Raw genomic sequence first — 71,863 nt, 5'->3', positions numbered from 1 at the left:
AAACTCATTCCAAGCCCCTTTCGCCCATCCAAAAGTGACCAAAAAGGAAGGCTTTGAGTACAAATGAACTCCTCAGGGGAGCCTTTATGCAGCCCCACATGCAACTGGACCCTCCGTATTCTCTGTTTCCGAGCAACCCTAAATATATCGCTAACCAGCATTTCAGAAACTGAAAACTCGGACCCCAGAAAATGCCATAGAAGACCCTTTCGCCCATCCAAAAGTGCCCCCAAAGGAAGGCTTTGAGTACAAGTGAATTCCCCAGGGGAGCATTTATGCAGCCCCACATGCAACTGGACCCTCCTTATTCGCTCTTTCACCGCAAGACTAAATATATCCCTCGGCGCAATAGGAGAAGACTGAAAAAGCGGGCCTCAGAATACGCATTGCGATTCCCCTTGGACCATCCAAAAGTGCCCCCAAAGGAAGGCTTTGGGTACATCTGAACTCCCCAGGAGAGCCTTTATGCAGCCCCACATGCAACTGGACCCTCCGTATTCGCTGTTTCACAGCAACCCGATATATAGCCCTGGCCCGCCTGGCACTCGACTGAAAACTCGGGCCCCAGAAAATGTGTTACAAGCCCCATTCGCTCATCCAGAAGTTCCCCCAAAGGAAGGCTTTGGGTACAACTGAACTCCCCAGGGGAGCCTTTACGCAGCCCCACATGCAACTGGACCCTCCGCGTTCACTCTTTCACAGCAAGCCTAAATATAGTCCTAGCTGCAATGGGAGAAGACTGAAAAGCGGGCCTCAGAAAACGCAATGCGATTCCCCTTGGACCATCCAAAAGTGCCCCCAAAGGAAGGCTTTGGGTACAACTGAACTCCCCAGGGGAGCCTTTATGCAGCCCCACATGCAACTGGACCTTCCAGGTTCGCTCTTTCCGAGCAACACTAAATATAGTCCTAGCCAGCATTGGAGACGACTGAAAACTCGGGCCCCAGAAAAAGCATTCCGAGCCCCTTTCGCCCATCCAATTGTGCACCCAGAGGAAGACTTGGAGTACAAGTGAACTCCCCAGGGGAGCCTTTATGCAGCCCCACATGCAACTGGACCGTCCTTATTCGCTTTTTCACCTCACGTCTATATATACCCCTCGGCGCAAAGGGGGAAGACTGAAAAACGGGCCTCAGAAAACGCATTACGAGTCTCTTTGGACCATCCAAAAGTGCCCCCAAAGGAAGGCTTTGGGTACAAGTGAACTTCCCACGAGAGCCTTTATGCATCCCCACATGCAACTGGACCCTCCGGGTTCACTCTTTTACCGCAAGACTAAATACAGCCCTAGGCGCAATGGGAGGAAGTTGAAAAAGCGGGCCTGAGAAAACGCATTGCAATTCCCCTTGGACCATCCAAAAGTGCCCCCAGAGGAAGGCTTTGGGTACAAGTGAACTCCCCAGGGGAGCCATTGCGCAGCCCCACATACAACTGGACCCTCCGTATTCGCTCTTTCACAGCAAGCCTAAATATAACCCTAGCCAGCATGGCATTAGACTGAAAATTCGAGCCCCAGAAAAAGCGTTTCAAGCCCCATTCGCCCATCCAAAAGTGCCCCCAAAGGAAGGCTTTGGGTACAAGTGAACTCCCCAGGGGAGCCTTTAGGCAGCCCCACATGCAACTGGACCCTCCGGGTTCGCTGTTTACGAGCAACCCTAAATATAACCCAAGCCAGCATGGCAGAAGACTGAAAACTCGGGCCACAGAAATCGCGTTACAAGCTCCATTCGCCCATCCAGAAGTGCCCCCAAAGGAAGGCTTTGGGTACAACTGAACTCCCCAGGAGAGCCTTTACGCAGCCCCACATGCAACTCGACCCTCCGTAGTCACTCTTTCACAGCAACCCTAAATATAACCCTGGCCCGCTTGGCAGGCGACTGAAAAATCGGACCCCAGAAATCGCGTTACAAGCCCCATTCGCCCATCCAGAAGTGCCCCCAAAGGAAGGCTTTGGGTACATCTGAACCCCCCAGGGGAGCCTTTATGCAGCCCCACATGCAACTGGACCCTCCAGGTTCACTCTTTCACAGCAACCCTAAATATAGCCCTAGACACAAAGGGAGAAGACTGAAAAAGTGGGCCTCCTAAAACGCGTTACAAGCCCTATTCGCCCATCCAGAAGTGCCCCGAAAGGAAGGCTTTGGGTACATCTGAACTCCCCAGGGGAGCCTTTATGCAGCCCCACATGAAACTGGATCCTCCGGGTTCAATCTTTCACCACAAGCCTAAATATATCCCTCGGCGCAAAGGGGGAAGACTGAAACAGCGGGCCTCAGAAAACGCATTGTGAATCTCTTTCGACCATGCAAAAGTGCCCCCAAAGGAAGGCTTTGGGTACAAGTGAAGTCCCCAGGGGAGCCTTTATGCAGCCCCACATGCAACTGGACCCTCCGGGTTCGCTCTTTCCCAGCAACACTAAGCATAGCCCTAGCCGGCTTGGGAGACGACTGAAAAATCGGGCCCCAGAAAACGCCTTACAAGACACTTTCGCCCATCCAAAAGTGCCCCCAAAGGAAGCCTTGGGTACAACTGAACTCCCCAGGGTAGCCTTTACGCAGCCCCACATGCAACTGGCCCCTCATTATTCGCTCTTTCACAGCAACCATAAATATAATCCTGGCCCGCATGGCAGACGACTGAAAAATCGGGCCCCCGAAAACGCGTTACAAGCCCCATTTGCCCATCCAGAAGTGCCCCCAAAGGAAGGCTTTGGGTACAAGTGAAGTCCCCAGGGGAGCCTTTATGCAGCCCCACATGCAACTGGACCCTCCGGGTTCACTCTTTCACCGCAAGCCTAAATATTTCCCTAGCCGCAAAGGGAGAAGACTGAAAAATCGAGCCTAAGAAATCGCATTCCGAGCCCTATTCGCCCATCCAGAAGTGCCCCCAAAGGAAGGCTTTGGGTAGAACTGAACTCCCCAGGGGAGCCTTTAGGCAGCCCCACATGCAACTGGACCCTCCGGGTTTGCTGTTTCCGAGCAACTTAAATATAGCCCTAGCAGGCATTGGAGAGAACTGAAAACTCGGGCCTCAGAAATTGCATTCCGAGCCCTATTCGCCCATCCAAAAGTGCCCCCAAAGGAAGGCTTTGGGTACAAGTGAACTCCCCAGGGGAGCCTTTATGCAGCCCCACATGCAACTGGACCCTCCGGGTTCACTCTTTCACAGCAAGCCTAAATATAGCCCTAGCTGCAATGGGAGAAACTGAAAACTCGGACCCCAGAAAACGCATTCCGAGCCCCATTCGCCCATCCAGAAGTGCCCCCAGAGAAAGGCTTTGGGTACAACTGAACTCCCCAGGAGAGCGTTTACGCAGCCCCACATGCAACTGGACCCTCTGGGTTCGCTGTTTCCGAGCAACATAAATATAGCACTAGCTGGCATAGGAGAAAACTGAAAACTCGGGCCTCAGAAATCGCATTCCGAGCCCAATTCGCCCATCCAGAAGTGCCCCCAAAGGAAGGCTTTGGGTACAACTGAACTCCCCAGGAGAGCCTTTAGGCATCCCCACATGCAACTGGACCCTCCGCGTTCACTCTTTCACCGCAAGACTAAATATAGCCCTCGGCGCAATGGGAGAAGGCTGAAAAAGCGGGCCTCAGAAAACGCATTGCGATTCCCCTTGGACCATCCAAAAGTGCCCCCAAAGGAAGGCTTTGGGTACAAGTGAACTCCTCAGGGGAGCCTTTATGCAGCCCCACATGCAACTGGACCTTCCAGGTTCGCTCTTTCCGAGCAACACTAAATATAGTCCTAGCCAGCATTGGAGACGACTGAAAACTCGGTCCCCAGAAAACTCATTCCAAGCCCCTTTCGCCCATCCAAAAGTGACCAAAAAGGAAGGCTTTGAGTACAAATGAACTCCTCAGGGGAGCCTTTATGCAGCCCCACATGCAACTGGACCCTCCGTATTCTCTGTTTCCGAGCAACCCTAAATATATCGCTAACCAGCATTTCAGAAACTGAAAACTCGGACCCCAGAAAATGCCATAGAAGACCCTTTCGCCCATCCAAAAGTGCCCCCAAAGGAAGGCTTTGAGTACAAGTGAATTCCCCAGGGGAGCATTTATGCAGCCCCACATGCAACTGGACCCTCCTTATTCGCTCTTTCACCGCAAGACTAAATATATCCCTCGGCGCAATAGGAGAAGACTGAAAAAGCGGGCCTCAGAATACGCATTGCGATTCCCCTTGGACCATCCAAAAGTGCCCCCAAAGGAAGGCTTTGGGTACATCTGAACTCCCCAGGAGAGCCTTTATGCAGCCCCACATGCAACTGGACCCTCCGTATTCGCTGTTTCACAGCAACCCGATATATAGCCCTGGCCCGCCTGGCACTCGACTGAAAACTCGGGCCCCAGAAAATGTGTTACAAGCCCCATTCGCTCATCCAGAAGTTCCCCCAAAGGAAGGCTTTGGGTACAACTGAACTCCCCAGGGGAGCCTTTACGCAGCCCCACATGCAACTGGACCCTCCGCGTTCACTCTTTCTACGCAAGCCTAAATATATCTCTCGGCGCAATGGGAGAAGACTGAAAAGCGGGCCTCAGAAAACGCAATGCGATTCCCCTTGGACCATCCAAAAGTGCCCCCAAAGGAAGGCTTTGGGTACAACTGAACTCCCCAGGGGAGCCTTTATGCAGCCCCACATGCAACTGGACCTTCCAGGTTCGCTCTTTCCGAGCAACACTAAATATAGTCCTAGCCAGCATTGGAGACGACTGAAAACTCGGGCGCCAGAAAAAGCATTCCGAGCCCCTTTCGCCCATCCAATTGTGCACCCAGAGGAAGACTTGGAGTACAAGTGAACTCCCCAGGGGAGCCTTTATGCAGCCCCACATGCAACTGGACCGTCCTTATTCGCTTTTTCACCTCACGTCTATATATACCCCTCGGCGCAAAGGGGGAAGACTGAAAAACGGGCCTCAGAAAACGCATTACGAGTCTCTTTGGACCATCCAAAAGTGCCCCCAAAGGAAGGCTTTGGGTACAAGTGAACTTCCCACGAGAGCCTTTATGCATCCCCACATGCAACTGGACCCTCCGGGTTCACTCTTTTACCGCAAGACTAAATACAGCCCTAGGCGCAATGGGAGGAAGTTGAAAAAGCGGGCCTGAGAAAACGCATTGCAATTCCCCTTGGACCATCCAAAAGTGCCCCCAGAGGAAGGCTTTGGGTACAAGTGAACTCCCCAGGGGAGCCTTTATGCAGCCCCACATACAACTGGACCCTCCGTATTCGCTCTTTCACAGCAAGCCTAAATATAACCCTAGCCAGCATGGCATTAGACTGAAAATTCGAGCCCCAGAAAAAGCGTTTCAAGCCCCATTCGCCCATCCAAAAGTGCCCCCAAAGGAAGGCTTTGGGTACAAGTGAACTCCCCAGGGGAGCCTTAAGCAGCCCTACATGCAACTGGACCCTCCGGGTTCGCTGTTTCCGAGCAACACTAAATATAGCCCTAGCTGGCATTGGAGAGAACTGAAAACTCGGACCTCAGAAATCGCATTCCGAGCCCTATTCGCCCATCCAAAAGTGCCCCCAAAGGAAGGCTTTGGGTACAAGTGAACTCCCCAGGGGAGCCTTTAGGCAGCCCCACATGCAACTGGACCCTCCGGGTTCGCTGTTTACGAGCAACCCTAAATATAACCCAAGCCAGCATGGCAGAAGACTGAAAACTCGGGCCACAGAAATCGCGTTACAAGCTCCATTCGCCCATCCAGAAGTGCCCCCAAAGGAAGGCTTTGGGTACAAGTGAACTCCCCAGGGGAGCCTTTAGGCAGCCCCACATGCAACTGGACCCTCCGGGTTCGCTGTTTACGAGCAACCCTAAATATAACCCAAGCCAGCATGGCAGAAGACTGAAAACTCGGGCCACAGAAATCGTGTTACAAGCTCCATTCGCCCATCCAGAAGTGCCCCCAAAGGAAGGCTTTGGGTACAACTGAACTCCCCAGGAGAGCCTTTATGCAGCCCCACATGCAACTGGACCCTCCAGGTTCACTCTTTCACAGCAACCCTAAATATAGCCCTAGACACAAAGGGAGAAGACTGAAAAAGTGGGCCTCCTAAAACGCGTTACAAGCCCTATTCGCCCATCCAGAAGTGCCCCGAAAGGAAGGCTTTGGGTACATCTGAACTCCCCAGGGGAGCCTTTATGCAGCCCCACATGAAACTGGATCCTCCGGGTTCAATCTTTCACCACAAGCCTAAATATATCCCTCGGCGCAAAGGGGGAAGACCGAAACAGCGGGCCTCAGAAAACGCATAGTGAATCTCTTTCGACCATGCAAAAGTGCCCCCAAAGGAAGGCTTTGGGTACAAGTGAAGTCCCCAGGGGAGCCTTTATGCAGCCCCACATGCAACTGGACCCTCCGGGTTCGCTCTTTCCCAGCAACACTAAGCATAGCCCTAGCCGGCTTGGGAGACGACTGAAAAATCGGGCCCCAGAAAACGCCTTACAAGACACTTTCGCCCATCCAAAAGTGCCCCCAAAGGAAGCCTTGGGTACAACTGAACTCCCCAGGGTAGCCTTTACGCAGCCCCACATGCAACTGGCCCCTCATTATTCGCTCTTTCACAGCAACCATAAATATAATCCTGGCCCGCATGGCAGACGACTGAAAAATCGGGCCCCCGAAAACGCGTTACAAGCCCCATTTGCCCATCCAGAAGTGCCCCCAAAGGAAGGCTTTGGGTACAAGTGAAGTCCCCAGGGGAGCCTTTATGCAGCCCCAAATGCAACTGGACCCTCCGGGTTCACTCTTTCACCGCAAGCCTAAATATTTCCCTAGCCGCAAAGGGAGAAGACTGAAAAATCGGGCCTAAGAAATCGCATTCCGAGCCCTATTCGCCCATCCAGAAGTGCCCCCAAAGGAAGGCTTTGGGTAGAACTGAACTCCCCAGGGGAGCCTTTAGGCAGCCCCACATGCAACTGGACCCTCCGGGTTTGCTGTTTCCGAGCAACTTAAATATAGCCCTAGCAGGCATTGGAGAGAACTGAAAACTCGGGCCTCAGAAATTGCATTCCAGTTTCAAAAGTGCCCCCAAAGGAAGGCTTTGGGTACAAGTGAATTCCCCAGGGGAGCCTTTAGGCATCCCCACATGCAACTGGACCCTCCGGGTTCACTCTTTCACAGCAAGCCTAAATATAGCCCTAGACACAAAGGGAGAAGACTGAAAAAGTGCGCCTCCTAAAACGCGTTACAAGCCCTATTCGCCCATCCAGAAGTGCCCCGAAAGGAAGGCTTTGGGTACATCTGAACTCCCCAGGGGAGCCTTTATGCAGCCCCACATGAAACTGGATCCTCCGGGTTCAATCTTTCACCACAAGCCTAAATATATCCCTCGGCGCAAAGGGGGAAGACCGAAACAGCGGGCCTCAGAAAACGCATAGTGAATCTCTTTCGACCATGCAAAAGTGCCCCCAAAGGAAGGCTTTGGGTACAAGTGAAGTCCCCAGGGGAGCCTTTATGCAGCCCCACATGCAACTGGACCCTCCGGGTTCGCTCTTTCCCAGCAACACTAAGCATAGCCCTAGCCGGCTTGGGAGACGACTGAAAAATCGGGCCCCAGAAAACGCCTTACAAGACACTTTCGCCCATCCAAAAGTGCCCCCAAAGGAAGCCTTGGGTACAACTGAACTCCCCAGGGTAGCCTTTACGCAGCCCCACATGCAACTGGCCCCTCATTATTCGCTCTTTCACAGCAACCATAAATATAATCCTGGCCCGCATGGCAGACGACTGAAAAATCGGGCCCCCGAAAACGCGTTACAGGCCCCATTTGCCCATCCAGAAGTGCCCCCAAAGGAAGGCTTTGGGTACAAGTGAAGTCCCCAGGGGAGCCTTTATGCAGCCCCACATGCAACTGGACCCTCCGGGTTCACTCTTTCACCGCAAGCCTAAATATTTCCCTAGCCGCAAAGGGAGAAGACTGAAAAATCGGGCCTAAGAAATCGCATTCCGAGCCCTATTCGCCCATCCAGAAGTGCCCCCAAAGGAAGGCTTTGGGTAGAACTGAACTCCCCAGGGGAGCCTTTAGGCAGCCCCACATGCAACTGGACCCTCCGGGTTTGCTGTTTCCGAGCAACTTAAATATAGCCCTAGCAGGCATTGGAGAGAACTGAAAACTCGGGCCTCAGAAATTGCATTCCAGTTTCAAAAGTGCCCCCAAAGGAAGGCTTTGGGTACAAGTGAATTCCCCAGGGGAGCCTTTAGGCATCCCCACATGCAACTGGACCCTCCGGGTTCACTCTTTCACAGCAAGCCTAAATATAGCCCTAGACACAAAGGGAGAAGACTGAAAAAGTGCGCCTCCTAAAACGCGTTACAAGCCCTATTCGCCCATCCAGAAGTGCCCCGAAAGGAAGGCTTTGGGTACATCTGAACTCCCCAGGGGAGCCTTTATGCAGCCCCACATGAAACTGGATCCTCCGGGTTCAATCTTTCACCACAAGCCTAAATATATCCCTCGGCGCAAAGGGGGAAGACCGAAACAGCGGGCCTCAGAAAACGCATAGTGAATCTCTTTCGACCATGCAAAAGTGCCCCCAAAGGAAGGCTTTGGGTACAAGTGAAGTCCCCAGGGGAGCCTTTATGCAGCCCCACATGCAACTGGACCCTCCGGGTTCGCTCTTTCCCAGCAACACTAAGCATAGCCCTAGCCGGCTTGGGAGACGACTGAAAAATCGGGCCCCAGAAAACGCCTTACAAGACACTTTCGCCCATCCAAAAGTGCCCCCAAAGGAAGCCTTGGGTACAACTGAACTCCCCAGGGTAGCCTTTACGCAGCCCCACATGCAACTGGCCCCTCATTATTCGCTCTTTCACAGCAACCATAAATATAATCCTGGCCCGCATGGCAGACGACTGAAAAATCGGGCCCCCGAAAACGCGTTACAGGCCCCATTTGCCCATCCAGAAGTGCCCCCAAAGGAAGGCTTTGGGTACAAGTGAAGTCCCCAGGGGAGCCTTTATGCAGCCCCACATGCAACTGGACCCTCCGGGTTCACTCTTTCACCGCAAGCCTAAATATTTCCCTAGCCGCAAAGGGAGAAGACTGAAAAATCGGGCCTAAGAAATCGCATTCCGAGCCCTATTCGCCCATCCAGAAGTGCCCCCAAAGGAAGGCTTTGGGTAGAACTGAACTCCCCAGGGGAGCCTTTAGGCAGCCCCACATGCAACTGGACCCTCCGGGTTTGCTGTTTCCGAGCAACTTAAATATAGCCCTAGCAGGCATTGGAGAGAACTGAAAACTCGGGCCTCAGAAATTGCATTCCAGTTTCAAAAGTGCCCCCAAAGGAAGGCTTTGGGTACAAGTGAACTCCCCAGGGGAGCCTTTAGGCAGCCCCACATGCAACTGGACCCTCCGGGTTCACTCTTTCACAGCAAGCCTAAATATAGCCCTAGCTGCAATGGGAGAAACTGAAAACTCGGACCCCAGAAAACGCATTCCGAGCCCCATTCGCCCATCCAGAAGTGCCCCCAGAGAAAGGCTTTGGGTACAACTGAACTCCCCAGGAGAGCGTTTACGCAGCCCCACATGCAACTGGACCCTCTGGGTTCGCTGTTTCCGAGCAACATAAATATAGCACTAGCTGGCATAGGAGAAAACTGAAAACTCGGGCCTCAGAAATCGCATTCCGAGCCCAATTCGCCCATCCAAAAGTGCCCCCAAAGGAAGGCTTTGGGTACAACTGAACTCCCCAGGGGAGCCTTTAGGCATCCCCACATGCAACTGGACCCTCCGTAGTCACTCTTTCACAGCAACCCTAAATATAACCCTGGCCCGCTTGGCAGGCGACTGAAAAATCGGACCCCAGAAATCGCGTTACAAGCCCCATTCGCCCATCCAGAAGTGCCCCCAATGGAAGGCTTTGGGTACATCTGAACCCCCCAGGGGAGCCTTTATGCAGCCCCACATGCAACTGGACCCTCCAGGTTCACTCTTTCACAGCAACCCTAAATATAGCCCTAGACACAAAGGGAGAAGACTGAAAAAGTGGGCCTCCTAAAACGCGTTACAAGCCGTATTCGCCCATCCAGAAGTGCCCCGAAAGGAAGGCTTTGGGTACATCTGAACTCCCCAGGGGAGCCTTTATGCAGCCTCACATGAAACTGGATCCTCCGGGTTCAATCTTTCACCACAAGCCTAAATATATCCCTCGGCGCAAAGGGGGAAGACCGAAACAGCGGGCCTCAGAAAACGCATTGTGAATCTCTTTCGACCATGCAAAAGTGCCCCCAAAGGAAGGCTTTGGGTACAAGTGAAGTCCCCAGGGGAGCCTTTATGCAGCCCCACATGCAACTGGACCCTCCGGGTTCGCTCTTTCCCAGCAACACTAAGCATAGCCCTAGCCGGCTTGGGAGACGACTGAAAAATCGGGCCCCAGAAAACGCCTTACAAGACACTTTCGCCCATCCAAAAGTGCCCCCAAAGGAAGCCTTGGGTACAACTGAACTCCCCAGGGTAGCCTTTACGCAGCCCCACATGCAACTGGCCCCTCATTATTCGCTCTTTCACAGCAACCATAAATATAATCCTGGCCCGCATGGCAGACGACTGAAAAATCGGGCCCCCGAAAACGCGTTACAAGCCCCATTTGCCCATCCAGAAGTGCCCCCAAAGGAAGGCTTTGGGTACAAGTGAAGTCCCCAGGGGAGCCTTTATGCAGCCCCACATGCAACTGGACCCTCCTGGTTCACTCTTTCACCGCAAGCCTAAATATTTCCCTAGCCGCAAAGGGAGAAGACTGAAAAATCGGGCCTAAGAAATCGCATTCCGAGCCCTATTCGCCCATCCAGAAGTGCCCCCAAAGGAAGGCTTTGGGTAGAACTGAACTCCCCAGGGGAGCCTTTAGGCAGCCCCACATGCAACTGGACCCTCCGGGTTTGCTGTTTCCGAGCAACTTAAATATAGCCCTAGCAGGCATTGGAGAGAACTGAAAACTCGGGCCTCAGAAATTGCATTCCGAGCCCTATTCGCCCATCCAAAAGTGCCCCCAAAGGAAGGCTTTGGGTACAAGTGAACTCCCCAGGGGAGCCTTTATGCAGCCCCACATGCAACTGGACCCTCCGGGTTCACTCTTTCACAGCAAGCCTAAATATAGCCCTAGCTGCAATGGGAGAAACTGAAAACTCGGACCCCAGAAAACGCATTCCGAGCCCCATTCGCCCATCCAGAAGTGCCCCCAGAGAAAGGCTTTGGGTACAAATGAACTCCCCAGGAGAGCGTTTACGCAGCCCCACATGCAACTGGACCCTCTGGGTTCGCTGTTTCCGAGCAACATAAATATAGCACTAGCTGGCATAGGAGAAAACTGAAAACTCGGGCCTCAGAAATCGCATTCCGAGCCCAATTCGCCCATCCAGAAGTGCCCCCAAAGGAAGGCTTTGGGTACAACTGAACTCCCCAGGAGAGCCTTTAGGCAACCCCACATGCACCTGGACCCTCCGCGTTCACTCTTTCACCGCAAGACTAAATATAGCCCTCGGCGCAATGGGAGAAGGCTGAAAAAGCGGGCCTCAGAAAACGCATTGCGATTCCCCTTGGACCATCCAAAAGTGCCCCCAAAGGAAGGCTTTGGGTACAAGTGAACTCCTCAGGGGAGCCTTTATGCAGCCCCACATGCAACTGGACCTTCCAGGTTCGCTCTTTCCGAGCAACACTAAATATAGTCCTAGCCAGCATTGGAGACGACTGAAAACTCGGTCCCCAGAAAACTCATTCCAAGCCCCTTTCGCCCATCCAAAAGTGACCAAAAAGGAAGGCTTTGAGTACAAATGAACTCCTCAGGGGAGCCTTTATGCAGCCCCACATGCACCTGGACCCTCCGTATTCTCTGTTTCCGAGCAACCCTAAATATATCGCTAACCAGCATTTCAGAAACTGAAAACTCGGACCCCAGAAAATGCCATAGAAGACCCTTTCGCCCATCCAAAAGTGCCCCCAAAGGAAGGCTTTGAGTACAAGTGAATTCCCCAGGGGAGCATTTATGCAGCCCCACATGCAACTGGACCCTCCTTATTCGCTCTTTCACCGCAAGACTAAATATATCCCTCGGCGCAATAGGAGAAGACTGAAAAAGCGGGCCTCAGAATACGCATTGCGATTCCCCTTGGACCATCCAAAAGTGCCCCCAAAGGAAGGCTTTGGGTACATCTGAACTCCCCAGGAGAGCCTTTATGCAGCCCCACATGCAACTGGACCCTCCGTATTCGCTGTTTCACAGCAACCCGATATATAGCCCTGGCCCGCCTGGCACTCGACTGAAAACTCGGGCCCCAGAAAATGTGTTACAAGCCCCATTCGCTCATCCAGAAGTTCCCCCAAAGGAAGGCTTTGGGTACAACTGAACTCCCCAGGGGAGCCTTTACGCAGCCCCACATGCAACTGGACCCTCCGCGTTCACTCTTTCACAGCAAGCCTAAATATAGTCCTAGCTGCAATGGGAGAAGACTGAAAAGCGGGCCTCAGAAAACGCAATGCGATTCCCCTTGGACCATCCAAAAGTGCCCCCAAAGGAAGGCTTTGGGTACAACTGAACTCCCCAGGGGAGCCTTTATGCAGCCCCACATGCAACTGGACCTTCCAGGTTCGCTCTTTCCGAGCAACACTAAATATAGTCCTAGCCAGCATTGGAGACGACTGAAAACTCGGGCGCCAGAAAAAGCATTCCGAGCCCCTTTCGCCCATCCAATTGTGCACCCAGAGGAAGACTTGGAGTACAAGTGAACTCCCCAGGGGAGCCTTTATGCAGCCCCACATGCAACTGGACCGTCCTTATTCGCTTTTTCACCTCACGTCTATATATACCCCTCGGCGCAAAGGGGGAAGACTGAAAAACGGGCCTCAGAAAACGCATTACGAGTCTCTTTGGACCATCCAAAAGTGCCCCCAAAGGAAGGCTTTGGGTACAAGTGAACTTCCCACGAGAGCCTTTATGCATCCCCACATGCAACTGGACCCTCCGGGTTCACTCTTTTACCGCAAGACTAAATACAGCCCTAGGCGCAATGGGAGGAAGTTGAAAAAGCGGGCCTGAGAAAACGCATTGCAATTCCCCTTGGACCATCCAAAAGTGCCCCCAGAGGAAGGCTTTGGGTACAAGTGAACTCCCCAGGGGAGCCATTGCGCAGCCCCACATACAACTGGACCCTCCGTATTCGCTCTTTCACAGCAAGCCTAAATATAACCCTAGCCAGCATGGCATTAGACTGAAAATTCGAGCCCCAGAAAAAGCGTTTCAAGCCCCATTCGCCCATCCAAAAGTGCCCCCAAAGGAAGGCTTTGGGTACAAGTGAACTCCCCAGGGGAGCCTTTAGGCATCCCCACATGCAACTGGACCCTCCGGGTTCACTCTTTCACAGCAAGCCTAAATATAGCCCTAGCTGCAATGGGAGAAACTGAAAACTCGGACCCCAGAAAACGCATTCCGAGCCCCATTCGCCCATCCAGAAGTGCCCCCAGAGAAAGGCTTTGGGTACAACTGAACTCCCCAGGAGAGCGTTTACGCAGCCCCACATGCAACTGGACCCTCTGGGTTCGCTGTTTCCGAGCAACATAAATATAGCACTAGCTGGCATAGGAGAAAACTGAAAACTCGGGCCTCAGAAATCGCATTCCGAGCCCAATTCGCCCATCCAGAAGTGCCCCCAAAGGAAGGCTTTGGGTACAACTGAACTCCCCAGGAGAGCCTTTAGGCATCCCCACATGCAACTGGACCCTCCGCGTTCACTCTTTCACCGCAAGACTAAATATAGCCCTCGGCGCAATGGGAGAAGGCTGAAAAAGCGGGCCTCAGAAAACGCATTGCGATTCCCCTTGGACCATCCAAAAGTGCCCCCAAAGGAAGGCTTTGGGTACAAGTGAACTCCTCAGGGGAGCCTTTATGCAGCCCCACATGCAACTGGACCTTCCAGGTTCGCTCTTTCCGAGCAACACTAAATATAGTCCTAGCCAGCATTGGAGACGACTGAAAACTCGGTCCCCAGAAAACTCATTCCAAGCCCCTTTCGCCCATCCAAAAGTGACCAAAAAGGAAGGCTTTGAGTACAAATGAACTCCTCAGGGGAGCCTTTATGCAGCCCCACATGCAACTGGACCCTCCGTATTCTCTGTTTCCGAGCAACCCTAAATATATCGCTAACCAGCATTTCAGAAACTGAAAACTCGGACCCCAGAAAATGCCATAGAAGACCCTTTCGCCCATCCAAAAGTGCCCCCAAAGGAAGGCTTTGAGTACAAGTGAATTCCCCAGGGGAGCATTTATGCAGCCCCACATGCAACTGGACCCTCCTTATTCGCTCTTTCACCGCAAGACTAAATATATCCCTCGGCGCAATAGGAGAAGACTGAAAAAGCGGGCCTCAGAATACGCATTGCGATTCCCCTTGGACCATCCAAAAGTGCCCCCAAAGGAAGGCTTTGGGTACATCTGAACTCCCCAGGGGAGCCTTTATGCAGCCCCACATGCAACTGGACCCTCCGTATTCGCTGTTTCACAGCAACCCGATATATAGCCCTGGCCCGCCTGGCACTCGACTGAAAACTCGGGCCCCAGAAAATGTGTTACAAGCCCCATTCGCTCATCCAGAAGTTCCCCCAAAGGAAGGCTTTGGGTACAACTGAACTCCCCAGGGGAGCCTTTACGCAGCCCCACATGCAACTGGACCCTCCGCGTTCACTCTTTCTACGCAAGCCTAAATATAGCTCTCGGCGCAATGGGAGAAGACTGAAAAGCGGGCCTCAGAAAACGCAATGCGATTCCCCTTGGACCATCCAAAAGTGCCCCCAAAGGAAGGCTTTGGGTACAACTGAACTCCCCAGGGGAGCCTTTATGCAGCCCCACATGCAACTGGACCTTCCAGGTTCGCTCTTTCCGAGCAACACTAAATATAGTCCTAGCCAGCATTGGAGACGACTGAAAACTCGGGCGCCAGAAAAAGCATTCCGAGCCCCTTTCGCCCATCCAATTGTGCACCCAGAGGAAGACTTGGAGTACAAGTGAACTCCCCAGGGGAGCCTTTATGCAGCGCCACATGCAACTGGACCGTCCTTATTCGCTTTTTCACCTCACGTCTATATATACCCCTCGGCGCAAAGGGGGAAGACTGAAAAACGGGCCTCAGAAAACGCATTACGAGTCTCTTTGGACCATCCAAAAGTGCCCCCAAAGGAAGGCTTTGGGTACAAGTGAACTTCCCACGAGAGCCTTTATGCATCCCCACATGCAACTGGACCCTCCGGGTTCACTCTTTTACCGCAAGACTAAATACAGCCCTAGGCGCAATGGGAGGAAGTTGAAAAAGCGGGCCTGAGAAAACGCATTGCAATTCCCCTTGGACCATCCAAAAGTGCCCCCAGAGGAAGGCTTTGGGTACAAGTGAACTCCCCAGGGGAGCCTTTATGCAGCCCCACATACAACTGGACCCTCCGTATTCGCTCTTTCACAGCAAGCCTAAATATAACCCTAGCCAGCATGGCATTAGACTGAAAATTCGAGCCCCAGAAAAAGCGTTTCAAGCCCCATTCGCCCATCCAAAAGTGCCCCCAAAGGAAGGCTTTGGGTACAAGTGAAGTCCCCAGGGGAGCCTTTATGCAGCCCCACCTGCAACTGGACCCTCCGGGTTCACTCTTTCACCGCAAGCCTAAATATTTCCCTAGCCGCAAAGGGAGAAGACTGAAAAATCGGGCCTAAGAAATCGCATTCCGAGCCCTATTCGCCCATCCAGAAGTGCCCCCAAAGGAAGGCTTTGGGTAGAACTGAACTCCCCAGGGGAGCCTTAAGCAGCCCTACATGCAACTGGACCCTCCGGGTTTGCTGTTTCCGAGCCACTTAAATATAGCCCTAGCAGGCTTTGGAGAGAACTGAAAACTCGGGCCTCAGAAATTGCATTCCGAGCCCTATTCGCCCATCCAAAAGTGCCCCCAAAGGAAGGCTTTGGGTACAAGTGAACTCCCCAGGGGAGCCTTTATGCAGCCCCACATGCAACTGGACCCTCCGGGTTCACTCTTTCACAGCAAGCCTAAATATAGTCCTAGCTGCAATGGGAGAAGACTGAAAACTCGGGCCCCAGAAAACGCATTCCGAGCCCCATTCGCCCATCCAGAAGTGCCCCCAGAGAAAGGCTTTGGGTACAACTGAACTCCCCAGGAGAGCGTTTACGCAGCCCCACATGCAACTGGACCCTCTGGGTTCGCTGTTTCCGAGCAACATAAATATAGCACTAGCTGGCATAGGAGAAAACTGAAAACTCGGGCCTCAGAAATCGCATTCCGAGCCCAATTCGCCCATCCAGAAGTGCCCCCAAAGGAAGGCTTTGGGTACAACTGAACTCCCCAGGGGAGCCTTTAGGCATCCCCACATGCAACTGGGCCCTCCGGGTTCGCTGTTTCCGAGCAAATCTAAGTATACGCCTAGCCCGCTTGGGAGACGACTGAAAAGTCGGGCCCCAGAAAACGCTGTCCGAGCCCCTTTTGCCCATCCAGAAGTGCCCCCAAAGGAAGGCTTTGGGTACAACTGAACTCCCCAGGAGAGCCTTTAGGCAGCCCCACATGCAACTGGACCTTCCAGGTTCGCTCTTTCCGAGCAACACTAAATATAGTCCTAGCCAGCATAGGAGACGACTGAAAACTCGGTCCCCAGAAAACTCATTCCAAGCCCCTTTCGCCCATCCAAAAGTGACCAAAAAGGAAGGCTTTGAGTACAAATGAACTCCTCAGGGGAGCCTTTATGCAGCCCCACATGCAACTGGACCCTCCGTATTCTCTGTTTCCGAGCAACCCTAAATATATCGCTAACCAGCATTTCAGAAACTGAAAACTCGGACCCCAGAAAATGCCATAGAAGACCCTTTCGCCCATCCAAAAGTGCCCCCAAAGGAAGGCTTTGAGTACAAGTGAATTCCCCAGGGGAGCATTTATGCAGCCCCACATGCAACTGGACCCTCCTTATTCGCTCTTTCACCGCAAGACTAAATATATCCCTCGGCGCAATAGGAGAAGACTGAAAAAGCGGGCCTCAGAATACGCATTGCGATTCCCCTTGGACCATCCAAAAGTGCCCCCAAAGGAAGGCTTTGGGTACATCTGAACTCCCCAGGAGAGCCTTTATGCAGCCCCACATGCAACTGGACCCTCCGTATTCGCTGTTTCACAGCAACCCGATATATAGCCCTGGCCCGCCTGGCACTCGACTGAAAACTCGGGCCCCAGAAAATGTGTTACAAGCCCCATTCGCTCATCCAGAAGTTCCCCCAAAGGAAGGCTTTGGGTACAACTGAACTCCCCAGGGGAGCCTTTAGGCAGCCCCACATGCAACTGGACCCTCCGCGTTCACTCTTTCTACGCAAGCCTAAATATAGCTCTCGGCGCAATGGGAGAAGACTGAAAAGCGGGCCTCAGAAAACGCAATACGATTCCCCTTGGACCATCCAAAAGTGCCCCCAAAGGAAGGCTTTGGGTACAACTGAACTCCCCAGGGGAGCCTTTATGCAGCCCCACATGCAACTGGACCTTCCAGGTTCGCTCTTTCCGAGCAACACTAAATATAGTCCTAGCCAGCATTGGAGACGACTGAAAACTCGGGCGCCAGAAAAAGCATTCCGAGCCCCTTTCGCCCATCCAATTGTGCACCCAGAGGAAGACTTGGAGTACAAGTGAACTCCCCAGGGGAGCCTTTATGCAGCCCCACATGCAACTGGACCGTCCTTATTCGCTTTTTCACCTCACGTCTATATATACCCCTCGGCGCAAAGGGGGAAGACTGAAAAACGGGCCTCAGAAAACGCATTACGAGTCTCTTTGGACCATCCAAAAGTGCCCCCAAAGGAAGGCTTTGGGTACAAGTGAACTTCCCACGAGAGCCTTTATGCATCCCCACATGCAACTGGACCCTCCGGGTTCACTCTTTTACCGCAAGACTAAATACAGCCCTAGGCGCAATGGGAGGAAGTTGAAAAAGCGGGCCTGAGAAAACGCATTGCAATTCCCCTTGGACCATCCAAAAGTGCCCCCAGAGGAAGGCTTTGGGTACAAGTGAACTCCCCAGGGGAGCCATTGCGCAGCCCCACATACAACTGGACCCTCCGTATTCGCTCTTTCACAGCAAGCCTAAATATAACCCTAGCCAGCATGGCATTAGACTGAAAATTCGAGCCCCAGAAAAAGCGTTTCAAGCCCCATTCGCCCATCCAAAAGTGCCCCCAAAGGAAGGCTTTGGGTACAAGTGAAGTCCCCAGGGGAGCCTTAAGCAGCCCTACATGCAACTGGACCCTCCGGGTTCGCTGTTTCCGAGCAACAGTAAATATAGCCCTAGCTGGCATTGGAGAGAACTGAAAACTCGGACCTCAGAAATCGCATTCCGAGCCCTATTCGCCCATCCAAAAGTGCCCCCAGAGGAAGGCTTAGGGTACAACTGAACTCCCCAGGGGAGCCTTTAGGCAGCCCCACATGCAACTGGACCCTCCGTAGTCACTCTTTCACAGCAACCCTAAATATAACCCTGGCCCGCATGGCAGGCGACTGAAAAATCGGACCCCAGAAATCGCGTTACAAGCCCCATTCGCCCATCCAGAAGTGCCCCCAAAGGAAGGCTTTGGGTACATCTGAACCCCCCAGGGGAGCCTTTATGCAGCCCCACATGCAACTGGACCCTCCAGGTTCACTCTTTCACAGCAACCCTAAATATAGCCCTAGACACAAAGGGAGAAGACTGAAAAAGTGGGCCTCCTAAAACGCGTTACAAGCCCTATTCGCCCATCCAGAAGTGCCCCGAAAGGAAGGCTTTGGGTACATCTGAACTCCCCAGGGGAGCCTTTATGCAGCCCCACATGAAACTGGACCCTCCGGGTTCAATCTTTCACCACAAGCCTAAATATATCCCTCGGCGCAAAGGGGGAAGACTGAAACAGCGGGCCTCAGAAAACGCATTGTGAATCTCTTTCGACCATGCAAAAGTGCCCCCAAAGGAAGGCTTTGGGTACAAGTGAAGTCCCCAGGGGAGCCTTTATGCAGCCCCACATGCAACTGGATTCTCCGGGTTCGCTGTTTACGAGCAACCCTAAATATAACCCAAGCCAGCATGGCAGAAGACTGAAAACTCGGACCCCAGAAAACGCATTCCGAGCCCCATTCGCCCATCCAGAAGTGCCCCCAAAGGAAGGCTTTGAGTACATCTGAACTCCCCAGGGTAGCCTTTACGCAGCCCCACATGCAACTGGACCCTCATTATTCGCTCTTTCACAGCAACCCTAAATATAACCCTGGCCCGCATGGCAGACGACTGAAAAATCGGGCCCCCGAAAATGCGTTACAAGCCCCATTCGCCCATCCAGAAGTGCCGCCAAAGGAAGGCTTTGGGTACAAGTGAACTCCCCAGGGGAGCCTTTATGCAGCCCCACATGCAACTGGACCCTCCGGGTTCACTCTTTCACCGCAAGCCTAAATATTTCCCTAGCCGCAAAGGGAGAAGACTGAAAAATCGGGCCTAAGAAATCGCATTCCGAGCCCTATTCGCCCATCCAGAAGTGCCCCCAAAGGAAGGCTTTGGGTAGAACTGAACTCCCCAGGGGAGCCTTTACGCAGCCCCACATGCAACTGGACCCTCCGCGTTCACTCTTTCACCGCAGGACTAAATATAGCCCTCGGCGCAATGGGAGAAGGCTGAAAAAGCGGGCCTCAGAAAACGCATTGCGATTCCCCTTGGACCATCCAAAAGTGCCCCCAAAGGAAGGCTTTGGGTACAAGTGAACTGCTCAGGGGAGCCTTTATGCAGCCCCACATGCAACTGGACCTTCCAGGTTTGCTCTTTCCGAGCAACACTAAATATAGTCCTAGCCAGCATTGGAGACGACTGAAAACTCGGTCCCCAGAAAACTCATTCCAAGCCCCTTTCGCCCATCCAAAAGTGACCAAAAAGGAAGGCTTTGAGTACAAATGAACTCCTCAGGGGAGCCTTTAGGCAGCCCCACATGCAACTGGACCCTCCGTATTCTCTGTTTCCAAGCAACCCTAAATATATCGCTAACCAGCATTTCAGAAACTGAAAACTCGGACCCCAGAAAATGCCATAGAAGACCCTTTCGCCCATCCAAAAGTGCCCCCAAAGGAAGGCTTTGAGTACAAGTGAATTCCCCAGGGGAGCATTTATGCAGCCCCACATGCAACTGGACCCTCCTTATTCGCTCTTTCACCGCAAGACTAAATATATCCCTCGGCGCAATAGGAGAAGACTGAAAAAGCGGGCCTCAGAATACGCATTGCGATTCCCCTTGGACCATCCAAAAGTGCCCCCAAAGGAAGGCTTTGGGTACATCTGAACTCCCCAGGAGAGCCTTTATGCAGCCCCACATGCAACTGGACCCTCCGTATTCGCTGTTTCACAGCAACCCGATATATAGCCCTGGCCCGCCTGGCACTCGACTGAAAACTCGGGCCCCAGAAAATGTGTTACAAGCCCCATTCGCTCATCCAGAAGTTCCCCCAAAGGAAGGCTTTGGGTACAACTGAACTCCCCAGGGGAGCCTTTACGCAGCCCCACATGCAACTGGACCTTCCGGGTTCGCTCTTTCCCAGCAACACTAAGCATAGCCCTAGCCGGCTTGGGAGACGACTGAAAAATCGGGCCCCAGAAAACGCCTTACAAGACACTTTCGCCCATCCAAAAGTGCCCCCAAAGGAAGCCTTGGGTACAACTGAACTCCCCAGGGTAGCCTTTACGCAGCCCCACATGCAACTGGACCCTCATTATTCGCTCTTTCACAGCAACCCTAAATATAACCCTGGCCCGCATGGCAGACGACTGAAAAATCGGGCCCCCGAAAATGCGTTACAAGCCCCATTCGCCCATCCAGAAGTGCCGCCAAAGGAAGGCTTTGGGTACAAGTGAACTCCCCAGGGGAGCCTTTATGCAGCCCCACATGCAACTGGACCCTCCGGGTTCACTCTTTCACCGCAAGCCTAAATATTTCCCTAGCCGCAAAGGGAGAAGACTGAAAAATCGGGCCTAAGAAATCGCATTCCGAGCCCTATTCGCCCATCCAGAAGTGCCCCCAAAGGAAGGCTTTGGGTAGAACTGAACTCCCCAGGGGAGCCTTTACGCAGCCCCACATGCAACTGGACCCTCCGCGTTCACTCTTTCACCGCAGGACTAAATATAGCCCTCGGCGCAATGGGAGAAGGCTGAAAAAGCGGGCCTCAGAAAACGCATTGCGATTCCCCTTGGACCATCCAAAAGTGCCCCCAAAGGAAGGCTTTGGGTACAAGTGAACTGCTCAGGGGAGCCTTTATGCAGCCCCACATGCAACTGGACCTTCCAGGTTTGCTCTTTCCGAGCAACACTAAATATAGTCCTAGCCAGCATTGGAGACGACTGAAAACTCGGTCCCCAGAAAACTCATTCCAAGCCCCTTTCGCCCATCCAAAAGTGACCAAAAAGGAAGGCTTTGAGTACAAATGAACTCCTCAGGGGAGCCTTTAGGCAGCCCCACATGCAACTGGACCCTCCGTATTCTCTGTTTCCAAGCAACCCTAAATATATCGCTAACCAGCATTTCAGAAACTGAAAACTCGGACCCCAGAAAATGCCATAGAAGACCCTTTCGCCCATCCAAAAGTGCCCCCAAAGGAAGGCTTTGAGTACAAGTGAATTCCCCAGGGGAGCATTTATGCAGCCCCACATGCAACTGGACCCTCCTTATTCGCTCTTTCACCGCAAGACTAAATATATCCCTCGGCGCAATAGGAGAAGACTGAAAAAGCGGGCCTCAGAATACGCATTGCGATTCCCCTTGGACCATCCAAAAGTGCCCCCAAAGGAAGGCTTTGGGTACATCTGAACTCCCCAGGAGAGCCTTTATGCAGCCCCACATGCAACTGGACCCTCCGTATTCGCTGTTTCACAGCAACCCGATATATAGCCCTGGCCCGCCTGGCACTCGACTGAAAACTCGGGCCCCAGAAAATGTGTTACAAGCCCCATTCGCTCATCCAGAAGTTCCCCCAAAGGAAGGCTTTGGGTACAACTGAACTCCCCAGGGGAGCCTTTACGCAGCCCCACATGCAACTGGACCCTCCGCGTTCACTCTTTCTACGCAAGCCTAAATATATCTCTCGGCGCAATGGGAGAAGACTGAAAAGCGGGCCTCAGAAAACGCAATGCGATTCCCCTTGGACCATCCAAAAGTGCCCCCAAAGGAAGGCTTTGGGTACAACTGAACTCCCCAGGGGAGCCTTTATGCAGCCCCACATGCAACTGGACCTTCCAGGTTCGCTCTTTCCGAGCAACACTAAATATAGTCCTAGCCAGCATTGGAGACGACTGAAAACTCGGGCGCCAGAAAAAGCATTCCGAGACCCTTTCGCCCATCCAATTGTGCACCCAGAGGAAGACTTGGAGTACAAGTGAACTCCCCAGGGGAGCCTTTATGCAGCCCCACATGCAACTGGACCGTCCTTATTCGCTTTTTCACCTCACGTCTATATATACCCCTCGGCGCAAAGGGGGAAGACTGAAAAACGGGCCTCAGAAAACGCATTACGAGTCTCTTTGGACCATCCAAAAGTGCCCCCAAAGGAAGGCTTTGGGTACAAGTGAACTTCCCACGAGAGCCTTTATGCATCCCCACATGCAACTGGACCCTCCGGGTTCACTCTTTTACCGCAAGACTAAATACAGCCCTAGGCGCAATGGGAGGAAGTTGAAAAAGCGGGCCTGAGAAAACGCATTGCAATTCCCCTTGGACCATCCAAAAGTGCCCCCAGAGGAAGGCTTTGGGTACAAGTGAACTCCCCAGGGGAGCCATTGCGCAGCCCCACATACAACTGGACCCTCCGTATTCGCTCTTTCACAGCAAGCCTAAATATAACCCTAGCCAGCATGGCATTAGACTGAAAATTCGAGCCCCAGAAAAAGCGTTTCAAGCCCCATTCGCCCATCCAAAAGTGCCCCCAAAGGAAGGCTTTGGGTACAAGTGAACTCCCCAGGGGAGCCTTAAGCAGCCCTACATGCAACTGGACCCTCCGGGTTCGCTGTTTCCGAGCAACAGTAAATATAACCCTAGCTGGCATTGGAGAGCACTGAAAACTCGGACCTCAGAAATCGCATTCCGAGCCCCATTCGCCCATCCAAAAGTGCCCCCAAAGGAAGGCTTTGGGTACAAGTGAACTCCCCAGGGGAGCCTTTAGGCAGCCCCACATGCAACTGGATTCTCCGGGTTCGCTGTTTACGAGCAACCCTAAATATAACCCAAGCCAGCATGGCAGAAGACTGAAAACTCGGACCCCAGAAAACGCATTCCGAGCCCCATTCGCCCATCCAGAAGTGCCCCCAAAGGAAGGCTTTGAGTACATCTGAACTCCCCAGGGTAGCCTTTACGCAGCCCCACATGCAACTGGACCCTCATTATTCGCTCTTTCACAGCAACCCTAAATATATCCCTGGCCCGCATGTCAGACGACTGAAAAATCTGGCCCCCGAAAATGCGTTACAAGCCCCATTCGCCCATCCAGAAGTGCCGCCAAAGGAAGGCTTTGGGTACAAGTGAAGTCCCCAGGGGAGCCTTTATGCAGCCCCACATGCAACTGGACCCTCCGGGTTCACTCTTTCACCGCAAGCCTAAATATTTCCCTAGCCGCAAAGGGAGAAGACTGAAAAATCGGGCCTAAGAAATCGCATTCCGAGCCCTATTCGCCCATCCAGAAGTGCCCCCAAAGGAAGGCTTTGGGTAGAACTGAACTCCCCAGGGGAGCCTTTACGCAGCCCCACATGCAACTGGACCCTCCGCGTTCACTCTTTCACCGCAGGACTAAATATAGCCCTCGGCGCAATGGGAGAAGGCTGAAAAAGCGGGCCTCAGAAAACGCATTGCGATTCCCCTTGGACCATCCAAAAGTGCCCCCAAAGGAAGGCTTTGGGTACAAGTGAACTGCTCAGGGGAGCCTTTATGCAGCCCCACATGCAACTGGACCTTCCAGGTTTGCTCTTTCCGAGCAACACTAAATATAGTCCTAGCCAGCATTGGAGACGACTGAAAACTCGGTCCCCAGAAAACTCATTCCAAGCCCCTTTCGCCCATCCAAAAGTGACCAAAAAGGAAGGCTTTGAGTACAAATGAACTCCTCAGGGGAGCCTTTAGGCAGCCCCACATGCAACTGGACCCTCCGTATTCTCTGTTTCCAAGCAACCCTAAATATATCGCTAACCAGCATTTCAGAAACTGAAAACTCGGACCCCAGAAAATGCCATAGAAGACCCTTTCGCCCATCCAAAAGTGCCCCCAAAGGAAGGCTTTGAGTACAAGTGAATTCCCCAGGGGAGCATTTATGCAGCCCCACATGCAACTGGACCCTCCTTATTCGCTCTTTCACCGCAAGACTAAATATATCCCTCGGCGCAATAGGAGAAGACTGAAAAAGCGGGCCTCAGAATACGCATTGCGATTCCCCTTGGACCATCCAAAAGTGCCCCCAAAGGAAGGCTTTGGGTACATCTGAACTCCCCAGGAGAGCCTTTATGCAGCCCCACATGCAACTGGACCCTCCGTATTCGCTGTTTCACAGCAACCCGATATATAGCCCTGGCCTGCCTGGCACTCGACTGAAAACTCGGGCCCCAGAAAATGTGTTACAAGCCCCATTCGCTCATCCAGAAGTTCCCCCAAAGGAAGGCTTTGGGTACAACTGAACTCCCCAGGGGAGCCTTTACGCAGCCCCACATGCAACTGGACCCTCCGCGTTCACTCTTTCTACGCAAGCCTAAATATAGCTCTCGGCGCAATGGGAGAAGACTGAAAAGCGGGCCTCAGAAAACGCAATGCGATTCCCCTTGGACCATCCAAAAGTGCCCCCAAAGGAAGGCTTTGGGTACAACTGAACTCCCCAGGGGAGCCTTTATGCAGCCCCACATGCAACTGGACCTTCCAGGTTCGCTCTTTCCGAGCAACACTAAATATAGTCCTAGCCAGCATTGGAGATGACTGAAAACTCGGGCGCCAGAAAAAGCATTCCGAGACCCTTTCGCCCATCCAATTGTGCACCCAGAGGAAGACTTGGAGTACAAGTGAACTCCCCAGGGGAGCCTTTATGCAGCCCCACATGCAACTGGACCGTCCTTATTCGCTTTTTCACCTCACGTCTATATATACCCCTCGGCGCAAAGGGGGAAGACTGAAAAACGGGCCTCAGAAAACGCATTACGAGTCTCTTTGGACCATCCAAAAGTGCCCCCAAAGGAAGGCTTTGGGTACAAGTGAACTTCCCACGAGAGCCTTTATGCATCCCCACATGCAACTGGACCCTCCGGGTTCACTCTTTTACCGCAAGACTAAATACAGCCCTAGGCGCAATGGGAGGAAGTTGAAAAAGCGGGCCTGAGAAAACGCATTGCAATTCCCCTTGGACCATCCAAAAGTGCCCCCAGAGGAAGGCTTTGGGTACAAGTGAACTCCCCAGGGGAGCCATTGCGCAGCCCCACATACAACTGGACCCTCCGTATTCGCTCTTTCACAGCAAGCCTAAATATAACCCTAGCCAGCATGGCATTAGACTGAAAATTCGAGCCCCAGAAAAAGCGTTTCAAGCCCCATTCGCCCATCCAAAAGTGCCCCCAAAGGAAGGCTTTGGGTACAAGTGAACTCCCCAAGGGAGCCTTAAGCAGCCCTACATGCAACTGGACCCTCCGGGTTCGCTGTTTCCGAGCAACAGTAAATATAACCCTAGCTGGCATTGGAGAGCACTGAAAACTCGGACCTCAGAAATCGCATTCCGAGCCCCATTCGCCCATCCAAAAGTGCCCCCAAAGGAAGGCTTTGGGTACAAGTGAACTCCCCAGGGGAGCCTTTAGGCAGCCCCACATGCAACTGGATTCTCCGGGTTCGCTGTTTACGAGCAACCCTAAATATAACCCAAGCCAGCATGGCAGAAGACTGAAAACTCGGACCCCAGAAAACGCATTCCGAGCCCCATTCGCCCATCCAGAAGTGCCCCCAAAGGAAGGCTTTGAGTACATCTGAACTCCCCAGGGTAGCCTTTACGCAGCCCCACATGCAACTGGACCCTCATTATTCGCTCTTTCACAGCAACCCTAAATATAACCCTGGCCCGCATGGCAGACGACTGAAAAATCGGGCCCCCGAAAATGCGTTACAAGCCCCATTCGCCCATCCAGAAGTGCCGCCAAAGGAAGGCTTTGGGTACAAGTGAAGTCCCCAGGGGAGCCTTTATGCAGCCCCACATGCAACTGGACCCTCCGGGTTCACTCTTTCACCGCAAGCCTAAATATTTCCCTAGCCGCAAAGGGAGAAGACTGAAAAATCGGGCCTAAGAAATCGCATTCCGAGCCCTATTCGCCCATCCAGAAGTGCCCCCAAAGGAAGGCTTTGGGTAGAACTGAACTCCCCAGGGGAGCCTTTACGCAGCCCCACATGCAACTGGACCCTCCGCGTTCACTCTTTCACCGCAGGACTAAATATAGCCCTCGGCGCAATGGGAGAAGGCTGAAAAAGCGGGCCTCAGAAAACGCATTGCGATTCCCCTTGGACCATCCAAAAGTGCCCCCAAAGGAAGGCTTTGGGTACAAGTGAACTGCTCAGGGGAGCCTTTATGCAGCCCCACATGCAACTGGACCTTCCAGGTTTGCTCTTTCCGAGCAACACTAAATATAGTCCTAGCCAGCATTGGAGACGACTGAAAACTCGGTCCCCAGAAAACTCATTCCAAGCCCCTTTCGCCCATCCAAAAGTGACCAAAAAGGAAGGCTTTGAGTACAAATGAACTCCTCAGGGGAGCCTTTAGGCAGCCCCACATGCAACTGGACCCTCCGTATTCTCTGTTTCCAAGCAACCCTAAATATATCGCTAACCAGCATTTCAGAAACTGAAAACTCGGACCCCAGAAAATGCCATAGAAGACCCTTTCGCCCATCCAAAAGTGCCCCCAAAGGAAGGCTTTGAGTACAAGTGAATTCCCCAGGGGAGCATTTATGCAGCCCCACATGCAACTGGACCCTCCTTATTCGCTCTTTCACCGCAAGACTAAATATATCCCTCGGCGCAATAGGAGAAGACTGAAAAAGCGGGCCTCAGAATACGCATTGCGATTCCCCTTGGACCATCCAAAAGTGCCCCCAAAGGAAGGCTTTGGGTACATCTGAACTCCCCAGGAGAGCCTTTATGCAGCCCCACATGCAACTGGACCCTCCGTATTCGCTGTTTCACAGCAACCCGATATATAGCCCTGGCCCGCCTGGCACTCGACTGAAAACTCGGGCCCCAGAAAATGTGTTACAAGCCCCATTCGCTCATCCAGAAGTTCCCCCAAAGGAAGGCTTTGGGTACAACTGAACTCCCCAGGGGAGCCTTTACGCAGCCCCACATGCAACTGGACCCTCCGCGTTCACTCTTTCTACGCAAGCCTAAATATAGCTCTCGGCGCAATGGGAGAAGACTGAAAAGCGGGCCTCAGAAAACGCAATGCGATTCCCCTTGGACCATCCAAAAGTGCCCCCAAAGGAAGGCTTTGGGTACAACTGAACTCCCCAGGGGAGCCTTTATGCAGCCCCACATGCAACTGGACCTTCCAGGTTCGCTCTTTCCGAGCAACACTAAATATAGTCCTAGCCAGCATTGGAGACGACTGAAAACTCGGGCGCCAGAAAAAGCATTCCGAGACCCTTTCGCCCATCCAATTGTGCACCCAGAGGAAGACTTGGAGTACAAGTGAACTCCCCAGGGGAGCCTTTATGCAGCCCCACATGCAACTGGACCGTCCTTATTCGCTTTTTCACCTCACGTCTATATATACCCCTCGGCGCAAAGGGGGAAGACTGAAAAACGGGCCTCAGAAAACGCATTACGAGTCTCTTTGGACCATCCAAAAGTGCCCCCAAAGGAAGGCTTTGGGTACAAGTGAACTTCCCACGAGAGCCTTTATGCATCCCCACATGCAACTGGACCCTCCGGGTTCACTCTTTTACCGCAAGACTAAATACAGCCCTAGGCGCAATGGGAGGAAGTTGAAAAAGCGGGCCTGAGAAAACGCATTGCAATTCCCCTTGGACCATCCAAAAGTGCCCCCAGAGGAAGGCTTTGGGTACAAGTGAACTCCCCAGGGGAGCCTTTATGCAGCCCCACATACAACTGGACCCTCCGTATTCGCTCTTTCACAGCAAGCCTAAATATAACCCTAGCCAGCATGGCATTAGACTGAAAATTCGAGCCCCAGAAAAAGCGTTTCAAGCCCCATTCGCCCATCCAAAAGTGCCCCCAAAGGAAGGCTTTGGGTACAAGTGAACTCCCCAGGGGAGCCTTAAGCAGCCCTACATGCAACTGGACCCTCCGGGTTCGCTGTTTCCGAGCAACAGTAAATATAACCCTAGCTGGCATTGGAGAGCACTGAAAACTCGGACCTCAGAAATCGCATTCCGAGCCCCATTCGCCCATCCAAAAGTGCCCCCAAAGGAAGGCTTTGGGTACAAGTGAACTCCCCAGGGGAGCCTTTAGGCAGCCCCACATGCAACTGGATTCTCCGGGTTCGCTGTTTACGAGCAACCCTAAATATAACCCAAGCCAGCATGGCAGAAGACTGAAAACTCGGACCCCAGAAAACGCATTCCGAGCCCCATTCGCTCATCCAGAAGTGCCCCCAAAGGAAGGCTTTGGGTACATCTGAACTCCCCAGGAGAGCCTTTAGGCAGCCCCACAGGCAACTGGACCGTTCGGGTTCACTCTTTCACCGCAAGACTAAATATAGCCCTAGCCGAAAAGGGGGAAGACTGAAAACTCTGGACCCAGAAAATGCGTTACAAGCCCCATTCGCCCATCCAAAAGTGCCCCCAAAGGAAGACTTTGGGTACAAGTGAACTCCCCAGGGGAGCCTTTAGGCAGCCCCACATGCAACTGGACCCTCCGCGTTCACTCTTTCACCGCAAGCCTAAATATATTACTCGGCGCAATGGGAGAAGACTGAAAAAGGGGGCCTCAGAAAACGCATTGGGAGTCTCTTTCGCCCATCCAAAAGTGCCCCCAAAGGAAGGCTTTGGGTACAAATGAACTCCCCAGGGGACCCTTTACGCAGCCCCAAATGTAACTGGACCTTCCGAGTTCTCTCTTTCCGAGCAACACTAAATATAACCCTAGCCGGCATGGGAGACCACTGAAAAATCGGGCCTCAGAAAATGCCTTACAAGTCACATTCGCACATCCAAAAGTGCCCCCAAAGGAAGCCTTGGGTACAACTGAACTCCCCAGTAGAGCCTTTAGGCAGCCCCACATGCAACTGGACCCTCATTATTCGCTCTTTCACAGCAACCCTAAATATAACCCTGGCCCGCATGGCAGACGACTGAAAAATCCGCCCCCGAAAATGTGTTACAAGCCCCATTCGCCCATCCAGAAGTGCCCCCAAAGGAAGGCTTTGGGTAGAACTGAACTCCCCAGGAGAGCGTTTACGCAGCCCCACATGCAACTGGACCCTCCGGGTTCGCTGTTTCCGAGCAACTTAAATATAGCCCTAGCAGGCATTGGAGAGAACTGAAAACTCGGGCCTCAGAAATCGCATTCCGAGCCCTATTCGCCCATCCAGAAGTGCCCCCAAAGGAAGGCTTTGGGTACAAGTGAACTCCCCAGGGGAGCCTTTATGCAGCCCCATATGCAACTGGACCTTTCGGGTTCACTCTTTCAAAGCAAGCCTAAATATAGCCCTAGCCGCAATGGGAGACGACTGAAAACTCGGGCTCCAGAAAATGCGTTACAAGCCCCATTCTCCCATCCAAAAGTGCCCCCAAAGGAAGGCTTTGGGTACAACTGAACTCCCCAGGAGAGCGTTTATGCAGCCCCACATGCAACTGGACCCTCTGGGTTCGCTGTTTCCGAGCTACATAAATATAGCACTAGCTGGCATTGGAGAGAACTGAAAACTCGGGCCTCAGAAATCGCATTCCGAGCCAAATTCGCCCATCCAAAAGTGCCCCAAAGGAAGGCTTTGGGTACAAGTGAACTCCCCAGGGGAGCCTTTAGGCAGCCCCACATGCAACTGGACCCTCCGGGTTCGCTCTTTCCCAGCATCACTATGTATACGCCTAGCCGGCTTGTGATACGACTGAAAACTCGGTCCCCAGAAAACGCTTTCCGAGCACCATTCGCCCATCCAAAAGTGCCCCCAGAGGAAGGCTTTGGGTACAACTGGACTCCCCAGGGGAGCCTTTAGGCCGCCCCACATGTAACTGGAACCTCATTATTCGCTCTTTCACAGCAACCCTAAATATAACCCTGGCCCGCATGGCAGACGACTGAAAAATCGGGCCACAGAAAACGCCTTTCAAGCCCCATTCGCCCATCCAGAAGTGCCCCCAAAGGAAGGCTTTGGGTACAACTGAACTCCCCAGGGGAGCCTTTAGGCATCCCCACATGCCACTGGACCCTCCAGGTTCACTCTTTCCGAGCAACACTAAGTATATCCCTAGCCGGCATGGGAGACGACTGAAAACTAGGGCCCCAGAAAACGCTATCCGAACCCCTTTCGCCCATCCAGAAGTGCCCCCAAAGGAAGGCTTTGAGTACAACTGAACTCCCCAGGGGAGCCTTTAGGCAGCCCCACATGCAACTGGACCCTCCGCGTTCACTCTTTCACCGCAAGCCTAAATATATCCCTCGGCGCATTGGGAGAAGACTGAAAAAGGGGGCCTCAGAAAACGCATTGGGAGTCTCTTTCGACCATCCAAAAGTGCCCCCAAAGGAAGGCTTTGGGTACAACTGAACTCCCCAGGGGAGCCTTTACGCAGCCCCACATGTAACTGGACCTTCCGGGTTCGCTCTTTCCGAGCAACACTAAATATATCCCTAGCCGGCATGGGAGACCACTGAAAAATCGGGCCTCAGAAAACGCCTTACAAGTCACATTCGCACATCCAAAAGTGCCCCCAAAGGAAGCCTTGGGTACAACTGAACTCCCCAGTAGAGCCTTTCTGCAGCCCCACATGCAACTGGACCCTCATTATTCGCTCTTTCACAGCAACCCTAAATATAACCCTGGCCCGCATGGCAGACGACTGAAAAATCGGGCCCCCGAAAATGTGTTTCAAGCCCCATTTGCCCATCCAGAAGTGCCCCCAAAGGAAGGCTTTGGGTACAAGTGAACTCCCCAGGGGAGCCTTTATGCAGCCCCACATGCAACTGGACCCTCCGGGTTCACTCTTTCACCGCAAGCCTAAATATTTCCCTAGCCGCAAAGGGAGAAGACTGAAAAATCGGGCCTCAGAAATCGCATTCCGAGCCCTATTCGCCCATCCAGAAGTGCCCCCAAAGGAAGGCTTTGGGTACAAGTGAACTCCCCAGGGGAGCCTTTATGCAGCCCCACATGCAACTGGACCCTTCGGGTTCGCTGTTTCCGAGCTACATAAATATAGCCCTAGCTGGCATTGTTGAGAACTGAAAACTCGGGCCTCAGAAATCGCATTCCGAGCCCTATTCGCCCATCCAGAAGTGCCCCCAAAGGAAGGCTTTGGGTACAACTGAACTCCCCAGGGGAGCCTTTATGCAGCCCCACATGCAACTGGACCGTTCGGGTTCACTCTTTCGAAGCAAGCCTAAATATAACCCTAGCCGCAATGGGAGAAGACTGAAAACTCGGGCCCCAGAAAATGCGTTACAAGCCCCATTCGCCCATCCAAAAGTGCCCCCAAAGGAAGGCTTTGGGTACAACTGAACTCCCCAGGAGAGCGTTTATGCAGCCCCACATGCAACTGGACCCTTCGGGTTCGCTGTTTCCGAGCTACATAAATATAGCCCTAGCTGGCATTGGAGAGAACTGAAAACTCGGGCCTCAGAAATCGCATTCCGAGCCAAATTCGCCCATCCAAAAGTGCCCCCAAAGGAAGGCTTTGGGTACAAGTGAACTCCCCAGGGGAGCCTTTAGGCAGCCCCACATGACACTGGACCCTCCGGGTTCGCTCTTTCCCAGCATCACTAAGTATACGCCTAGTCGGCTTGGGAGACGACTGAAAACTCGGTCCCCAGAAAACGCATTCCGAGCCCCATTCGCCCATCCAAAAGTGCCCCCAGAGGAAGGCTTTGGGTACAACTGGACTCCCCAGGAGAGCCTTTATGCAGCCCCACATGCAACTGGACCCTCTGGGTTTCTCTCTTTCCGAGTAACATAAATGTAGCCCTAGCTGGCATTGGAGAGAACTGAAAACTCGGGCCTCAGTAATCGCATTCCGAGCCCTATTCGCCCATCCAGAAGTGCCCCCAAAGGAAGGCTTTGGGTACAACTGAACTCCCCAGGGGAGCCTTTACGCAGCCCCACATGCAACTGGAACCTCATTATTCGCTCTTTCACAGCAACCCTAAATATAACCCTGGCCCGCATTGCAGACGACTGAAAAATCGGGCCCCAGAAAACGCCTTTCGAGCCCCATTCGCCCATCCAGAAGTGCCCCCAAAGGAAGGCTTTGAGTACAACTGAACTCCCCAGGGGAGCCTTTAGGCAGCCCCACATGCAACTGGACCCTCCGTGTTCACTCTTTCACCGCAAGCCTAAATATATCCCTCGGCGCATTGGGAGAAGACTGAAAAAGGGGGCCTCAGAAAACGCATTGGGAGTCTCTTTCGACCATCCAAAAGTGCCCCCAAAGGAAGGCTTTGGGTACAACTGAACTCCCCAGGGGAGCCTTTACGCAGCCCCACATGTAACTGGACCTTCCGGGTTCGCTCTTTCCGAGCAACACTAAATATATCCCTAGCCGCAATGGGAGACCACTGAAAAATCGGGCCTCAGAAAACGCCTTACAAGTCACATTCGCACATCCAAAAGTGCCCCCAAAGGAAACCTTGGGTACAACTGAACTCCCCAGTAGAGCCTTTCTGCAGCCCCACATGCAACTGGACCCTCATTATTCGCTCTTTCACAGCAACCCTAAATATAACCCTGGCCCGCATGGCAGACGACTGAAAAATCGGGCCCCCGAAAATGTGTTTCAAGCCCCATTTGCCCATCCAGAAGTGCCCCCAAAGGAAGGCTTTGGGTACAAGTGAACTCCCCAGGGGAGCCTTTATGCAGCCCCACATGCAACTGGACCCTCCGGGTTCACTCTTTCACCGCAAGCCTTAATATTTCCCTAGCCGCAAAGGGAGAAGACTGAAAAATCGGGCCTCAGAAATCGCATTCCGAGCCCTATTCGCCCATCCAGAAGTGCCCCCAAAGGAAGGCTTTGGGTACAAGTGAACTCCCCAGGGGAGCCTTTATGCAGCCCCACATGCAACTGGACCCTTCGGGTTCGCTGTTTCCGAGCTACATAAATATAGCCCTAGCTGGCATTGTTGAGAACTGAAAACTCGGGCCTCAGAAATCGCATTCCGAGCCCTATTCGCCCATCCAGAAGTGCCCCCAAAGGAAGGCTTTGGGTACAACTGAACTCCCCAGGGGAGCCTTTATGCAGCCCCACATGCAACTGGACCGTTCGGGTTCACTCTTTCGAAGCAAGCCTAAATATAACCCTAGCCGCAATGGGAGAAGACTGAAAACTCGGGCCCCAGAAAATGCGTTACAAGCCCCATTCGCCCATCCAAAAGTGCCCTCAAAGGAAGGCTTTGGGTACAACTGAACTCCCCAGGAGAGCGTTTATGCAGCCCCACATGCAACTGGACCCTTCGGGTTCGCTGTTTCCGAGCTACATAAATATAGCCCTAGCTGGCATTGGAGAGAACTGAAAACTCGGGCCTCAGAAATCGCATTCCGAGCCCTATTCGCCCATCCAAAAGTGCCCCCAAAGGAAGGCTTTGGGTACAAGTGAACTCCCCAGGGGAGCCTTTAGGCAGCCCCACATGACACTGGACCCTCCGGGTTCGCTCTTTCCCAGCAACACTAAGTATACGCCTAGCCCGCTTGGGAGACGACTGAAAACTCGGTCCCCAGAATAGGCATTCCGAGCCCCATTCGCCCATCCAAAAGTGCCCCCAGAGGAAGGCTTTGGGTACAACTGGACTCCCCAGGAGAGCCTTTACGCAGACCCACATGCAACTGGACCCTCTGGGTTTCTCTCTTTCCGAGTAACATAAATATAGCCCTAGCTGGCATTGGAGAGAACTGAAAACTCGGGCCTCAGAAATCGCATTCCGAGCCCTATTCGCCCATCCAGAAGTGCCCCCAAAGGAAGGCTTTGGGTACAACTGAACTCCCCAGGGGAGCCTTTACGCAGCCCCACATGCAACTGGAACCTCATTATTCGCTCTTACACAGCAACCCTAAATATAACCCTGGCCCGCATGGCAGACGACTGAAAAATCGGGCCCCAGAAAACGCCTTTCGAGCCCCATTCGCCCATCCAGAAGTGCCCCCAAAGGAAGGCTTTGGGTACAAGTGAACTCCCCAGGGGAGCCTTAAGCAGCCCTACATGCAACTGGACCCTCCGGGTTCGCTGTTTCCGAGCAACACTAAATATAGCCCTAGCTGGCATTGGAGAGAACTGAAAACTCGGGCCTCAGAAATCGCATTCCGAGCCCTATTCGCCCATCCAGAAGTGCCCCCAAAGGAAGGCTTTGGGTACAAGTGAACTCCCCAGGGGAGCCTTTAGGCATCCCCACATGCAACTGGGCCCTCCGGGTTCGCTCTTTCCGATCAACACCAGGTATAGTCCTAGCCGGCTCTGGATACGACTGAAAACTCGGGCCCCAGAAAACGCTTTCCGAGCCCCTTTCGCCCATCCAGAAGTGCCCCCAAAGAAAGGCTTTGGGTACATCTGAACTCCCCAGGAGAGCCTTTAGGCATCCCCACATGCAACTGGACCCTCCAGGTTCGCTGTTTCTGAGCAACATAAATATAGTCCTAGCTGGCATTGGAGAGAACTGAAAACTCGGGCCTCAGATATCGCATTCCGAGCCCTATTAGCCCATACAGAAGTGCCCCCAAAGGAAGGCTTTGGGTACAACTGAACTCCCCAGGGGAGCCTTTAGGCAGCCCCACATGTAATTGGACCCTCCGCGTTCACTCTTTCACCGCAAGCCTAAATATATTACTCGGCGCAATGGGAGAAGACTGAAAAAGCGGGCCTCAGAAAACGCATTGCGAGTCTCTTTCGAGCATTTGAAAGTGCCCCCAAAGGAAGGCTTTGGGTACATCTGAACTCCCCAGGAGAGCCTTTAGGCATCCCCACATGCAACTGGACCCTCCAGGTTCGCTGTTTCCGAGTAACATAAATATAGCCCTAGCTGGCATTGGAGAGAACTGAAAACTCGGGCCTCAGAAATCGCATTCCGAGCCCTATTCGCCCATCCAAAAGTGCCCCCAAAGGAAGGCTTTGGGTACAACTGAACTCCCCAGGGGAGCCTTTAGGCAGCCCCACATGTAACTGGAACCTCATTATTCGCTCTTTCACAGCAACCCTAAATATAACCCTGGCCCGCATGGCAGACGACTGAAAAATCTGGCCACAGAAAACGCCTTTCAAGCCCCATTCGCCCATCCAGAAGTGCCCCCAAAGGAAGGCTTTGGGTACAACTGAACTCCCCAGGGGAGCCTTTAGGCATCCCCACATGCAACTGGACCCTCCAGGTTCACTCTTTCCGAGCAACACTAAGTATATCCCTAGCCGGCATGGGAGACGACTGAAAACTAGGGCCCCAGAAAACGCTATCCGAACCCCTTTCGCCCATCCAGAAGTGCCCCCAAAGGAAGGCTTTGAGTACAACTGAACTCCCCAGGGGAGCCTTTAGGCAGCCCCACATGCAACTGGACCCTCCGCGTTCACTCTTTCACCGCAAGCCTAAATATATCCCTCGGCGCAATGGGAGAAGACTGAAAAAGGGGGCCTCAGAAAACGCATTGGGAGTCTCTTTCGACCATCCAAAAGTGCCCCCAAAGGAAGGCTTTGGGTACAACTGAACTCCCCAGGGGAGCCTTTACGCAGCCCCACATGTAACTGGACCTTCCGGGTTCGCTCTTTCCGAGCAACACTAAATATAACCCTAGCCGGCATGGGAGACCACTGAAAAATCGGGCCTCAGAAAACGCCTTACAAGTCACATTCGCACATCCAAAAGTGCCCCCAAAGGAAGCCTTGGGTACAACTGAACTCCCCAGTAGAGCCTTTCTGCAGCCCCACATGCAACTGGACCCTCATTATTCGCTCTTTCACAGCAACCCTAAATATAACCCTGGCCCGCATGGCAGACGACTGAAAAATCGGGCCCCCGAAAATGTGTTACAAGCCCCATTTGCCCATCCAGAAGTGCCCCTAAAAGAAGGCTTTGGGTACAAGTGAACTCCCCAGGGGAGCCTTTATGCAGCCCCACATGCAACTGGACCCTCCGGGTTCACTCTTTCACCGCAAGCCTAAATATTTCCCTAGCCGCAAAGGGAGAAGACTGAAAAATCGGGCCTCAGAAATCGCATTCCGAGCCCTATTCGCCCATCCAAAATTGCCTCCAAAGGAAGGCTTTGGGTACAACTGAACTCCCCAGGGGAGCCTTTAGGCAGCCCCACATGCGACTGGACCCTTCGGGTTCGCTCTTTCCGAGCTACATAAATATAGCCCTAGCTGGCATTGTTGAGAACTGAAAACTCGAGCCTCAGAAATCGCATTCCGAGCCCTATTCGCCCATCCAGAAGTGCCCCCAAAGGAAGGCTTTGGGTACAACTGAACTCCCCAGGGGAGCCTTTATGCAGCCCCACATGCAACTGGACCGTTCGGGTTCACTCTTTCGAAGCAAGCCTAAATATAACCCTAGCCGCAATGGGAGAAGGCTGAAAACTCGGGCCCTAGAAAATGCGTTACAAGCCCCATTCGCCCATCCAAAAGTGCCCCCAAAGGAAGGCTTTGGGTACAACTGGACTCCCCAGGAGAGCCTTTATGCAGCCCCACATGCAACTGGACCCTCTGGGTTTCTCTCTTTCCGAGTAACATAAATATAGCCCTAGCTGGCATTGGAGAGAACTGAAAACTCGGGCCTCAGAAATCGCATTCCGAGCCCTATTCGCCCATCCAGAAGTGCCCCCAAAGGAAGGCTTTGGGTACAACTGAACTCCCCAGGGGAGCCTTTACGCAGCCCCACATGCAACTGGAACCTCATTATTCGCTCTTTCACAGCAACCCTAAATATAACCCTGGCCCGCATGGCAGACGACTGAAAAATCGGGCCTCCTAAAACGCCTTTCAAGCCCCATTCGCCCATCCAGAAGTGCCCCCAAAGGAAGGCTTTGGGTACAAGTGAACTCCCCAGGGGAGCCTTAAGCAGCCCTACATGCAACTGGACCCTCCGGGTTCGCTGTTTCCGAGCAACACTAAATATAGCCCTAGCTGGCATTGGAGAGAACTGAAAACTCGGGCCTCAGAAATCGCATTCCGAGCCCTATTCGCCCATCCAGAAGTGCCCCCAAAGGAAGGCTTTGGGTACAACTGAACTCCCCAGGGGAGCCTTTAGGCATCCCCACATGCAACTGGGCCCTCCGGGTTCGCTCTTTCCGATCAACACCAGGTATAGTCCTAGCCGGCTTGGGATACGACTGAAAACTCGGGCCCCAGAAAACGCTTTCCGAGCCCCTTTCGACCATCCAGAAGTGCCCCCAAAGAAAGGCTTTGGGTACATCTGAACTCCCCAGGAGAGCCTTTAGGCATCCCCACATGCAACTGGACCCTCCAGGTTCGCTGTTTCTGAGCAACATAAATATAGCCCTAGCTGGCATTGGAGAGAACTGAAAACTCGGGCCTCAGAAATCGCATTCCGAGCCCTATTCGCCCATCCAGAAGTGCCCCCAAAGGAAGGCTTTGGGTACAACTGAACTCCCCAGGGGAGCCTTTAGGCAGCCCCACATGCAATTGGACCCTCCGCGTTCACTCTTTCACAGCAAGCCTAAGTATATTACTCGGCGCAATGGGAGAAGACTGAAAAAGCGGGCCTCAGAAAACGCATTGGGAGTCTCTTTCGACCATGCAAAAGTGCCCCCAAAGGAAGGCTTTGGGTACAACTGAACTCCCCAGGGGAGCCTTTACGCAGCCCCACATGTAACTGGACCTTCCGGGTTCGCTCTTTCCGAGCAACACTAAATATAACCCTAGCCGGCATGGGAGACCACTGAAAAATCGGGCCTCAGAAAACAACTTACAAGACAGTTTCGCACATCCAAAAGTGCCCCCAAAGGAAGCCTTGGGTACAAGTGAACTCCCCAGTAGAGCCTTTAGGCAGCCCCACATGCAACTGGACCCTCATTATTCGCTCTTTCACAGCAACCCTATATATAACCCTGGCCAGCATGGCAGACGACTGAAAAATCGGGCCCCCGAAAATGCGTTACAAGCCCCATTCGCCCATCCAAAAGTGCCCCCAGAGGAAGGCTTTGGGTACAAGTGAACTCCCCAGGGGAGCCTTTATGCAGCCCCACATGCAACTGGACCCTCCGGGTTCACTCTTTCACCGCAAGCCTAAATATAGCCCTAGCCTCAAAGGGAGAAGACCGAAAAAGCGTGCCTCAGATTACGCATTGCGATTCCCCTTGGACCATCCAGAAGTGCCCCCAAAGGAAGGCTTTGGGTACAAGTGAACTCCCCAGGGGAGCCTTTATGCAGCCCCACATGCAACTGGACCCTCCGGGTTCGCTGTTTCCGAGCAACACTAAACATAGCTGTAGCCGGCATGGGAGACAACTGAAATCTCGGGCCCCAGAAAACGCTTTCCGAGCCCCTTTCCCCCATCCAGAAGTGCCCCCAAAGGAAGGCTTTGGGTACAACTGAACTCCCCAGGAGAGCCTTTATGCAGCCCCACATGATACTGGACCCTCCGGGTTCGCTGTTTCCGAGCAACATAAATATAGCCCTAGCTGCCTTTGGAGAGAACTGAAAACTCGGGCCTCAGAAATCGCATTCCGAGCCCAATTCGCCCATCCAAAAGTGCACCCAGAGGAAGGCTTTGGGTACAAGTGAACTCCCCAGGGGAGCCTTTATGCAGCCCCACATGCAAATGGACCTTCCAGGTTCGCTCTTTCCGAGCAACACTAAATATATTCCTAGCCAGCATTGGAGACAACTGAAAACTCATGCCCCAGAAAAAGCATTCTGAGCCCCTTTCGCCCATCCAATTGTGCCCCCAGAGGAAGGCTTTGAGTACTTGTGAACTCCCCAGGGGAGCCTTTATGCAGCCCCACATGCAACTGGACCGTCCTTATTCGCTTTTTCACCTCAAGCCTAAATATAGCCCTAGGCGCAATGGGAGAAAACTGAGAAAGCGGACCTCAGAAAACGCATTGCGATTCCCCTTGGACCATCCAAAAGTGCCCCCAAAGGAAGGCTTTAGGTACATCTGAACTCCCCAGGAGAGCCTTTATGCAGCCCCACATGCTACTGGACCCTCCGTATTCGCTGTTTCACAGCAACCCGATATAGAACCCTGGCCCGCCTGGCACTCGACTGAAAACTCGGGCCCCAGAAAATGTGTTACAAGCCCCATTCGCTTATCCAAAAGTGCCGCCAGAGGAAGGCTTTGGGTACAAGTGAACTCCCCAGGGGAGCCATTGCGCAGCCCCACATGCAACTGGACCCTCCGGGTTTGCTCTTTCACCGCAAGACTAAATACAGCGCTAGCCGCAAAGGGAGAAGACTGAAAAACTGGGCCTCAGAAAACGCGTTACAAGCCCCATTCGCCCATCCAAAAGTACGCCCAAAGGAAGGCTTTGGGTACAAGTGAACTCCCCAGGGGAGCATTTATGCAGCCCCACATGCAACTGGACCCTCCGGGTTCACTCTTTCACCGCAAGCCTAAATATAGCCCTCGGCGCAAAGGGGGAAGACCGAAAAAGCGGGCCTCAGAATACGCATTGCAATTCCCCTTGGACTATCCAAAAGTGCCCCCAAAGGAAGGCTTTGGGTACAAGTGAACTCCCCAGGGGAGCCATTGTGCAGCCCCACATGCAACTGGACCCTCCGTATTCGCTCTTTCACAGCAACCAAAATATAACACTAGCCAGCATGGCAGAAGACTGAAAATTCGAGACCCAGAAAAAGCATTTCAAGCCCAATTTGCCCATCCAAAAGTGCCCCCAAAGGAAGGCTTTGGGTACAAGTGAACTCCCCAGGGGAGCCTTTATGCAGCCTCACATGCTACTGGACACTCCAGTTTCACTCTTCCACCGCAAGCCTAAATATAGCCCTAGCCGGCATCGGAGATGACTGAAAAATCGGGACTCAGAAAACGCCTTACAAGACCCTTTCGCCCATCCAAAAGTGCCCCCAAAGGAAGGCTTTGGGTACAAGTGAACTCCCCAGGGGAGCCTTTAGGCAGCCCCACATGCAACTGGACCCTCCGTATTCGCTGTTTCACAGCAACCATAAATTTAGCCCTGGCCCGCATGGAAGTCGACTGAAAAGTCGGGCCCCAGAAAACGCGTTACAAGCCCCATTCGCCCATCCAGAAGTTCCCCCAAAGGAAGGCTTTGGATACAAGTGAACTTCCCACGAGAGCCTTTATGCATCCCCTCATGCAACTGGACCCTCCGCGTTCACTCTTTTACCGCAAGACTAAATACAGCCCTAGGCGCAATGGGAGGAAGTTGAAAAAGCGGGATTCAGAAAACGCATTGCAATTCCCCTTGCACCATCCAAAAGTGCACCCAAAGGAAGGCTTTGGGTACAAATGAACTCCCCAGGGGAGCCTTTAGGCAGCCCCACATGCAATTGGACCCTCCGCGTTCACTCTTTCACAGCAAGCCTAAGTATATTACTCGGCGCAATGGGAGAAGACTGAAAAAGCGGGCCTCAGAAAACGCATTGGGAGTCTCTTTCGACCATGCAAAAGTGCCCCCAAAGGAAGGCTTTGGGTACAACTGAACTCCCCAGGGGAGCCTTTACGCAGCCCCACATGTAACTGGACCTTCCGGGTTCGCTCTTTCCGAGCAACACTAAATATAACCCTAGCCGGCATGGGAGACCACTGAAAAATCGGGCCTCAGAAAACAACTTACAAGACAGTTTCGCACATCCAAAAGTGCCCCCAAAGGAAGCCTTGGGTACAAGTGAACTCCCCAGTAGAGCCTTTAGGCAGCCCCACATGCAACTGGACCCTCATTATTCGCTCTTTCACAGCAACCCTATATATAACCCTGGCCAGCATGGCAGACGACTGAAAAATCGGGCCCCCGAAAATGCGTTACAAGCCCCATTCGCCCATCCAAAAGTGCCCCCAGAGGAAGGCTTTGGGTACAAGTGAACTCCCCAGGGGAGCCTTTATGCAGCCCCACATGCAACTGGACCCTCCGGGTTCACTCTTTCACCGCAAGCCTAAATATAGCCCTAGCCTCAAAGGGAGAAGACCGAAAAAGCGTGCCTCAGATTACGCATTGCGATTCCCCTTGGACCATCCAAAAGTGCCCCCAAAGGAAGGCTTTGGGTACAAGTGAACTCCCCAGGGGAGCCTTTATGCAGCCCCACATGCAACTGGACCCTCCGGGTTCGCTGTTTCCGAGCAACACTAAACATAGCTGTAGCCGGCATGGGAGACAACTGAAATCTCGGGCCCCAGAAAACGCTTTCCGAGCCCCTTTCCCCCATCCAGAAGTGCCCCCAAAGGAAGGCTTTGGGTACAACTGAACTCCCCAGGAGAGCCTTTATGCAGCCCCACATGCAACTGGACCCTCCTGGTTCGCTGTTTCCGAGCAACATAAATATAGCCCTAGCTGGCATTGGAGAGAACTGAAAACTCGGGCCTCAGAAATCGCATTCCGAGCCCAATTCGCCCATCCAAAAGTGCACCCAGAGGAAGGCTTTGGGTACAAGTGAACTCCCCAGGGGAGCCTTTATGCAGCCCCACATGCAAATGGACCTTCCAGGTTCGCTCTTTCCGAGCAACACTAAATATATTCCTAGCCAGCATTGGAGACAACTGAAAACTCATGCCCCAGAAAAAGCATTCTGAGCCCCTTTCGCCCATCCAATTGTGCCCCCAGAGGAAGGCTTTGAGTACTTGTGAACTCCCCAGGGGAGCCTTTATGCAGCCCCACATGCAACTGGACCGTCCTTATTCGCTTTTTCACCTCAAGCCTAAATATAGCCCTAGGCGCAATGGGAGAAAACTGAGAAAGCGGACCTCAGAAAACGCATTGCGATTCCCCTTGGACCATCCAAAAGTGCCCCCAAAGGAAGGCTTTAGGTACATCTGAACTCCCCAGGAGAGCCTTTATGCAGCCCCACATGCTACTGGACCCTCCGTATTCGCTGTTTCACAGCAACCCGATATAGAACCCTGGCCCGCCTGGCACTCGACTGAAAACTCGGGCCCCAGAAAATGTGTTACAAGCCCCATTCGCTTATCCAAAAGTGCCGCCAGAGGAAGGCTTTGGGTACAAGTGAACTCCCCAGGGGAGCCATTGCGCAGCCCCACATGCAACTGGACCCTCCGGGTTTGCTCTTTCACCGCAAGACTAAATACAGCGCTAGCCGCAAAGGGAGAAGACTGAAAAACCGGGCCTCAGAAAACGCGTTACAAGCCCCATTCGCCCATCCAAAAGTACGCCCAAAGGAAGGCTTTGGGTACAAGTGAACTCCCCAGGGGAGCATTTATGCAGCCCCACATGCAACTGGATCCTCCGGGTTCACTCTTTCACCGCAAGCCTAAATATAGCCCTCGGCGCAAAGGGGGAAGACCGAAAAAGCGGGCCTCAGAATACGCATTGCAATTCCCCTTGGACTATCCAAAAGTGCCCCCAAAGGAAGGCTTTGGGTACAAGTGAACTCCCCAGGGGAGCCATTGTGCAGCCCCACATGCAACTGGACCCTCCGTATTCGCTCTTTCACAGCAACCAAAATATAACACTAGCCAGCATGGCAGAAGACTGAAAATTCGAGACCCAGAAAAAGCATTTCAAGCCCAATTTGCCCATCCAAAAGTGCCCCCAAAGGAAGGCTTTGGGTACAAGTGAACTCCCCAGGGGAGCCTTTATGCAGCCTCACATGCTACTGGACACTCCAGTTTCACTATTCCACCGCAAGCCTAAATATAGCCCTAGCCGGCATCGGAGATGACTGAAAAATCGGGACTCAGAAAACGCCTTACAAGACCCTTTCGCCCATCCAAAAGTGCCCCCAAAGGAAGGCTTTGGGTACAAGTGAACTCCCCAGGGGAGCCTTTAGGCAGCCCCACATGCAACTGGACCCTCCGTATTCGCTGTTTCACAGCAACCATAAATTTAGCCCTGGCCCGCATGGAAGTCGACTGAAAAGTCGGGCCCCAGAAAACGCGTTACAAGCCCCATTCGCCCATCCAGAAGTTCCCCCAAAGGAAGGCTTTGGATACAAGTGAACTTCCCACGAGAGCCTTTATGCATCCCCTCATGCAACTGGACCCTCCGCGTTCACTCTTTTACCGCAAGACTAAATACAGCCCTAGGCGCAATGGGAGGAAGTTGAAAAAGCGGGATTCAGAAAACGCATTGCAATTCCCCTTGCACCATCCAAAAGTGCACCCAAAGGAAGGCTTTGGGTACAAATGAACTCCCCAGGGGAGCCTTTATGCAGCCCCACATGCAACTGGACCCTCCGGGTTCGCTGTTTCCGAGCAACACTAAGCATAGCCATAGCCGGCATGGGAGACAACTGAAAACTCGGGCCCCAGAAAACGCTTTCCGAGCCCCTTTCGCCCATCCAGAAGTGTTCCCAGAGGAAGGCTTTGGGTACAACTGAACTCCCCAGGGAACCTTTAGGCAGCCCCACATGCAACTGGACCCTCCGGGTTCGCTATTTCCGAGCAACACTAAATATAGCCCTAGCTGGCATTGGAGAGTACTGAAAACTCGGACCTCAGAAATCGCATTCCGAGCCCAATTCGGCAATCCAAAAGTGCCCCCAAGGAAGGCTTTGGGTACAACTGAACTCCCCAGGGGAGCCTTTATGCAGCCCCACATGCAAATGGACCTTCTAGGTTCGCTCTTTCCGAGCAACACTAAACATATCCCTAGCCGGCATGGGAGACAACTGAAAACTCGGGCCCCAGACAACGCTTTCCGAGCCCCTTTCGCCCATCCAAAGGTGCCCCCAGAGGAAGGCTTTGGGTACAAGTGAACTCCCCAGGGGAGCTTTTACGCAGCACCACATGCAACTGGACCGTCCGTATTCTATCATTCACAGCAAGTCTAAATATAGCCCTGGAAACAAAGGGAGAAGACTGAAAATGCGGGCCTCAGAAAGATAATTGTGATTCCCCTTGGACCATCCAAAAGTGCCCCCAAAGGAAGGCTTTGGGTACAACTGAACTCCCCAGGGGAGCCTTTACGCAGCCCCACATGCAACTGGACCCTCCGCGTTTACTCTTTCTACGCAAGCCTAAATATATCCCTAGCCGCAATGGGAGAAGACTGAAGAAGAGGGCCTCAGAATACGCATTGCGATTCTCTTTCGACCATCCAAAAGTGCCCCCAGAGGAAGGCTTTGGGTACAACTGAACTCCCCAGAGGAGCCTTTATGCAGCCCCACATGCAAATGGACCCTCCGGGATCGCTCTTTCCGAGCAACACTAAACATAGACCTGGCCGGCATGGGAGACGACTGAAAACTCGGGCCCCAGAAAAAGCTTTCCGAGCCCCTTTCGCCCATCCAAAAATGCCCCCAGAGGAAGGCTTTGGGTACAAGTGAACTCCCCAGGGGAGCCTTTAGGCAGCCCCACATGCAACTGGACCCTCCGGGTTCGCTCTTTCCGAGCAACACTAAATATAGTCCTAGCCAGCATTGGAGACGACTGAAAACTCGGGCCCCATAAAACGCTTTCCGAGCCCTATTCGCCCATCCAAAAGTGCCCCCAAAGGAAGGCTTTGGGTACAAGTGAACTCCCCAGGGGAGCCTTTAGGCAGCCCCACATGCAACTGGACCCTCCGGGTTCGATCTTTCCGAGCAACACCAGGTATAGTCCTCGCCTGCTTGGGATACGACTGAAAACTCGGGCCCCAGAAAACGCTTTCCGAGCCCCTTTCGCCCATCCAGAAGTGCCCCCAAAGAAAGGCTTTGGGTACAACTGAACTCCCCAGGATAGCCTTTACGCAGCCCCACATGCAACTGGACCCTCCGGGTTCGCTGTTTCTGAGCAACATAAATATAGCCCTAACTGGCATTGGAGAGAACTGAAAACTCGGGCCTCAGAAATCGCATTCCGAGCCCTATTCGCCCATCCAGAAGTGCCCCCAAAGGAAGGCTTTGGGTACAACTGAACTCCCCAGGGGAGCCTTTAGGCAGTCCCACATGCAATTGGACCCTCCGCGTTCACTCTTTCACAGCAAGCCTAAATATATTACTCGGCGCAATGGGAGAAGACTGAAAAAGCGGGCCTCAGAAAACGCATTGCGAGTCTCTTTCGAGCATTTGAAAGTGCCCCCAAAGGAAGGCTTTGGGTACAACTGAACTCCCCAGGGGAGCCATTGCGCAGCCCCACATGTAACTGGACCTTCCGGGTTCGCTCTTTCCGAGCAACACTAAATATAACCCTAGCCGGCATGGGAGACCACTGAAAAATCGGGCCCCAGAAAACGAATTACAAGACACTTTCGCACATCCAAAAGTGCCACCAAAGGAAGCCTTGGGTACAAGTGAACTCCCCAGGGGAGCCTTTAGGCAGACCCACATGCAACTGGACCCTCATTATTCGCTCTTTCACAGCAACCCTATATATAACCCTGGCCAGCATGGCAGACGACTGAAAAATCGGGCCCCCGAAAATGCGTTAAAAACCCCATTCGCCCATCTAAAAGTGCCCCCAAAGGAAGGCTTTGAGTAGAACTGAACTCCCCAGGGAAGCCTTTATGCAGCCCCACATGCAACTGGACCGTTCGGGTTCACTCTTTCACCGCAAGGCTAAATATAGCCCTAACCGCAAAGGGAGAAGACTGAAAAATTGGGCCCCAGAAAACCCTCTCCGAGCCCCTTTCGCCCATCCAAAAGTGCCCCCAGAGGAAGGCTTTGAGTACAAGTGAACTCCCCAGGGGAGCCTTTATGCAGCCCCACATGCAACTGGACCCTCCGGGTTCGCTGTTTCCGAGCAACATAAATATAGCCCTAGCTGGCATTGGAGAGAACTGAAAACTCGGGCCTCAGAAATCGCATTCCGAGCCCTATTCGCCCATCCAGAAGTGCCCCCAAAGGAAGGCTTTGGGTACAAGTGAACACCACAGGAGAGCCTTTAAGCAGCCCCACATGCAACTGGACCCTCCGGGTTCGCTCTTTCCGAGCAACACTAAATATAGCCCTAGCTGGCATTGGATAGTACTGAAAACTCGGACCTCTGAAATCGCATTCCGAGCCCAATTCGGCAATCCAAAAGTGCCCCCAAGGAAGGCTTTGGGTACAACTGAACTCCCCAGGGGAGCCTTTATGCATCCCCACATGCAAATGGACCTTCTAGGTTCGCTCTTTCCGAGCAACACTAAACATATCCCTAGCCGGCATGGGAGACAACTGAAAACTCGGGCCCCAGACAACGCTTTCCGAGCCCCTTTCGCCCATCCAAAGGTGCCCCCAGAGGAAGGCTTTGGGTACAAGTGAACTCCCCAGGGGAGCTTTTACGCAGCACCACATGCAACTGGACCGTCCGTATTCTATCATTCACAGCAAGTCTAAATATAGCCCTGGAAACAAAGGGAGAAGACTGAAAATGCGGGCCTCAGAAAGATAATTGCGATTCACCTTGGACCATCCAAAAGTGCCACCAAAGGAAGGCTTTGGGTACAACTGAACTCCCCAGGGGAGCCTTTACGCAGCCCCACATGCAACTGGACCCTCCGCGTTTACTCTTTCTACGCAAGCCTAAATATATCCCTAGCCGCAATGGGAGAAGACTGAAGAAGAGGGCCTCAGAATACGCATTGCGATTCTCTTTCTACCATCCAAAAGTGCCCCCAGAGGAAGGCTTTGTGTACAACTGAACTCCCCAGAGGAGCCTTTATGCAGCCCCACATGCAACTGGACCCTCCGGGATCGCTCTTTCCGAGCAACACTAAACATAGACCTGGCCGGCATGGGAGACGACTGAAAACTCGGGCCCCAGAAAAAGCTTTCCGAGCCCCTTTCGCCCATCCAAAAATGCCCCCAGAGGAAGGCTTTGGGTACAAGTGAACTCCCCAGGGGAGCCTTTAGGCAGCCCCACATGCAACTGGACCCTCCGGGTTCGCTCTTTCCGAGCAACACTATATATAGTCCTAGCCAGCATTGGAGACGACTGAAAACTCGGGCCCCATAAAACGCTTTCCGAGCCCTATTCGCCCATCCAAAAGTGCCCCCAAAGGAAGGCTTTGGGTACAAGTGAACTCCCCAGGGGAGCCTTTAGGCAGCCCCACATGCAACTGGACCCTCCGGGTTCTCTCTTTCCCAGCAACACCAGGTATAGTCCTCGCCGGCTTGGGATACGACTGAAAACTCGGGCCCCAGAAAACGCTTTCCGAGCCCCTTTCGCCCATCCAGAAGTGCCCCCAAAGAAAGGCTTTGGGTACAACTGAACTCCCCAGGATAGCCTTTACGCAGCCCCACATGCAACTGGACCCTCCGGGTTCGCTGTTTCTGAGCAACATAAATATAGCCCTAGCTGGCATTGGAGAGAACTGAAAACTCGGGCCTCAGAAATCGCATTCCGAGCCCTATTTGCCCATCCAGAAGTGCCCCCAAAGGAAGGCTTTGGGTACAACTGAACTCCCCAGGGGAGCCTTTAGGCAGCCCCACATTCAATTGGACCCTCCGCGTTCACTCTTTCACAGCAAGCCTAAATATATTACTCGGCGCAATGGGAGAAGACTGAAAAAGGGGGCCTCAGAAAACGCATTGCGAGTCTCTTTCGAGCATTTGAAAGTGCCCCCAAAGGAAGGCTTTGGGTACAACTGAACTCCCCAGGGGAGCCTTTACGCAGCCCCACAAGTAACTGGACCTTCCGGGTTCGCTCTTTCCGAGCAACACTAAATATAACCCTAGCCGGCATGGGATACCACTGAAAAATCGGGCCCCAGAAAACGAATTACAAGACACTTTCGCACATCCAAAAGTGCCACCAAAGGAAGCCTTGGGTACAACTGAACTCCCCAGGGGAGCCTTTAGGCAGCCCCACATGCAACTGGACCCTCATTATTCGCTCTTTCACAGCAACCCTATATATAACCCTGGCCAGCATGGCAGACGACTGAAAAATCGGGCCCCCGAAAATGCGTTAAAAACCCCATTCGCCCATCTAAAAGTGCCTCCAAAGGAAGGCTTTGAGTAGAACTGAACTCCCCAGGGAAGCCTTTATGCAGCCCCACATGCAACTGGACCGTTCGGGTTCACTCTTTCACCGCAAGGCTAAATATAGCCCTAACCGCAAAGGGAGAAGACTGAAAAATTGGGCCCCAGAAAACCCTCTCCGAGCCCCTTTCGCCCATCAAAAAGGGCCCCAGAGGAAGGCTTTGAGTACAAGTGAACTCCCCAGGGGAGCCTTTATGCAGCCCCACATGCAACTGGACCCTCCGGGTTCGCTGTTTCCGAGCAACATAAATATAGCCCTAGCTGGCATTGGAGAGAACTGAAAACTCGGGCCTCAGAAATCGCATTCCGAGCCCTATTCGCCCATCCAGAAGTGCCCCCAAAGGAAGGCTTTGGGTACAAGTGAACACCACAGGAGAGCCTTTAGGCAGCCCCACATGCAACTGGACCATCCGGGTTCTCTCTTTCCCAGCAACACTAAGTATAGGCCTAGCTGGCTTTGGAGACGACTTAAACCTCGGGCCCCAGAAAACGCTCTCCGAGCCCCTTTTGCCCATCCAAAAGTGCCCCCAGAGGAAGGCTTTGGGTACAAGTGAACTCCCCAGGGGAGCCTTTATGCAGCCCTACACGCAACTGGACCCTCCGGGTTCACTCTTTCACCGCAAGCCTATATATAGCCCTAGCCTCAAAGGGAGAAGACCGAAAAAGCGGGTCTCAGAATATGCATTGCGATTCCCCTTGCACCATCCAAAAGTGCCCCTAAAGGAAGGCTTTGGGTACAAGTGAACTCCCCAGGGGAGCCTTTATGCAGCCCCACATGCAACTGGACCCTCCAGGTTTGCTGTTTCCAAGCAACACTAAATATAGCCCTAGCCGGCATGGGAGACAACTGAAAACTCGGGCCCCAGAAAACGCTTTCCGAGCCCCTTTCGCCCATCCAGAAGTGCCCCCAAAGGAAGGCTTTGGGTACAACTGAACTCCCCAGGAGAGCCTTTAGGCAGCCCCACATGCAACTGGACCCTCCTGGTTCGCTGTTTCCGAGCAACATAAATATAGCCCTAGCTGGCATTGGAGAGAACTGAAAACTCGGGCCTCAGAAATCGCATTCCGAGCCCTATTCGCCCATCCAAAAGTGCCCCCAAAGGAAGGCTCTGGGTACAACTGAACTCCTCAGGGGAGCCTTTAGGCAGCCCCACATGCAACTGGACCCTCCGGGTTCGCTCTTTCCGAGCAACACTATGTATATGCCTAGCCGGCATGGGAGACGACTGAAAAATCGGGCCCCAAAAAATGTACTCCGAGCCCCTTTTGCCCATCCAAAAGTGCCCCCAGAGGATGGCTTTGGGTACAACTGAACTCCCCAGGGGAGCCTTTAGGCAGCCCCACATGCAACTGGACCCTCCGGGTTCACTCTTTCACCGCAAGCCTAAATATAGCCCTAGCCGCAAAGGGGGAAGACTGAAAACTCGGGACCCAGAAAATGCGTTACAAGCCCCATTCGCACATCCAAAAGTGCCCCCAAAGGAAGACTTTGGGTACAAGTGAACTCCCCAGGGGAGCCTTTAGGCAGCCCCACATGACACTGGACCCTCCGGGTTCGCTCTTTCCCAGCAACACTAAGCATAGCCCTAGCCGGCTTGGGAGACGACTGAAAACGCGGGCCCCAGAAAACGCTTTCCGAACCCCTTTCGCCCATCCAGAAGTACCCCCAAAGGAAGGCTTTGGGTACAACTGGACTCCCCAGGAGAGCCTTTATGCAGCCCCACATGCAACTGGACCCTCCGGGTTCGCTCTTTCCGAGTAACATAAATATAGCCCTAGCTGGCATTGGAGAGAACTGAAAACTCGGGCCTCAGAAATCGCATTCCGAGCCCTATTCGCCCTTCCAAAAGTGCCCCCAAAGGAAGGCTTTGGGTACAACTAAACTCCCCAGGGGAGCCTTTAGGCATCCCCACATGCAACTGGACCCTCCAGGTTCACTCTTTCCGAGCAACACTATGTATATCCCTAGCCGGCATGGGAGACGACTTAAACCTCGGGCCCCAGAAAACGCTATCCGAACCTCTTTCGCCCATCCAGAAGTGCCCCCAAAGGAAGGCTTTGAGTACAACTGAACTCCCCAGGGGAGCCTTTAGGCAGACCCACATGCAACTGGACCCTCCGCGTTCACTCTTTCACCGCAAGCCTAAATATATCCCTCGGCGCAATGGGAGAAGACTGAAAAAGGGGGCCTCAGAAAACGCATTGGGAGTCTCTTTCGACCATCCAAAAGTGCCCCCAAAGGAAGGCTTTGGGTACAACTGAACTCCCCAGGGGAGCTTTTACGCAGCCCCACATGTAACTGGACCTTCCGGGTTCGCTCTTTCCGAGCAACACTAAACATAACCCTAGCCGGCATGGGAGACCACTGAAAAATCGGGCCTCAGAAAACGTCTTACAAGTCACATTCGCACATCCAAAAGTGCCCCCAAAGGAAGCCTTGGGTACAACTGAACTCCCCAGTAGAGCCTTTAGGCAGCCCCACATGCAACTGGACCCTTCGGGTTCGCTGTTTCCGAGCTACATAAATATAGCCCTAGCTGGCATTGGAGAGAACTGAAAACTCGGGCCTCAGAAATCGCATTCCGAGCCCTATTCGCCCATCCAGAAGTGCCCCCAAAGGAAGGCTTTGGGTACAAGTGAACTCCCCAGGGGAGCCTTTAGGCAGCCCCACATGCAACTGGACCCTCCGGGTTCGCTCTTTCCGAGCAACACTAAATATAGTCCTAGCCAGCATTGGAGACGACTGAAAACTCGGGCCCCATAAAACGCTTTCCGAGCCCTATTCGCCCATCCAAAAGTGCCCCCAAAGGAAGGCTTTGGGAACAAGTGAACTCCCCAGGGGAGCCTTTAGGCAGCCCCACATGCAACTGGACCCTCCGGGTTCGCTCTTTCCGAGCAACACCAGGTATAGTCCTCGCCGGCTTGGGATACGACTGAAAACTCGGGCCCCAGAAAACGCTTTCCGAGCCCCTTTCGCCCATCCAGAAGTGCCCCCAAAGAAAGGCTTTGGGTACAACTGAACTCCCCAGGAGAGCCTTTACGCAGCCCCACATGCAACTGGACCCTCCGGGTTCGCTGTTTCTGAGCAACATAAATATAGCCCTAGCTGGCATTGGAGAGAACTGAAAACGGGCCTCAGAAATCGCATTCCGAGCCCTATTTGCCCATCCAGAAGTGCCCCCAAAGGAAGGCTTTGGGTACAACTGAACTCCCCAGGGGAGCCTTTAGGCAGCCCCACATGCAATTGGACCCTCCGCGTTCACTCTTTCACAGCAAGCCTAAATATATTACTCGGCGCAATGGGAGAAGACTGAAAAACCGGGCCTCAGAAAACGCATTGCGAGTCTCTTTCGAGCATTTGAAAGTGCCCCCAAAGGAAGGCTTTGGGTACAAGTGAACTCCCCAGGGGAGCCTTTAGGCAGCCCCACATGACACTGGACCCTCCGGGTTCGCTCTTTCCCAGCAACACTAAGTATACGCCTAGCCGGCTTGGGAGACGACTGAAAACTCGGGCCCCAGAAAACGCTTTCCGAGCCCCATTCGCCCATCCAAAAGTGCCCCCAGAGGAAGGCTTTGGGTACAACTGGACTCCCCAGGAGAGCCTTTATGCAGCCCCACATGCAACTGGACCCTCTGGGTTCGCTCTTTCCGAGTAACATAAATATAGCCCTAGCTGGCATTGGAGAGAACTGAAAACTCGGGCCTCAGAAATCGCATTCCGAGCCCTATTCGCCCATCCAGAAGTGCCCCCAAAGGAAGGCTTTGGGTACAACTGAACTCCCCAGGGGAGCCTTTATGCAGCCCCACATGCAACTGGAACCTCATTATGCGCTCTTTCACAGCAACCCTAAATATAACCCTGGCCCGCATGGCAGACGACTGAAAAATCGGGCCCCAGAAAACGCCATTCAAGCCCCATTCGCCCATCCAGTAGTGCCCCCAAAGGAAGGCTTTGTGTACAAGTGAACTCCCCAGGGGAGCCTTAAGCAGCCCTACATGCAACTGGACCCTCCGGGTTCGCTGTTTCCGAGCAACACTAAATATAGCCCTAGCTGGCATTGGAGAGAACTGAAAACTCGGGCCTCAGAAATCGCATTCCGAGCCCTATTCGCCCATCCAGAAGTGCCCCCAAAGGAAGGCTTTGGGTACAACTGAACTCCCCAGGGGAGCCTTTAGGCATCCCCACATGCAACTGGACCCTCCGGGTTCGCTCTTTCCGAGCAACACCAGGTATAGTCCTAGCCGGCTTGGGATACGACTGAAAACTCGGGCCCCAGAAAACGCTTTCCGAGCCCCTTTCGCCCATCCAGAAGTGCCCCCAAAAGAAAGGCTTTGGGTACAACTGAACTCCCCAGGAGAGCCTTTACGCAGCCCCACATGCAACTGGACCCTCCTGGTTCGCTGTTTCTGAGCAACATAAATATAGCCCTAGCTGGCATTGGAGAGAACTGAAAACTCGGGCCTCAGAAATCGCATTCCGAGCCCTATTCGCCCATCCAGAAGTGCCCCCAAAGGAAGGCTTTGGGTACAAGTGAACTCCCCAGGGGAGCCTTTAGGCAGCCCCACATGCAATTGGACCCTCCGCGTTCACTCTTTCACAGCAAGCCTAAATATAGCCCTAGCCGCAATGGGAGAAGACTGAGAAACCGGGCCTCAGAAAACGCATTGCGAGTCTCTTTCGACCATCCAAAAGTGCCCCCAAAGGAAGGCTTTGTGTACAAGTGAACTCCCCAGGGGAGCCTTTATGCAGCCCCACATGCAACCGGACCTTCCGGGTTCGCTCTTTCCGAGCAACACTAAATATAACCCTAGCCGGCATGGGAGACCACTGAAAAATCGGGCCCCAGAAAACGACTTACAAGACAGTTTCGCACATCCAAAAGTGCCCCCAAAGGAAGCCTTGGGTACAAGTGAACTCCCCAGGGGAGCGTTTAGGCAGCCCCACATGCAACTGGACCCTCATTATTCGCTCTTTCACAGCAACCCTATATATAACCCTGGCCAGCATGGCAGACGACTGAAAAATCGGGCCCCCGAAAATGCGTTACAAGCCCCATTCGCCCATCCAAAAGTGCCCCCAAAGGAAGGCTTTGAGTACAACTGAACTCCCCAGGGAAGCCTTTATGCAGCCCCACATGCAACTGGACCGTTCGGGTTCACTCTTTCACCGCAAGGCTAAATATAACCCTAGCCGCAAAGGGAGAAGACTGAAAAATTGGGCCCCAGAAAACCCTCTCCGAGCCCCTTTCGCCAATCCAAAAGTGCCCCCAGAGGAAGGCTTTGAGTACAAGTGAACTCCCCAGGGGAGCCTTTATGCAGCCCCACATGCAACTGGACCCTCCGGGTTCGCTGTTTCCGAGCAACATAAATATAGCCCTAGCTGGCATTGGAGAGAACTGAAAACTCGGGCCTCAGAAATCGCATTCCGAGCCCTATTCGCCCATCCAGAAGTGCCCCCAAAGGAAGGCTTTGGGTAAAACTGAACTCCCCAGGGGAGCCTTTAGGCAGCCCCACATGCAACTGGACCCTCCGGGTTCTCTCTTTCCCAGCAACACTAAGTATAGGCCTAGCCGGCTTTGGAGACGACTTAAACCTCGGGCCCCAGAAAACGCTCTCCGAGCCCCTTTCGCCCATCCAAAAGTGCCCCCAGAGGAAGGCTTTGGGTACAAGTGAACTCCCCAGGGGAGCCTTTATGCAGCCCTACATGCAACTGGACCCTCCGGGTTCACTCTTTCACCGCAAGCCTAAATATAGCCCTAGCCTCAAAGGGAGAAGACCGAAAAAGCGGGTCTCAGAATACGCATTGCGATTCCCCTTGCACCATCCAAAAGTGCCCCTAAAGGAAGGCTTTGGGTACAAGTGAACTCCCCAGGGGAGCCTTTATGCAGCCCCACATGCAACTGGACCCTCCGGGTTTGCTGTTTCCAAGCAACACTAAATATAGCCCTAGCCGGCATGGGAGACAACTGAAAACTCGGGCCCCAGAAAACGCTTTCCGAGCCCCTTTCGCCCATCCAGAAGTGCCCCCAAAGGAAGGCTTTGGGTACAACTGAACTCCCCAGGAGAGCCTTTAGGCAGCCCCACATGCAACTGGACCCTCCTGGTTCGCTGTTTCCGAGCAACATAAATATAGCCCTAGCTGGCATTGGAGAGAACTGAAAACTCGGGCCTCAGAAATCGCATTCCGAGCCCTATTCGCCCATCCAAAAGTGCCCCCAAAGGAAGGCTTTGGGTACAACTGAACTCCTCAGGGGAGCATTTAGGCAGCCCCACATGCAACTGGACCCTCCGGGTTCGCTCTTTCCGAGCAACACTAAATATATCCCTAGCTGGCATTGGAGAGTACTGAAAACTCGGACCTCAGAAATCGAATTCCGAGCCCAATTCGCCAATCCAAAAGTGCCCCCAAGGAAGGCTTTGGGTACAACTGAACTCCCCAGGGGAGCCTTTATGCAGCCCCACATGCAAATGGACCTTCCAGGTTCGCTCTTTCCGAGCAACACTAAACATATCCCTAGCCGGCATGGGAGACAACTGAAAACTCGGGCCCCAGAAAACGCTTTCCGAGCCCTTTTCGCCCATCCAAAGGTGCCCTCAGAGGAAGGCTTTGGGTACAAGTGAACTCCCCAGGGGAGCCTTTATGCAGCCCCACATGCAACTGGACCCTCCGTATTCTATCATTCACAGCAAGTCTAAATATAGCCCTGGAAACAATGGGAGAAGACTGAAAATGTGGGCCTCAGAAAGATAATTGCGATTCCCCTTGGACCATCCAAAAGTGCCCCCAAAGGAAGGCTTTGGGTACAACTGAACTCCCCAGGGGAGCCTTTACGCAGCCCCACATGCAACTGGACCCTCCGCGTTCACTCTTTCTACGCAAGCCTAAATATATCCCTAGCCGCAATGGGAGAAGACTGAAGAAGAGGGCCTCAGAATACCCATTGCGATTCTCTTTCGCCCATCCAGAAGTGCCCACAGAGGAAGGCTTTGGGTACAACTGAACTCCCCAGAGGAGCCTTTATGCAGCCCCACATGCAACTGGACCCTCCGGGATCGCTCTTTCCGAGCAACACTAAACATAGACCTGGCCGGCATGGGAGACGACTGAAAACTCGGGCCCCAGAAAAAGCTTTCCGAGCCCCTTTCGCCCATCCAAAAATGCCCCCAGAGGAATGCTTTGGGTACAAGTGAACTCCCCAGGGGAGCCTTTACGCAGCCCCACATGCAACTGGACCCTCATTATTCGCTCTTTCAAAGCAACCCTAAATATAACCCTGGCCGGCATGGCAGTCGACTGAGAACTCGGGCTCCAGAAAATGGGTTACAAGGCCCAGTCGCCCATCCAGAAGTGCCCCCAAAGGAAGGCTTTGAGTACAAGTGAACTCCGCAGTGGAGCCTTTATTCAGCCCCAGATGCAACTGGACCGTCCGGGTTCACTCTTTCACCGCAAGCCAAAATATAGCCCTAGCCGGAAAAGGGAGATGACAGAAAAATCGGGCCAAGGAAAACGCTCTCCGAGCCCCTTTCGCCCATCCAAAAGTGCCCCCAGAGGAAGGCTTTGGGTACAACTGAACTCCTCAGGGGAGCATTTAGGCAGCCCCACATGCAACTGGACCCTCCGGGTTCGCTCTTTCCGAGCAACACTAAATATATCCCTAGCTGGCATTGGAGAGTACTGAAAACTCGGACCTCAGAAATCGAATTCCGAGCCCAATTCGCCAATCCAAAAGTGCCCCCAAGGAAGGCTTTGGGTACAACTGAACTCCCCAGGGGAGCCTTTATGCAGCCCCACATGCAAATGGACCTTCCAGGTTCGCTCTTTCCGAGCAACACTAAACATATCCCTAGCCGGCATGGGAGACAACTGAAAACTCGGGCCCCAGAAAACGCTTTCCGAGCCCTTTTCGCCCATCCAAAGGTGCCCTCAGAGGAAGGCTTTGGGTACAAGTGAACTCCCCAGGGGAGCTTTTACGCAGCCCCACATGCAACTGGACCCTCCGTATTCGCTGTTTCACAGCAACCATAAATTTAGCCCTGGCCCGCATGGAAGTCGACTGAAAAGTCGGGCCCCAGAAAACGCGTTACAAGCCCCATTCGCCCATCCAGAAGTTCCCCCAAAGGAAGGCTTTGGATACAAGTGAACTTCCCACGAGAGCCTTTATGCATCCCCTCATGCAACTGGACCCTCCGCGTTCACTCTTTTACCGCAAGACTAAATACAGCCCTAGGCGCAATGGGAGGAAGTTGAAAAAGCGGGATTCAGAAAACGCATTGCAATTCCCCTTGCACCATCCAAAAGTGCACCCAAAGGAAGGCTTTGGGTACAAATGAACTCCCCAGGGGAGCCTTTAGGCAGCCCCACATGCAATTGGACCCTCCGCGTTCACTCTTTCACAGCAAGCCTAAGTATATTACTCGGCGCAATGGGAGAAGACTGAAAAAGCGGGCCTCAGAAAACGCATTGGGAGTCTCTTTCGACCATGCAAAAGTGCCCCCAAAGGAAGGCTTTGGGTACAACTGAACTCCCCAGGGGAGCCTTTACGCAGCCCCACATGTAACTGGACCTTCCGGGTTCGCTCTTTCCGAGCAACACTAAATATAACCCTAGCCGGCATGGGAGACCACTGAAAAATCGGGCCTCAGAAAACAACTTACAAGACAGTTTCGCACATCCAAAAGTGCCCCCAAAGGAAGCCTTGGGTACAAGTGAACTCCCCAGTAGAGCCTTTAGGCAGCCCCACATGCAACTGGACCCTCATTATTCGCTCTTTCACAGCAACCCTATATATAACCCTGGCCAGCATGGCAGACGACTGAAAAATCGGGCCCCCGAAAATGCGTTACAAGCCCCATTCGCCCATCCAAAAGTGCCCCCAGAGGAAGGCTTTGGGTACAAGTGAACTCCCCAGGGGAGCCTTTATGCAGCCCCACATGCAACTGGACCCTCCGGGTTCACTCTTTCACCGCAAGCCTAAATATAGCCCTAGCCTCAAAGGGAGAAGACCGAAAAAGCGTGCCTCAGATTACGCATTGCGATTCCCCTTGGACCATCCAAAAGTGCCCCCAAAGGAAGGCTTTGGGTACAAGTGAACTCCCCAGGGGAGCCTTTATGCAGCCCCACATGCAACTGGACCCTCCGGGTTCGCTGTTTCCGAGCAACACTAAACATAGCTGTAGCCGGCATGGGAGACAACTGAAATCTCGGGCCCCAGAAAACGCTTTCCGAGCCCCTTTCCCCCATCCAGAAGTGCCCCCAAAGGAAGGCTTTGGGTACAACTGAACTCCCCAGGAGAGCCTTTATGCAGCCCCACATGATACTGGACCCTCCGGGTTCGCTGTTTCCGAGCAACATAAATATAGCCCTAGCTGCCTTTGGAGAGAACTGAAAACTCGGGCCTCAGAAATCGCATTCCGAGCCCAATTCGCCCATCCAAAAGTGCACCCAGAGGAAGGCTTTGGGTACAAGTGAACTCCCCAGGGGAGCCTTTATGCAGCCCCACATGCAAATGGACCTTCCAGGTTCGCTCTTTCCGAGCAACACTAAATATATTCCTAGCCAGCATTGGAGACAACTGAAAACTCATGCCCCAGAAAAAGCATTCTGAGCCCCTTTCGCCCATCCAATTGTGCCCCCAGAGGAAGGCTTTGAGTACTTGTGAACTCCCCAGGGGAGCCTTTATGCAGCCCCACATGCAACTGGACCGTCCTTATTCGCTTTTTCACCTCAAGCCTAAATATAGCCCTAGGCGCAATGGGAGAAAACTGAGAAAGCGGACCTCAGAAAACGCATTGCGATTCCCCTTGGACCATCCAAAAGTGCCCCCAAAGGAAGGCTTTAGGTACATCTGAACTCCCCAGGAGAGCCTTTATGCAGCCCCACATGCTACTGGACCCTCCGTATTCGCTGTTTCACAGCAACCCGATATAGAACCCTGGCCCGCCTGGCACTCGACTGAAAACTCGGGCCCCAGAAAATGTGTTACAAGCCCCATTCGCTTATCCAAAAGTGCCGCCAGAGGAAGGCTTTGGGTACAAGTGAACTCCCCAGGGGAGCCATTGCGCAGCCCCACATGCAACTGGACCCTCCGGGTTTGCTCTTTCACCGCAAGACTAAATACAGCGCTAGCCGCAAAGGGAGAAGACTGAAAAACCGGGCCTCAGAAAACGCGTTACAAGCCCCATTCGCCCATCCAAAAGTACGCCCAAAGGAAGGCTTTGGGTACAAGTGAACTCCCCAGGGGAGCATTTATGCAGCCCCACATGCAACTGGACCCTCCGGGTTCACTCTTTCACCGCAAGCCTAAATATAGCCCTCGGCGCAAAGGGGGAAGACCGAAAAAGCGGGCCTCAGAATACGCATTGCAATTCCCCTTGGACTATCCAAAAGTGCCCCCAAAGGAAGGCTTTGGGTACAAGTGAACTCCCCAGGGGAGCCATTGTGCAGCCCCACATGCAACTGGACCCTCCGTATTCGCTCTTTCACAGCAACCAAAATATAACACTAGCCAGCATGGCAGAAGACTGAAAATTCGAGACCCAGAAAAAGCATTTCAAGCCCAATTTGCCCATCCAAAAGTGCCCCCAAAGGAAGGCTTTGGGTACAAGTGAACTCCCCAGGGGAGCCTTTATGCAGCCTCACATGCTACTGGACACTCCAGTTTCACTCTTCCACCGGAAGCCTAAATATAGCCCTAGCCGGCATCGGAGATGACTGAAAAATCGGGACTCAGAAAACGCCTTACAAGACCCTTTCGCCCATCCAAAAGTGCCCCCAAAGGAAGGCTTTGGGTACAAGTGAACTCCCCAGGGGAGCCTTTAGGCAGCCCCACATGCAACTGGACCCTCCGTATTCGCTGTTTCACAGCAACCATAAATTTAGCCCTGGCCCGCATGGAAGTCGACTGAAAAGTCGGGCCCCAGAAAACGCGTTACAAGCCCCATTCGCCCATCCAGAAGTTCCCCCAAAGGAAGGCTTTGGATACAAGTGAACTTCCCACGAGAGCCTTTATGCATCCCCTCATGCAACTGGACCCTCCGCGTTCACTCTTTTACCGCAAGACTAAATACAGCCCTAGGCGCAATGGGAGGAAGTTGAAAAAGCGGGATTCAGAAAACGCATTGCAATTCCCCTTGCACCATCCAAAAGTGCACCCAAAGGAAGGCTTTGGGTACAAATGAACTCCCCAGGGGAGCCTTTATGCAGCCCCACATGCAACTGGACCCTCCGGGTTCGCTGTTTCCGAGCAACACTAAGCATAGCCATAGCCGGCATGGGAGACAACTGAAAACTCGGGCCCCAGAAAACGCTTTCCGAGCCCCTTTCGCCCATCCAGAAGTGTTCCCAGAGGAAGGCTTTGGGTACAACTGAACTCCCCAGGGAACCTTTAGGCAGCCCCACATGCAACTGGACCCTCCGGGTTCGCTATTTCCGAGCAACACTAAATATAGCCCTAGCTGGCATTGGAGAGTACTGAAAACTCGGACCTCAGAAATCGCATTCCGAGCCCAATTCGGCAATCCAAAAGTGCCCCCAAGGAAGGCTTTGGGTACAACTGAACTCCCCAGGGGAGCCTTTATGCAGCCCCACATGCAAATGGACCTTCTAGGTTCGCTCTTTCCGAGCAACACTAAACATATCCCTAGCCGGCATGGGAGACAACTGAAAACTCGGGCCCCAGACAACGCTTTCCGAGCCCCTTTCGCCCATCCAAAGGTGCCCCCAGAGGAAGGCTTTGGGTACAAGTGAACTCCCCAGGGGAGCTTTTACGCAGCACCACATGCAACTGGACCGTCCGTATTCTATCATTCACAGCAAGTCTAAATATAGCCCTGGAAACAAAGGGAGAAGACTGAAAATGCGGGCCTCAGAAAGATAATTGTGATTCCCCTTGGACCATCCAAAAGTGCCCCCAAAGGAAGGCTTTGGGTACAACTGAACTCCCCAGGGGAGCCTTTACGCAGCCCCACATGCAACTGGACCCTCCGCGTTTACTCTTTCTACGCAAGCCTAAATATATCCCTAGCCGCAATGGGAGAAGACTGAAGAAGAGGGCCTCAGAATACGCATTGCGATTCTCTTTCGACCATCCAAAAGTGCCCCCAGAGGAAGGCTTTGGGTACAACTGAACTCCCCAGAGGAGCCTTTATGCAGCCCCACATGCAACTGGACCCTCCGGGATCGCTCTTTCCGAGCAACACTAAACATAGACCTGGCCGGCATGGGAGACGACTGAAAACTCGGGCCCCAGAAAAAGCTTTCCGAGCCCCTTTCGCCCATCCAAAAATGCCCCCAGAGGAAGGCTTTGGGTACAAGTGAACTCCCCAGGGGAGCCTTTAGGCAGCCCCACATGCAACTGGACCCTCCGGGTTCGCTCTTTCCGAGCAACACTAAATATAGTCCTAGCCAGCATTGGAGACGACTGAAAACTCGGGCCCCATAAAACGCTTTCCGAGCCCTATTCGCCCATCCAAAAGTGCCCCCAAAGGAAGGCTTTGGGTACAAGTGAACTCCCCAGGGGAGCCTTTAGGCAGCCCCACATGCAACTGGACCCTCCGGGTTCGATCTTTCCGAGCAACACCAGGTATAGTCCTCGCCTGCTTGGGATACGACTGAAAACTCGGGCCCCAGAAAACGCTTTCCGAGCCCCTTTCGCCCATCCAGAAGTGCCCCCAAAGAAAGGCTTTGGGTACAACTGAACTCCCCAGGATAGCCTTTACGCAGCCCCACATGCAACTGGACCCTCCGGGTTCGCTGTTTCTGAGCAACATAAATATAGCCCTAACTGGCATTGGAGAGAACTGAAAACTCGGGCCTCAGAAATCGCATTCCGAGCCCTATTCGCCCATCCAGAAGTGCCCCCAAAGGAAGGCTTTGGGTACAACTGAACTCCCCAGGGGAGCCTTTAGGCAGTCCCACATGCAATTGGACCCTCCGCGTTCACTCTTTCACAGCAAGCCTAAATATATTACTCGGCGCAATGGGAGAAGACTGAAAAAGCGGGCCTCAGAAAACGCATTGCGAGTCTCTTTCGAGCATTTGAAAGTGCCCCCAAAGGAAGGCTTTGGGTACAACTGAACTCCCCAGGGGAGCCATTGCGCAGCCCCACATGTAACTGGACCTTCCGGGTTCGCTCTTTCCGAGCAACACTAAATATAACCCTAGCCGGCATGGGAGACCACTGAAAAATCGGGCCCCAGAAAACGAATTACAAGACACTTTCGCACATCCAAAAGTGCCACCAAAGGAAGCCTTGGGTACAAGTGAACTCCCCAGGGGAGCCTTTAGGCAGACCCACATGCAACTGGACCCTCATTATTCGCTCTTTCACAGCAACCCTATATATAACCCTGGCCAGCATGGCAGACGACTGAAAAATCGGGCCCCCGAAAATGCGTTAAAAACCCCATTCGCCCATCTAAAAGTGCCCCCAAAGGAAGGCTTTGAGTAGAACTGAACTCCCCAGGGAAGCCTTTATGCAGCCCCACATGCAACTGGACCGTTCGGGTTCACTCTTTCACCGCAAGGCTAAATATAGCCCTAACCGCAAAGGGAGAAGACTGAAAAATTGGGCCCCAGAAAACCCTCTCCGAGCCCCTTTCGCCCATCCAAAAGTGCCCCCAGAGGAAGGCTTTGAGTACAAGTGAACTCCCCAGGGGAGCCTTTATGCAGCCCCACATGCAACTGGACCCTCCGGGTTCGCTGTTTCCGAGCAACATAAATATAGCCCTAGCTGGCATTGGAGAGAACTGAAAACTCGGGCCTCAGAAATCGCATTCCGAGCCCTATTCGCCCATCCAGAAGTGCCCCCAAAGGAAGGCTTTGGGTACAAGTGAACACCACAGGAGAGCCTTTAAGCAGCCCCACATGCAACTGGACCCTCCGGGTTCGCTCTTTCCGAGCAACACTAAATATAGCCCTAGCTGGCATTGGATAGTACTGAAAACTCGGACCTCTGAAATCGCATTCCGAGCCCAATTCGGCAATCCAAAAGTGCCCCCAAGGAAGGCTTTGGGTACAACTGAACTCCCCAGGGGAGCCTTTATGCATCCCCACATGCAAATGGACCTTCTAGGTTCGCTCTTTCCGAGCAACACTAAACATATCCCTAGCCGGCATGGGAGACAACTGAAAACTCGGGCCCCAGACAACGCTTTCCGAGCCCCTTTCGCCCATCCAAAGGTGCCCCCAGAGGAAGGCTTTGGGTACAAGTGAACTCCCCAGGGGAGCTTTTACGCAGCACCACATGCAACTGGACCGTCCGTATTCTATCATTCACAGCAAGTCTAAATATAGCCCTGGAAACAAAGGGAGAAGACTGAAAATGCGGGCCTCAGAAAGATAATTGCGATTCACCTTGGACCATCCAAAAGTGCCACCAAAGGAAGGCTTTGGGTACAACTGAACTCCCCAGGGGAGCCTTTACGCAGCCCCACATGCAACTGGACCCTCCGCGTTTACTCTTTCTACGCAAGCCTAAATATATCCCTAGCCGCAATGGGAGAAGACTGAAGAAGAGGGCCTCAGAATACGCATTGCGATTCTCTTTCTACCATCCAAAAGTGCCCCCAGAGGAAGGCTTTGTGTACAACTGAACTCCCCAGAGGAGCCTTTATGCAGCCCCACATGCAACTGGACCCTCCGGGATCGCTCTTTCCGAGCAACACTAAACATAGACCTGGCCGGCATGGGAGACGACTGAAAACTCGGGCCCCAGAAAAAGCTTTCCGAGCCCCTTTCGCCCATCCAAAAATGCCCCCAGAGGAAGGCTTTGGGTACAAGTGAACTCCCCAGGGGAGCCTTTAGGCAGCCCCACATGCAACTGGACCCTCCGGGTTCGCTCTTTCCGAGCAACACTATATATAGTCCTAGCCAGCATTGGAGACGACTGAAAACTCGGGCCCCATAAAACGCTTTCCGAGCCCTATTCGCCCATCCAAAAGTGCCCCCAAAGGAAGGCTTTGGGTACAAGTGAACTCCCCAGGGGAGCCTTTAGGCAGCCCCACATGCAACTGGACCCTCCGGGTTCTCTCTTTCCCAGCAACACCAGGTATAGTCCTCGCCGGCTTGGGATACGACTGAAAACTCGGGCCCCAGAAAACGCTTTCCGAGCCCCTTTCGCCCATCCAGAAGTGCCCCCAAAGAAAGGCTTTGGGTACAACTGAACTCCCCAGGATAGCCTTTACGCAGCCCCACATGCAACTGGACCCTCCGGGTTCGCTGTTTCTGAGCAACATAAATATAGCCCTAGCTGGCATTGGAGAGAACTGAAAACTCGGGCCTCAGAAATCGCATTCCGAGCCCTATTTGCCCATCCAGAAGTGCCCCCAAAGGAAGGCTTTGGGTACAACTGAACTCCCCAGGGGAGCCTTTAGGCAGCCCCACATTCAATTGGACCCTCCGCGTTCACTCTTTCACAGCAAGCCTAAATATATTACTCGGCGCAATGGGAGAAGACTGAAAAAGGGGGCCTCAGAAAACGCATTGCGAGTCTCTTTCGAGCATTTGAAAGTGCCCCCAAAGGAAGGCTTTGGGTACAACTGAACTCCCCAGGGGAGCCTTTACGCAGCCCCACAAGTAACTGGACCTTCCGGGTTCGCTCTTTCCGAGCAACACTAAATATAACCCTAGCCGGCATGGGATACCACTGAAAAATCGGGCCCCAGAAAACGAATTACAAGACACTTTCGCACATCCAAAAGTGCCACCAAAGGAAGCCTTGGGTACAACTGAACTCCCCAGGGGAGCCTTTAGGCAGCCCCACATGCAACTGGACCCTCATTATTCGCTCTTTCACAGCAACCCTATATATAACCCTGGCCAGCATGGCAGACGACTGAAAAATCGGGCCCCCGAAAATGCGTTAAAAACCCCATTCGCCCATCTAAAAGTGCCCCCAAAGGAAGGCTTTGAGTAGAACTGAACTCCCCAGGGAAGCCTTTATGCAGCCCCACATGCAACTGGACCGTTCGGGTTCACTCTTTCACCGCAAGGCTAAATATAGCCCTAACCGCAAAGGGAGAAGACTGAAAAATTGGGCCCCAGAAAACCCTCTCCGAGCCCCTTTCGCCCATCAAAAAGGGCCCCAGAGGAAGGCTTTGAGTACAAGTGAACTCCCCAGGGGAGCCTTTATGCAGCCCCACATGCAACTGGACCCTCCGGGTTCGCTGTTTCCGAGCAACATAAATATAGCCCTAGCTGGCATTGGAGAGAACTGAAAACTCGGGCCTCAGAAATCGCATTCCGAGCCCTATTCGCCCATCCAGAAGTGCCCCCAAAGGAAGGCTTTGGGTACAAGTGAACACCACAGGAGAGCCTTTAGGCAGCCCCACATGCAACTGGACCATCCGGGTTCTCTCTTTCCCAGCAACACTAAGTATAGGCCTAGCTGGCTTTGGAGACGACTTAAACCTCGGGCCCCAGAAAACGCTCTCCGAGCCCCTTTTGCCCATCCAAAAGTGCCCCCAGAGGAAGGCTTTGGGTACAAGTGAACTCCCCAGGGGAGCCTTTATGCAGCCCTACACGCAACTGGACCCTCCGGGTTCACTCTTTCACCGCAAGCCTATATATAGCCCTAGCCTCAAAGGGAGAAGACCGAAAAAGCGGGTCTCAGAATATGCATTGCGATTCCCCTTGCACCATCCAAAAGTGCCCCTAAAGGAAGGCTTTGGGTACAAGTGAACTCCCCAGGGGAGCCTTTATGCAGCCCCACATGCAACTGGACCCTCCGGGTTTGCTGTTTCCAAGCAACACTAAATATAGCCCTAGCCGGCATGGGAGACAACTGAAAACTCGGGCCCCAGAAAACGCTTTCCGAGCCCCTTTCGCCCATCCAGAAGTGCCCCCAAAGGAAGGCTTTGGGTACAACTGAACTCCCCAGGAGAGCCTTTAGGCAGCCCCACATGCAACTGGACCCTCCTGGTTCGCTGTTTCCGAGCAACATAAATATAGCCCTAGCTGGCATTGGAGAGAACTGAAAACTCGGGCCTCAGAAATCGCATTCCGAGCCCTATTCGCCCATCCAAAAGTGCCCCCAAAGGAAGGCTCTGGGTACAACTGAACTCCTCAGGGGAGCCTTTAGGCAGCCCCACATGCAACTGGACCCTCCGGGTTCGCTCTTTCCGAGCAACACTATGTATATGCCTAGCCGGCATGGGAGACGACTGAAAAATCGGGCCCCAAAAAATGTACTCCGAGCCCCTTTTGCCCATCCAAAAGTGCCCCCAGAGGATGGCTTTGGGTACAACTGAACTCCCCAGGGGAGCCTTTAGGCAGCCCCACATGCAACTGGACCCTCCGGGTTCACTCTTTCACCGCAAGCCTAAATATAGCCCTAGCCGCAAAGGGGGAAGACTGAAAACTCGGGACCCAGAAAATGCGTTACAAGCCCCATTCGCACATCCAAAAGTGCCCCCAAAGGAAGACTTTGGGTACAAGTGAACTCCCCAGGGGAGCCTTTAGGCAGCCCCACATGACACTGGACCCTCCGGGTTCGCTCTTTCCCAGCAACACTAAGCATAGCCCTAGCCGGCTTGGGAGACGACTGAAAACGCGGGCCCCAGAAAACGCTTTCCGAACCCCTTTCGCCCATCCAGAAGTACCCCCAAAGGAAGGCTTTGGGTACAACTGGACTCCCCAGGAGAGCCTTTATGCAGCCCCACATGCAACTGGACCCTCCGGGTTCGCTCTTTCCGAGTAACATAAATATAGCCCTAGCTGGCATTGGAGAGAACTGAAAACTCGGGCCTCAGAAATCGCATTCCGAGCCCTATTCGCCCTTCCAAAAGTGCCCCCAAAGGAAGGCTTTGGGTACAACTAAACTCCCCAGGGGAGCCTTTAGGCATCCCCACATGCAACTGGACCCTCCAGGTTCACTCTTTCCGAGCAACACTATGTATATCCCTAGCCGGCATGGGAGACGACTTAAACCTCGGGCCCCAGAAAACGCTATCCGAACCTCTTTCGCCCATCCAGAAGTGCCCCCAAAGGAAGGCTTTGAGTACAACTGAACTCCCCAGGGGAGCCTTTAGGCAGACCCACATGCAACTGGACCCTCCGCGTTCACTCTTTCACCGCAAGCCTAAATATATCCCTCGGCGCAATGGGAGAAGACTGAAAAAGGGGGCCTCAGAAAACGCATTGGGAGTCTCTTTCGACCATCCAAAAGTGCCCGCAAAGGAAGGCTTTGGGTACAACTGAACTCCCCAGGGGAGCTTTTACGCAGCCCCACATGTAACTGGACCTTCCGGGTTCGCTCTTTCCGAGCAACACTAAACATAACCCTAGCCGGCATGGGAGACCACTGAAAAATCGGGCCTCAGAAAACGTCTTACAAGTCACATTCGCACATCCAAAAGTGCCCCCAAAGGAAGCCTTGGGTACAACTGAACTCCCCAGTAGAGCCTTTAGGCAGCCCCACATGCAACTGGACCCTTCGGGTTCGCTGTTTCCGAGCTACATAAATATAGCCCTAGCTGGCATTGGAGAGAACTGAAAACTCGGGCCTCAGAAATCGCATTCCGAGCCCTATTCGCCCATCCAGAAGTGCCCCCAAAGGAAGGCTTTGGGTACAAGTGAACTCCCCAGGGGAGCCTTTAGGCAGCCCCACATGCAACTGGACCCTCCGGGTTCGCTCTTTCCGAGCAACACTAAATATAGTCCTAGCCAGCATTGGAGACGACTGAAAACTCGGGCCCCATAAAACGCTTTCCGAGCCCTATTCGCCCATCCAAAAGTGCCCCCAAAGGAAGGCTTTGGGTACAAGTGAACTCCCCAGGGGAGCCTTTAGGCAGCCCCACATGCAACTGGACCCTCCGGGTTCGCTCTTTCCGAGCAACACTATGTATATGCCTAGCCGGCATGGGAGACGACTGAAAAATCGGGCCCCAAAAAATGTACTCCGAGCCCCTTTTGCCCATCCAAAAGTGCCCCCAGAGGATGGCTTTGGGTACAACTGAACTCCCCAGGGGAGCCTTTAGGCAGCCCCACATGCAACTGGACCCTCCGGGTTCACTCTTTCACCGCAAGCCTAAATATAGCCCTAGCCGCAAAGGGGGAAGACTGAAAACTCGGGACCCAGAAAATGCGTTACAAGCCCCATTCGCACATCCAAAAGTGCCCCCAAAGGAAGACTTTGGGTACAAGTGAACTCCCCAGGGGAGCCTTTAGGCAGCCCCACATGACACTGGACCCTCCGGGTTCGCTCTTTCCCAGCAACACTAAGCATAGCCCTAGCCGGCTTGGGAGACGACTGAAAACGCGGGCCCCAGAAAACGCTTTCCGAACCCCTTTCGCCCATCCAGAAGTACCCCCAAAGGAAGGCTTTGGGTACAACTGGACTCCCCAGGAGAGCCTTTATGCAGCCCCACATGCAACTGGACCCTCCGGGTTCGCTCTTTCCGAGTAACATAAATATAGCCCTAGCTGGCATTGGAGAGAACTGAAAACTCGGGCCTCAGAAATCGCATTCCGAGCCCTATTCGCCCTTCCAAAAGTGCCCCCAAAGGAAGGCTTTGGGTACAACTAAACTCCCCAGGGGAGCCTTTAGGCATCCCCACATGCAACTGGACCCTCCAGGTTCACTCTTTCCGAGCAACACTATGTATATCCCTAGCCGGCATGGGAGACGACTTAAACCTCGGGCCCCAGAAAACGCTATCCGAACCTCTTTCGCCCATCCAGAAGTGCCCCCAAAGGAAGGCTTTGAGTACAACTGAACTCCCCAGGGGAGCCTTTAGGCAGACCCACATGCAACTGGACCCTCCGCGTTCACTCTTTCACCGCAAGCCTAAATATATCCCTCGGCGCAATGGGAGAAGACTGAAAAAGGGGGCCTCAGAAAACGCATTGGGAGTCTCTTTCGACCATCCAAAAGTGCCCGCAAAGGAAGGCTTTGGGTACAACTGAACTCCCCAGGGGAGCTTTTACGCAGCCCCACATGTAACTGGACCTTCCGGGTTCGCTCTTTCCGAGCAACACTAAACATAACCCTAGCCGGCATGGGAGACCACTGAAAAATCGGGCCTCAGAAAACGTCTTACAAGTCACATTCGCACATCCAAAAGTGCCCCCAAAGGAAGCCTTGGGTACAACTGAACTCCCCAGTAGAGCCTTTAGGCAGCCCCACATGCAACTGGACCCTTCGGGTTCGCTGTTTCCGAGCTACATAAATATAGCCCTAGCTGGCATTGGAGAGAACTGAAAACTCGGGCCTCAGAAATCGCATTCCGAGCCCTATTCGCCCATCCAGAAGTGCCCCCAAAGGAAGGCTTTGGGTACAAGTGAACTCCCCAGGGGAGCCTTTAGGCAGCCCCACATGCAACTGGACCCTCCGGGTTCGCTCTTTCCGAGCAACACTAAATATAGTCCTAGCCAGCATTGGAGACGACTGAAAACTCGGGCCCCATAAAACGCTTTCCGAGCCCTATTCGCCCATCCAAAAGTGCCCCCAAAGGAAGGCTTTGGGAACAAGTGAACTCCCCAGGGGAGCCTTTAGGCAGCCCCACATGCAACTGGACCCTCCGGGTTCGCTCTTTCCGAGCAACACCAGGTATAGTCCTCGCCGGCTTGGGATACGACTGAAAACTCGGGCCCCAGAAAACGCTTTCCGAGCCCCTTTCGCCCATCCAGAAGTGCCCCCAAAGAAAGGCTTTGGGTACAACTGAACTCCCCAGGAGAGCCTTTACGCAGCCCCACATGCAACTGGACCCTCCGGGTTCGCTGTTTCTGAGCAACATAAATATAGCCCTAGCTGGCATTGGAGAGAACTGAAAACGGGCCTCAGAAATCGCATTCCGAGCCCTATTTGCCCATCCAGAAGTGCCCCCAAAGGAAGGCTTTGGGTACAACTGAACTCCCCAGGGGAGCCTTTAGGCAGCCCCACATGCAATTGGACCCTCCGCGTTCACTCTTTCACAGCAAGCCTAAATATATTACTCGGCGCAATGGGAGAAGACTGAAAAACCGGGCCTCAGAAAACGCATTGCGAGTCTCTTTCGAGCATTTGAAAGTGCCCCCAAAGGAAGGCTTTGGGTACAAGTGAACTCCCCAGGGGAGCCTTTAGGCAGCCCCACATGACACTGGACCCTCCGGGTTCGCTCTTTCCCAGCAACACTAAGTATACGCCTAGCCGGCTTGGGAGACGACTGAAAACTCGGGCCCCAGAAAACGCTTTCCGAGCCCCATTCGCCCATCCAAAAGTGCCCCCAGAGGAAGGCTTTGGGTACAACTGGACTCCCCAGGAGAGCCTTTATGCAGCCCCACATGCAACTGGACCCTCTGGGTTCGCTCTTTCCGAGTAACATAAATATAGCCCTAGCTGGCATTGGAGAGAACTGAAAACTCGGGCCTCAGAAATCGCATTCCGAGCCCTATTCGCCCATCCAGAAGTGCCCCCAAAGGAAGGCTTTGGGTACAACTGAACTCCCCAGGGGAGCCTTTACGCAGCCCCACATGCAACTGGAACCTCATTATGCGCTCTTTCACAGCAACCCTAAATATAACCTTGGCCCGCATGGCAGACGACTGAAAAATCGGGCCCCAGAAAACGCCATTCAAGCCCCATTCGCCCATCCAGTAGTGCCCCCAAAGGAAGGCTTTGTGTACAAGTGAACTCCCCAGGGGAGCCTTAAGCAGCCCTACATGCAACTGGACCCTCCGGGTTCGCTGTTTCCGAGCAACACTAAATATAGCCCTAGCTGGCATTGGAGAGAACTGAAAACTCGGGCCTCAGAAATCGCATTCCGAGCCCTATTCGCCCATCCAGAAGTGCCCCCAAAGGAAGTCTTTGGGTACAACTGAACTCCCCAGGGGAGCCTTTAGGCATCCCCACATGCAACTGGACCCTCCGGGTTCGCTCTTTCCGAGCAACACCAGGTATAGTCCTAGCCGGCTTGGGATACGACTGAAAACTCGGGCCCCAGAAAACGCTTTCCGAGCCCCTTTCGCCCATCCAGAAGTGCCCCCAAAAGAAAGGCTTTGGGTACAACTGAACTCCCCAGGAGAGCCTTTACGCAGCCCCACATGCAACTGGACCCTCCTGGTTCGCTGTTTCTGAGCAACATAAATATAGCCCTAGCTGGCATTGGAGAGAACTGAAAACTCGGGCCTCAGAAATCGCATTCCGAGCCCTATTCGCCCATCCAGAAGTGCCCCCAAAGGAAGGCTTTGGGTACAAGTGAACTCCCCAGGGGAGCCTTTAGGCAGCCCCACATGCAATTGGACCCTCCGCGTTCACTCTTTCACAGCAAGCCTAAATATAGCCCTAGCCGCAATGGGAGAAGACTGAGAAACCGGGCCTCAGAAAACGCATTGCGAGTCTCTTTCGACCATCCAAAAGTGCCCCCAAAGGAAGGCTTTGTGTACAAGTGAACTCCCCAGGGGAGCCTTTATGCAGCCCCACATGCAACCGGACCTTCCGGGTTCGCTCTTTCCGAGCAACACTAAATATAACCCTAGCCGGCATGGGAGACCACTGAAAAATCGGGCCCCAGAAAACGACTTACAAGACAGTTTCGCACATCCAAAAGTGCCCCCAAAGGAAGCCTTGGGTACAAGTGAACTCCCCAGGGGAGCGTTTAGGCAGCCCCACATGCAACTGGACCCTCATTATTCGCTCTTTCACAGCAACCCTATATATAACCCTGGCCAGCATGGCAGACGACTGAAAAATCGGGCCCCCGAAAATGCGTTACAAGCCCCATTCGCCCATCCAAAAGTGCCCCCAAAGGAAGGCTTTGAGTACAACTGAACTCCCCAGGGAAGCCTTTATGCAGCCCCACATGCAACTGGACCGTTCGGGTTCACTCTTTCACCGCAAGGCTAAATATAACCCTAGCCGCAAAGGGAGAAGACTGAAAAATTGGGCCCCAGAAAACCCTCTCCGAGCCCCTTTCGCCAATCCAAAAGTGCCCCCAGAGGAAGGCTTTGAGTACAAGTGAACTCCCCAGGGGAGCCTTTATGCAGCCCCACATGCAACTGGACCCTCTGGGTTCGCTGTTTCCGAGCAACATAAATATAGCCCTAGCTGGCATTGGAGAGAACTGAAAACTCGGGCCTCAGAAATCGCATTCCGAGCCCTATTCGCCCATCCAGAAGTGCCCCCAAAGGAAGGCTTTGGGTAAAACTGAACTCCCCAGGGGAGCCTTTAGGCAGCCCCACATGCAACTGGACCCTCCGGGTTCTCTCTTTCCCAGCAACACTAAGTATAGGCCTAGCCGGCTTTGGAGACGACTTAAACCTCGGGCCCCAGAAAACGCTCTCCGAGCCCCTTTCGCCCATCCAAAAGTGCCCCCAGAGGAAGGCTTTGGGTACAAGTGAACTCCCCAGGGGAGCCTTTATGCAGCCCTACATGCAACTGGACCCTCCGGGTTCACTCTTTCACCGCAAGCCTAAATATAGCCCTAGCCTCAAAGGGAGAAGACCGAAAAAGCGGGTCTCAGAATACGCATTGCGATTCCCCTTGCACCATCCAAAAGTGCCCCTAAAGGAAGGCTTTGGGTACAAGTGAACTCCCCAGGGGAGCCTTTATGCAGCCCCACATGCAACTGGACCCTCCGGGTTTGCTGTTTCCAAGCAACACTAAATATAGCCCTAGCCGGCATGGGAGACAACTGAAAACTCGGGCCCCAGAAAACGCTTTCCGAGCCCC

Source organism: Anas platyrhynchos, chromosome 16, assembly GCF_047663525.1.
Source record: "Anas platyrhynchos isolate ZD024472 breed Pekin duck chromosome 16, IASCAAS_PekinDuck_T2T, whole genome shotgun sequence".
NCBI classification, from domain to species: domain Eukaryota; kingdom Metazoa; phylum Chordata; class Aves; order Anseriformes; family Anatidae; genus Anas; species Anas platyrhynchos.
This window is presented reverse-complemented; position numbering follows the sequence as displayed.